Source organism: Gadus morhua, chromosome 7 (genome assembly GCF_902167405.1).
Source record: "Gadus morhua chromosome 7, gadMor3.0, whole genome shotgun sequence".
Taxonomy (NCBI): Eukaryota; Metazoa; Chordata; class Actinopteri; order Gadiformes; family Gadidae; genus Gadus; species Gadus morhua.
Window position 1 is genome coordinate 1541393 of NC_044054.1, and position 72089 is coordinate 1613481.

Here is a 72089-nt window from a genome sequence, read left to right on the forward strand (position 1 = left end):
GCATTGCTTTTAGCTCCTTGTTTTCTCTTTCAAGCCTCTTCATTTTGGCTGTCAACTTGGATTGAAGAACCTTTTTGGGGGGACTTGGAATTGGGGTAAGATGAGCAGGAGAAAGATGAAATGGACTAAAGGACTCATCATGTGCTTCGTGTGATGGGGGAGTAATGTCCAAAATGGCTGCCAGATCCTTCTTCTTCTTCCTGTTCCTTTTCTTTGTATTCTTCCATTCCTCACGAAGCTTTGCTCTCTTTTGTTTTGGGAGGCTGGTTATGTTTCTTGGTTGGATTTCTACTTTAGCTTTCTTTTTTTGATGTCTGTTGATGGAACAGAGACAGCTTTTACATGTTTTCTACAAAAGTGTAGGTCTTAGAGAATGTTTAACCAACTTAATTTCCCTATTATAAAAGTATTTACTTTCTTCTTCTCTCCCTAAGGATCTCCTCATGTTTGGCTTCATCCTGCGCTAACCTTTCCCGGTACCTCTTTGTCCTTTCTTTGCTCATGCCTAAAAACTGACAAAAATCACAGATTAATGATCAGTGACTGTTAACATACCACATACAACAAACAATGACGTCAGATATATTTTATTTTTATTGATGTTTAATATGTTTAATATTTGTATAATATGTATAATATTTATAATATGTGTTTAATATATATAGAGACATAGATATATTTATGTTTAATATTTCAAAAACAACAGACGAGAATCTAGCTAGACATCTGACTTAATTATGTCACACCACAGGACAGGGCTGTCACACCACAGGACTCTTTCACCTTTGCAGCCATTTTGAGTCATTGCTACACAAGACTGACCTTGGGCATTACAGTATCTGAATAAGTTCATTGTTTTAAACCTAAATATGTTTCATTTTTAAAAATATTTCGATTTTTTTCTCGAACTAAAGCCGTCACACCACAGGACTATCAAAAATGGACACGTTCATGTTCTGACAGAAACTATGAAATTGATCAAATTGATAAGAGATTAACACTCACCTTTGACCTTCTTGGCACATCCAAACTTCTGGGGGATATCCTGGTAGGGGGCTTCACTAAAAGACCCCTATGGCTGTCCAAGTAACTGCCAGTCAAAAAAACTAATATCCTATGTCACACCGCAGGACAGCATTTGTGTTTCAAAACTAAATTTACTGTAAATATTATTTTTGAACTTTTTACCATTTTGAAAAGTTAAGTTAAGTAAATACATACAAAATAATGCCACGGCATTTATTAGTTTCTCCAAAGCTCTCTGCTTTATTTAATTAATGTTTACATTTGATGAGTCATCAATGTTACTGTCACACCGCAGGACATTTTTCATGTTCACCTTCAAATAAAAACACAAAACAAATTTTGCATTCAAAATCATAATTTTTAAGTAAAATACTGTTATATGTTACATTGACATTTGATGGTTTAATGGGAAAATGCATTTAATTTAACATTTATGCCTAATTATAAAAAAATCATGTGTCACGTCATCTGCCCAATTTCCGACAATTTGACCGGAGAGTTAGAAAGGGCGTATCGCGCTTCTGCCTTCTCACACCGCGAGACAGGTTTGAGGTTTTGAGTGTCGTGATTCCGGTTTCGATATGCACATCGTTACAGCCCTAATAAACATGCATTTAAAAAGTTTATTTCATGTGTACAAATACACACTTCCTCCTTTTATGCAAACAGTGTATCAATACAATTATTTGGTCTTTTTTCTCTCCCTCTGCAGAAGACTGTGATGCCTTTGGAGACCGTAGCACGCAGCGCGGCGCCACCTCGGAGAGTCTGGGTGTGGACGTCCCTGGCTCCTCCCACATGTCCAGTCACAGCGGGGAGCTGAAGATCCTGAGCGTCTACGGGGAGGGCCCACTGGCGGTGGACGGCCATGACACCCCCTTCACCGCGTCAGAAGTGGAGGCCCTGAACTCGCTGTCTGCGGACCACAGCGCGGCCAAGAGCCTGGAGCGCGGCGAGCGGCTGGTCTGCCACGAGGAGCTGAGTGTGCAGGTTGGAAATCATCTTCGTATTCAGCATCCAAATGAGAGGCTTCCTCTGCTACAACTCCAGCACACACCCTTATAAAGCACACTCCTTTATGATTTAATATTCCGTAAGTGTAGCCTGCCTATTGCCAGACCAAGCTCAATCGTAGATTGTACTTTGGTCTGGGGAAGCTGCTGTCATTGTCTTTAGCACAAGAGGCTTGATCAACTTGTTCAACTGACTCTGTACCCAAATGGCTGCTTGCCGTCGCTTTCCCTGTCGTCATTGTGTTAAACCAGCCAATGGGGCACCAGGGGGAGAACTAACCAACTTCGAGATTGGCTCCTCCAAAAACGTATCGGAAGCAGAAGGAAATGAATTGCTCTTCTCCAGACCCTTCTACAGGGCGAATTCAAATCGCCGGCAGAACAGGCTGGGGGCACCCAGTATATCGTAGGTGGGGATTAACAACTATTCTGTGCAAATGAAAGAATTTGTCTTGCGTGTGTTTCCCTCTTTTTGGAAAGCAGCAGACCCCAGACACCTTTTCAATAAAGGTTGAAGAGGATATTGGTGGAGGCATGCCCGCTGTAGGTAAGTAATACACATTGCATACATGTAAGCAAACGACCTACCAACTGAGAATGTACTCGATTCTACCTACGCTAAAAAGCCTGGTCCTCTTTTGAAAAGAATCATGACCAAAGCCCTCCTAAAACACAAGGAATATTATACAGTTTATAGTAGAATGGTTTACATCTTCTTCATGGCAGGTGTCAGGAATGCCTAATCCGCTCTGATTCCCAGTATAACTACAGTATTGGTAAGGCAGGTGATCGGAAACAACAGATGACCTGGGTTGTATCTTTATGACCTCCCCACATCCTTAAAAGGCGGAGACGTAGCGGTGCCTTCTCAGCTGGAGCCTTTGACCCTTGACCCCCCCAAGAGGAACAAGGGAAATGCATAATAAACAAAAAGACGTTAGAAAGAAAGTGTCAAAATAAACTTCTTCCAATACATCAGTGTGTGCAAGTACAGCCTGTATCCCTTTGTGCAAATAATAAATTAATACCATTACTTTCTCTGTCTTTGTTTTCCTCTCTGAAGAAGACAGCAATGACATCAGAGACCTTAGCACGCAGCGCGGCGACACCTCAGAGAGTCTGGGTGTGGACGCCCCTGGCTCCCACATGTCCAGTCACAACGGGGTGCTGCGGATCCTGAGCGTCTACGGACAAGGGGAGGGCCCACTGGCGGTGGACGGCCATGACGCCCTCTTCACCACGTCAGAACCGGAGGCCTTGAGCTCGCTGTCCGTGGACTGCAGCGTGGCCAAGAGCCTGAACTGCAGCGTGCGGTTGGTCCGCCTTGAGGAGCTGACTGGGCATCAGGGCGGCCGCAAGGGCTGGCCCGGGGTCTTGTGTGGCAAGGTTTTTTCCAATAATGACAATATGATCGTTCACATGAGGACAAAACCCGACGAGAAGCCGTACGGGTGTCACCAATGCACGAAGAGCTTCATTGGGAAAGTACACTTGGAGATCCACATGAGGACTCACACCGGAGAGAAGCCCTACAAGTGTGACGAATGCGCAAAGTGCTTCAGTCAAAGTGGACACCTGAAGAGCCACATGAGGACTCACACCGGCGAGAAACCCTACAAGTGCGACCAATGCATGAAGCTCTTCAGTCTGAACTGTCACTTGAAGAGCCACATGAGGACTCACACCGGGGAGAAGCCCTACAGGTGTGACCAATGCATGAAGCTCTTCAAATCGAAAACGCACTTGAAGAGCCACATGAGGACTCACACCGGGGAGAAGCCCTGCAAGCCCTACAAGTGTGACCATTGCGCAAAGTGCTTTGGACAAACAGCCGCCCTTCAGATCCACATTAGGACTCACACCGGGGAGAAGCCCTACAAGTGTGACCATTGCGCAAAGCGCTTCAGACAGACAAGCCAGCTTACGGGCCACATGAGGACTCACACCGGGGAGAAGCCCTACAAGTGTGACCATTGCGCAAAGGGCTTTGGACATTCAAGCCATCTTAAGAACCACATGAGGACTCACACCGGCGAAATGCCCTACAAGTGTGACCAATGCACGAAGAGCTTCGGACAGACAAGCCATCTTAAGAGCCACATGAGGACTCACACCGGCGAAATGCCCTACAAGTGTGACCATTGCGCAAAGAGCTTCGGACAGCCATGCCATCTTAAGAGCCACATGAGGACTCACACCGGCGAAATGCCCTACAAGTGTGACCATTGTGCAAAGAGCTTCGGACATTCAAGCCAGCTTAAGAGGCACATGTGGACTCACACCGGCGAGATGCCCTACAAGTGTGACCAATGCGCAAAGCGCTTCGTACAGACAAGCCAGCTTAAGAGCCACATGTGGACTCACACCGGGGAGAAGCCCTACAAGTGTGACCAATGCGCAAAGCGCTTCGAACAGACAAGCACCCTTCAGATCCACATGAGGACTCACACCGGGGAGAAGCCCTTCAAGTGTGACCAATGCGCAAAGCGCTTCAGACAAAGAGGCAGCCTGAATGTCCACATGAGGACTCACACCGGGGAGAAGCCCTACAAGTGTGACCAATGCACGGAGCGCTTCATTTATAAAGCCTGCCTGAAGAGCCACATGAAGACTCACACCGGAGAGAAGCCCTACAGGTCTGAACAAATGCACGATGCCCTTCAGTCAGAAAACGCACCTGGAGGACCACATGTGTTATGTATTTTAAGCACATAAGCTGCCCCCACATAGCCACTAGCAAGCAGGATCGAACACACAAGCTGCATTACCCTCACACAGCCACTAGGGAGCAGGATCGAACACACAAGCTGTGATATCTACCCCAGCTACAGAAGGCAGCATCTTTAAGACAGACGTGGAAGCTGCAGCTAAGAGCTAGACCAAGCCCACTTCACATAAGCCAGGCCTACTTGGTCCAATTTCAGCGACCGGAGCCAGCGGAGGTCAGACAATCATAGGCGCCCCGCAGAGAGACTCGGGCCTAAGCCCGGGGCTCGAAGTAGCTCACGGTATTTCTCTCCCATTTCTCTCTTCTAGTGTTGCATACAATTCCCTCCCTTTTGCTTCATAGTTACCATACCGAAATAGTTAAACAAATAAAGTGAGTTAAAAGCCACCCGTTTCGAACTACTTTCAACAAGAGCACGACAATTGCCACATGAGGACTCTCTCCGGGGAGAAGCCCTGCGTGTGTCTACTACCGCCCAGTAGCTCCAACACCTGTGATCATGAAATGCTTTGAAAGGCTGGTCTTTCACCACATTAAAGATGAACTGAACTGAAATAATCAACATCTTCAACGTTTTAGTTATGAAAAAAAAAATGACACTAAAAAAATTATTGTAAAAGTCAATATATCGCATTTTTTTAGCAACAAAAGATAATGCGTCTTTTAGTACTAGAGCGCCGATGACGTCACTTGCATGGTACAACTAGGTCGTTGCTGCAGACTCGCGAATGTCACTCCACGGTTGAGAATAGTGATTTTAATATGGCTGGTTACGAGTTTGGGCCTGTGAGGGACATGCCTGTAGTGTCCGACTGCCACCCGGTGGAGAGGGATACATTTCAGGCTCCAGCTCCACCTTCGGATCGTGTGGGTGTGACTGGTGTGCGTGTGGGTGCTGCCGGAGCATGGACACTGCCATTGAATCGGTCTGCTGCCGAGAGGTCCCGGTCAACCTTGACCATCTAATGGTGGGATTAGGTTGCATAACCATGCACAGGGCATTTCGGTTGCTGTGCGGCGAGAGAGGTTTTGGAAGTGGCCATGCTCTCTCTACGGGACGTCCGAGCGGAGACACTGGAGCGCCCCATAAATAGCAACCAAGTAACAAGGCGAAAACAATCTTTCTCCCTCCGTTTTCCTTTAATGCGTTTCAGGAATATCTCCGTAAAGGTGGACTCATTGCGGAAACGCAACGAGCTGTACATACGTTGTAGTACCTACATATTCAAGGCGCTGGTTCTCCACGAAAATAAGAGGAGCGCATCAAGCCTGCGCGCATCCAGCCTGCGCGCTGTATAAAAAAGTTCAAGTCGAGGCGGAGATAGTTGTTGTTTAACCTTTTAGATTGAGTAGAAATACTTTTTAATGTACAGTTAGTAATTAAATTGACCAAGGGGCTGTATTTAAAGCTACAAAAATAATATAAAAAAAAAATGAACTTTCCACGCAACTCTAACGTCGCTTCAGGCGTCCACACGAATCCTAACACGAAACCGCATAGGTCCGGTTTTATTTGAAACCGCCATGGGACCATGGACCTATTAAAGAACGTGGTTTATTATCTGCCTAATAACATGGTTATTAAAGACATGGATTCGCAAAAATATAGGCTCCGGGTGGACGGGACCCGAAAGACGCGTCAGATGCACTTTGGGAGATACACCCGCGGATGAGCATGGATGCGAGGCGGATTCACGGGTGTCACGTTTACTTTAGGTGGATGTTGGAGGTTTACTTTCTGGTGGATGTTGATGGATGTATTGCACAGATAAATCTTACTATGAAACTACTTCTTCGAGTATAACTCCCTCTGCATCGGCAATCGGGTAGTCGCGAACAACAGGGTGAGTAGAAAGGGACATTTGTGGAACTTCTGTTTACTTACCCGCCGTAGTTTAATTAGCAGCTTGGAAACATAGATCTGTGATCTCATCAGAGTAATAGTTTATTCACTTTATGGTCGGAGTGCTAGCTTGTGGAGATTGACATGACGGGCTGATTTACATCGGAGGGTTAGTAATTTTTAAGGCTGCCAGCCATGTATTTAGGGCTGGTTTCCTATTCAAAGGTAGCCTGTGGAAATATTTGAATACCCCAGCTGCCTTGGCCCTATATAATTCATTAAAGAAGCCAGGGGCAATGCAGTATGATCCTCCTGTAGACCTGGTTCTTTGCTTTTCCGTAGCCATTTCAGCGAGCCTCAGAGCCTGACTCATTACCTGCTATGGCTGTTAGAGCCACAGAGTAGGAGTAGGTTACCATGCCAGTGACGAAGCTGATTGTTGAAATCCAACATGGCGGCGCCCTGTAACACTTTCACCCCTTCACCGTACAATTTAATCCCTTTTAGCAAGTTCAGCCCTTTTTATTTATTGTGCCAATGAGAAGGCAGACAATACATCTGTTATATCAACTAAACTTCAGATCTCAGTTCAGTTCATCTTTATAGCCCGCCTCCCCCCCAGCTTCGACTTCCACCAGTTTGCCTATCGTTCAACAGAGGACGCCATAGCCATAGTTCTACATTGTATAATGACTAAGTATTCTATTCTATAAACAGGGTTTATATCAGGGTTTATATCATTTGTATATATTAAACTTACGCTTGATATTTCGACACTGTCATTACCTCTACCTTTGTTATTAGAAAAAGCCTGCAAAGTTCAGCTGTGAAATAGACTGCAATCAAACATAATAATAATAATAATAATTCATTGAATTTATTTAGCGCTTTTCTAGACACTCAAAGACGCCTACAGTGAAGGGGGGGGGGGGGGGGGGGGGGACCTCACTAACCACCACCAGTATGTAGCACCCATTTGGGTGATGCACGGCAGCCAATCGGCGCCAGAACGCTCACCACACACCAGCTTGAGGTGGAGAGTGAGGGATGAGGTGGAGAGAGAGGGAAAAGAACATTTAACACTACTATGGACCACATGTAAACCCTATCGACCACATGTAAACCCTATCGACCATATTTAAACACTATCGACCAAATTTAAACATGTAAACCCTATCGACCACATTTAAAAAAACATTTAAACCCCACATTATACGTGATTGTGTTTGTTTCACTTAACTTTAGGCATGTCCTTAATGCCAACTACCTATTTTTTGACTTTCTAATTGCTCTCTTTCTATTGCCATTATTTTCTAGTTCATACCTTGAATCACAATAGGCAGTTAATTTCTTTCAGATCTCAACAGAAAATTGTTTGAATTTAACGTTTTCTATCGTTTCTATGGTGGTTGATACCCTTCAGACCCATTCACCATAAAACTACTTACACTACATAGATACATGTGATTCAAGGAGTAGGTAGGGGTTAGACAGTGAATAAGGATATATGTGATTAAGCAGTAGGTAGGGGTTAGACAGTGAATAAGGATACATGCACTGAAAAAAGTTTTTAGTTCAACTAATTAAAATTTTTTAGGGTAACAGTTCACATCTATATTGTATAAGTTGAGCCAATGAAAAAATAAAACTTGTCTCAAACTGTATTTTCTATGTCCATGGAAACTATATTTTAAGACTTGGCCAAAATCATATTTTCTTGTTAAAAGGAAGCCAATTAATTTAAATGTAATGTTTTATCTAACAAAAATATATAGATTTTATCAAACAATTGTTTATCATTTAATAAATACAACTAAATAGAAATTATTTGTTTTATCCAATCAAAGATATATATTTTATCAAACAAATATTTATTATTTCAGAAATACAACTAAATAGAAATTATTTGTTTTATCCAATCAAAGAGATATAATTTTATCAAACAAGTATTTATTATTTCAGAAACACAACTAAATAGAAATTATTTGCTTTATCCAATCAAAAAGATATATATTTTATCAAACAAATATTTATCATTTAAAATATAAAACTAAATAGAAATTATTTGTTTAATAAAAAATATATATATCAATAATTCTCATGACACATTGATATCAATTAACTAACTTATAAAATGATAAAACATGACATTTTACAGGGTATCTGCATGGTTGTAATTTAACACTTGAGAAATGGAATTCAAAAACAGTCAAAACCCTGATTTAAATTAACAGTGTTCCAAGTTACTAACGTTGGGATGCCAAATCTGGCTGAAATGTAAAGTCGTCCTGATTTAACCAAACAGTGTACAATTGCAAGACATCAACGGTGGGATGCCAAACCTGGCTGAACTGTAAAATCCTCCTGATATAACCAAACAGTGTACAATCCCAAGACATTAACGGTGAGATGCCAAACCTGGCTGAACTGTAAAATCCTCCTGATATAACCAAACAGTGTACAATCCCAAGACATTAACAGTGAGATGCCAAACCTGGCTGAAATGTAAAATCCGTCAGTCAAGTCTCAAGTCAGTCAGTCAAGTCTCATGTCAGTCAGTCAGTCAAGTCTCAAGTTAGTCAGTCAGTCAAGTCTCAAGTTAGTCAGTCAAGTCTCAAGTCAGTCAGTCAGTCAAGGCGCAAGTTAGTCAGTCAGTCAAGTCTCAAGTCAGTCAGTCAGTCAAGTCTCTAGTCAGTCAGTCAGCTCTCAAATTAGTCACACCACATATGTATGCCAGCTAGTCAGCTGCAAAAGCAAACACTACTACTGACTAATGCTACTTTACTTGCTACTGTTACGATGCAACTAAGCTGTACTGTATAGCTGGTCATAGAGCTTCTTGACCTTGGTGGTCATGCCTTTCGGGTCCAGCTCCATGAGGACTTTCTGGATATATTCAAATGTCTGTTTCAATGTCTTTGGATATTCCATATTGAGAACATAAAGGAGTCCCATGAGAATGGCGACAGCATTTGCGACAGACGGCAACTCCTTCACAACCTCTTGTCCCTCAAGTATAATGCCAATGTCTTTGGGTGCAGCCTGTGCATCTCTGATGATGTAGATTGCCATGGTTGCCCCCTGAAGAATGTGTTCAGCCTCTTCCTTCTCCGACACCTGGAAGAGAACAGAACGAACAGTAAAGAACATAGAGTGCATTCGTAAAGTATTCAGACACCTTCACACCACCCCCCCCCCCCCCCCCCCCCCATATAGACTTAATTTTAAATGGATTCAATTAACTCATCTTTTTTATCATCAATCTAAACAATATCCCATCATGACAAAGCAAACTTTTTTTTTAACCCTTGTGCCGTCTTCGGGTCAAGGAAGGAGGAAGGGGGGAAGGGAGGAAAGAAGGAAGGTAGGAAGTAACCATAACAACCACTCATGCAATATGGGAAACACATGAAATAACCTGATAAAGAAAAATACTGCACAGAAAATATTAAATTTTGTTAAATGGCAACTACAATGTAAACATGCTACTAATGAGATCCTTGCTTGTGTTGTATGAACTCTAAATGTACAACGCTTTGGATAAAAGCATCTGCTAAATGACATTGTAACAAACAAATTCCTTGACTTTCCACATGGAATATGCTTTTTAAACTTCCATGATATTCCAGAAATTCCATGACCCGTGGGAACCCCGGAAGATTATGCAGTAGATGTGGATGGATCACAGAGTTTCTCCTGACTAATGTTTCAGATTTGAGTTTGAATAGAATGTACCCTGATTGTTGAATATACAGTGCATTCGTAAACACTCATATCAAGTGGACAGTCTTAGCTAGCATTACACCTGTACAGTAATCTTGCCTTACCAGGAATTCTTGGACCAGATCATCCATTGATTCTATCATGTTGATGATGAGACATTTGAGAGCGATCTCCCTCCTTGTACCGATATCAGTATCCTGCATGAAGACAGTGACAATGATTAATAATACTTGTTCAGTCCATCCATTCAATCAGTGTGAGTTGACAAAACATCTGTACATACCTTTTCTACAACTGGCAGGAGCTTTGTCTTCTCCCGAGTTGCTCCACCCTTCTTTCTGACAACCTGAATCAGTTCGATGCACTTCTCGTCAAGTTTCTCCATGAACCTTGCTTCAAGGGGTATTGTGGTTACTCTGTGGAACTCTGCATTTATCTAGGGAACATACATATATACAGTATAGAGAGAGATGGATAAATGACATGTGCCTCAGGCAAAAGCATGTGATTTAGCTTTACATTCATTTGATTACATTTTACATTTTGATCCATGTTATGAATAAAGCCAGTGTACCTCTTGGACTTCGAAGAGTGCTGGCCATCTCTCAATAATATCCTCCAAAGATGCTTTCTTGTTGACAATTTCTTGCCTCCGAAATGCGAACGTCTGAGCCATCTTCGCTCTTATTGTTTTGCCATTGTTCCTTTTCTTTACTTCAGTCAAAAGGGCTATTCTCTCTTGTTCCATGGACTCAGGGGTCTCGCCATGAGGTAGAGATGGGTAATGGTTAGACTCGGCTCTCCTGGGTTTTTTTATGTTCTTTGCTGGGTGGGCGTCGGTGGGGGATTTTCTTTTGACAGAATTCACAGTCAGCTCGTCAGATGATGAACTGTGTGATTTTAGGTATGTGCGATAGTTATACATCTTCGTCTTGAGCCTCTGTTTCCATCCGTAACTGTGGTTGAAGGACCCTGGTTCTTTCAGACAGGGGTGTGTCTGTGTGAGCGCCTGTGCCACTTCACTCAAGTCTGCATCACTAGGATAGGATCTGTACGAATAGACTTTGTCAGCGAGTCTTTCAAGTATGTCGGAAATCATTTTAGAGCTGGGAGTCAGTCTAACCTGGTTGCTCTGATACTCTGCATTTCCAGCCTTAAGTTGAGATTCTGTGGAAAGTGAGAAAGTAGGGATGATGAACACCTTGGGCCACTGCTCCTTTCTGAAGGTGTCCGAGGAAGCGTCGCTTACAGGTAATGTATCATCTGAGCATGCAGATGAAGAGATACTTGCATCATCTTGGCTGTGAACATTGGCCTCATTCACAGAGAGGTCAACTGGCTCAAAGACTAATGTCACAGGGGGGGGTTGAACAACCTTCAAAGTGGCAAGATCCTTCAGGTCTGAAGTTTTAGTTAAGTTAACCCAACTGCTAAAGTCAGCATCGTAGTACTGAAGCCGTATTTCATTAGTTAGACCAGAAATATTCTTTATTTCTTCGATGACTTCGTCAACGGAGCCAGGGATGCCATTCGGAAGCTCCAGCTTGATGCAACTGTCCTCTTCTAAAATCACCAGGAGCCGTGTGACACTCGCCATGTCTAGAGATCCTGTGAGTGGGAGGGAAAGAGAGGGAGAGACACCTTAGGTACCCATTAACCCCATACCAGATTGACAAATTAAACAATATAAACAAACAAAGAAATAGGTATAACTAAATTATTGACACTTAAAATTAAGACATTAGGCTTTCATTTCAACTAACATTTTCTCATTTAAGGGAGAATTCCGGTCATTTTCCAAATAAAGCTCTAGGTTCCTGAGTGCTACCATAGGAAAAGTCCTGAAAAAAATATGTCCAGCCACGATCGAGCTCCCCTGCTACTAGCTGCACAACAGGAAAAAACATATAAGAGATATTGACTCTTGCAAACCTTAAACGTGAATATATCGCTTCAGGGTGATAAGCCTCATTGTCCCAACTGTGTAGTCTGCCAAAGGGTAAGGATCAGTCAGTTGAGATGGCTCCAGAACTTCTATCTCCTTTGTAGGCGAGATTTCAAGTTGATAGGCTCTAAAGTGTTCCAGGTACCAAGCACTTAGTTTCCTAACAATGAAGACCAACTCCTTTTGGAGAACCACCATCTGGATGATTTCAATAAATGCAGGCATTCCTTCAAGTGAACCATGAGCAAGGATCATTCCAAGTCTGTAGTTAAATCCATTATAGGTGACGTTCTCGGCCAAAGACACTTCCTTCACGTTTGGGTTCTTGTGTTTCACAGCCCGTGCAATATCATCTTTCAGGACATCAATGCTAACAGTTGAGAACTTTTTCACTTCCAGGAGAGGTTTAGGAAAGCCACAGGTGTAAATATGGTGTGCCATGGTTAATTGGTGTCTCTGTGCCAAGGACAACAACACATTTTTAAAGCAGCGAGTGTGCCGCACAACTCTCTTAAAAAAGCTATGCTTCGCTTCGAATCGTAAAGTCCAAAGAGAAACTAAAGGGCCAAACTGACGAATTAGCTGTGGATAATGTTCTAAGAAGTGATGCTTAGGAAGCAAGTTGGTGTCTGGGAAAACCTCCTTGAACCGCACTCTATGCTCAGAGATTTTGAAATTCAAATAAGCTATTGTTTCATCAGTATGCACCGGTGTGACAACAAGGTCCACAATGTCCTTTAAGTCAGTGAGGAGATTCCAGGCAGGTTCATCAGCAGGCACTTTCTGCCCGAGGAGGAGTGGCAAAAACCTGATCAAACTCCAATTCTCGTGAGAATTGCCACCAACTGTTCTCCTAATTTTGTAGGTCAGTGGCACAGGATGGGGGCAATTTGCTTTATCAGTCCACTTGAAGGGGAAAGTTTTTATAGAGTCATTCAAAAAGTTCAAAGTAAAGTACTTTGAGGTGAGCACAGAGAGACACAGAGCTACTTCAACTGGAACAATTCCTTCAAATAAATCATGAACAATGTCAGGTGGAAAGCCAGTAGTGACATTAAAATGAGTAAGTTTTTCCGACAAAACACACCTCCTCTTAACACCAAAACAATTGACCAATGATTCTTCCTCAAGGGTTTTAAGATGTCTTCCGTGACCCTCCTCTGTCCTCAAAGAGAATGCTTCACTCCCTACGTCCCTTGTTTGAATTTCTAATTTCGTAGCTGTACAAAACCTACAAATGTATGCACCAGAAAAACTCTCCAAAAAACCAGCAATACCGTGGGCACCGAGGTTGTCAGCAACAACACATTGAATTGTTCCCTTTACACATTTCCCTAACTTGGGCACAAATATTCCATGTTGTTCCAAAATAAGGATATCACTAATCAAAGGTTCTAGAACAATGTCATATCCATACAACTTTACATCATCACTATTAATCAATGCAGCCAAGTAGATTGATGACAACGAAGAATGAGAACCAGGTGGCAGATTGCCTAAAATCCAATATATGGCACAGATTTTATGTTTTTTACGCGATGTGCCAAGGGGGTTGCACACCTCAAAATCATCTATATAGAGGATTAAGGAAACGGCACACTCATTTGAGAAAAGTGTGTTTTCTTTAAAAATTGCACCATCCCAGAGACATCTGTAAACCTGCTTCTCACTTAACACTGATTGAAGTTTCTCGTTCAAATTAACTGCACTGCTTAGGATAGTCTCACAGTTCAAAACCTGCTGCAACGTTTTTAGTACAGGAATATATTGAAAAGACCTTCTGTTCTTTTGGTCAATTACAAATTCTACTGGTTCCACTACACTAAACTTAGTAATATAATATTTGTTGCGCTTCCATGCAGTAGACAATGGGCCTTGTGTTCCGATAGCGAGTTGAATAGGATGTGATGTGCAGATTTCTGTGGCTAAGTCTTGGACAAGTGATCCATCTACTTGACAATTGTGAGCCCCTAAAAACTGAGTGATAGTCTTCTGGGTGACCGGCACAGAAACAGTCCCAATGAGATATTGCAGTTCCTCAAGGAGTAAATTTACAGCTGCACTTGACACCAGGTAACTATGTTCTAATTTCAGTAAAACTGAGGCTAATTTTAGCTCAACATCTTTTGTCAAATCTCTAGGTTCTTCAAAAGTTGGTTCATCAAATAGTAAATCTTCATTCAACTCAGTGTCACTGTTACTTGAATCTAAAGCAGAGGGATTGACGATTGACCTGTGAACTATTCCAGGTTTTAAATCTCCAACTGTACACACTTTGTGTTTTCTCCATTTGTGAGTGTGAAAACTTCCATATATGTTGGTTTGATATGAACAATCAACATACATACAAGGAACTGATTCATTATTCTTCAAATGTTGGCCAATGTGGTGAAAAAAGTCAGTTTCAGTAGAAAGTTGCGAGTACCCACAAACGTGGCACTTCAAATGTGAGATCTCTTCTGTTGAGGATTGCTGAGAAAAGTGGTTTGTAGAAAGATGCTTCTACATGGACAGTTTTCATATAGACAGAGGTAAGGATGGTGCCTTCCATAATGTTGATGATCTAGTCTATAATGCTTAAGCAATTCAGATCTTCTGGTACATGAATAGTCACAGTCCTTGCACCTCCACATTCATCAGATACCTGAGGAAACAAAAGAAGAAAAAAAAATTGAGGGACAAGCGAACCCCCCATCCCCCAAACAGTAAAAAGTGAGAGTCTCCAAACAACTGTTCTAGGGCGTTTGTCTGTGTCTCTCTGCTTCTATCTCTGTCCTACCTTAACAGCAGCGATGATAAGGTCGTGGCTGAAGAGATCTTTCCACCGATGATAGAGGAATGCGATGATATCCTAGCTAGAGTGAGTGAGGAAGACAGTTTGATTATCTCATTCTTTGTAAACATAACCAATTTAAATATTCAAATCAATGACAGATTATGATTTAACTTTAATGCAAACAATGTACTGTTGGAGACCTGTGTGGACACCCATATAGAGACGTGCGTGTATGTGTGTGTTAAGGATGAAGTTACCTAACTATCTGTTTAATCTATGTTCGTAGTACAACCCTCTGGTAACGTTAGCAATGTTTCTCATACATAGGCTTTACCTGGGCACCTGTCTTGAGTTTAACTCTGTTTATTTTAATTAATGTCTGTGAAAAATTAGGTTTCAAAATCATGAAAATAACAAAAACAGTATTCTCTGCTCTAGGCGCTAAAAAGCAACTGAACAGCCTGGAAAAGAAACTGAACCGCCTGGTTCATGCTGAACTCCCTTATAAAAGTACACAATTTAAAACAGGTCTTGTTTGAGTAGTCTTAGGGACAAGCAACATGGATGATATTTATAAAAAAATAACATTTTGTTGTTATAATTCGGCACCTATTTTGTAGGCAAATGTGGACTTATTTCAGTAAAAAAAAAAAAAACTTAAATGACCATGATGACTGACACACACACACACACATTTGCTAAATAAATGTATAATAAAATATAATTAACTACCCACAGAGATCTTAAGAATTAACATATGAATAAGTATATGAAATTATGTTTAAAGTCATGGAACAATAAGCAGTATCATCTGCTCTGAAATGCTGGAGGTGTGTGGAGATACTGTACTCTGTCAAGCTGCCTGCAGAACTCCCTTATAAAAATACACCATTTACAACAAGCCTTGTTTAGAGGAGTCTAGGATAAACAACATAGATAATATTGAAAAGATAACATTCATTAGCCACTTCAATGTAATTCGGCACATATTCTGTAGTTAAATGTGGACTCATTTTGGTAACAATGTAACTTAAATGACCAGTTACCAGGCGATCCATCACAATCATCGTTGCGTTAATTTGACGTTTTTTTCAATGGAGTTCTGTATTGACGTTACTCACGTGGAAGGAAATTCCCATCAAACTATCAAACTAGTCAGTGCAGAGGGGTATTCCATCAAAGTAGCTAACGAAAGCGGCTATTAGTTGATTAAGCCTGGTTAGAACTAGCGCCAACTTCCACTTGAGGCTAAAGCCGTTCCATCAACGCAGTTCAGCCGCGCCTTGCTCAGGTTAGTTCAAGCCAGGCTAACGTTATCCTGGATTACGCGCGTTCACGAGATATGTAACCAGCGTTGAATAAACCGTGAATGTCGAATCATCGATCAAATGTCCGAAAATGTCCGAAAAGGACCGAGCGGGATCTTTTCCAGCGGCTTGCCATAGTATGGCAAGCAGAGTGTGCCACAATTCGACTTCAATGAAACGCGTTCTGGAAAACCGGAACGCGTTCTGGCGCGCGTGCTGGCGTTTCAGAACGCGTTTTATTGAAGTCGAATTGTGGCACACTCGGCTTGCCATACTTGTGGAGGTCTATGAGGAGTACACGCATATAATAACTCAAAAAGGGAACACCGTAACCAATAATAGAAACAGAGAGGCTGCCTGACACAAAAATCGGCGATCTGTTGAATGCATGAGTAGTATTAAGCGTAACATATTTTAATATAATATTGACCATGGATTTTAAAGCAGGTAGATAGTCTCGAGTTAACGTGTCGGACTTGCACCCGGTCGTCCGGGGTTCTATCCCCACGCAAGTAATAGTAATATAGGAAGGATTACTAGAGAAATCAAATAACTTTTCATGCCAATTATTTTCCATTTCTTTGAATATTCTTAATTAGGGAATTAATACAATTAATAAAGGTTATTACAAAATGAAGCCAACGCCAAGAATACTAGCATTAGTCTGGACGCGAACTCGGGTCGCGCATATCACTCGCAGTGCTGCTAGACCATTCACCCAGCAGCTGATTAGTGATCACGCGATAATACATACATTTGTGTGAAAATGTGTTGTGAAAATAGCCACAGTTATAATAGATATAGCAATTAATTGAATTATTTAATTTGCATCATTAGACCCTTAGTGAAAATATACGCTGTTTGTACTTTATATATGTACATCTATGACAAAATTGTGAGGACTAGTTTTGGCGGAACCTTCTGATGGTAGCCTACAATTGTTGCTGACAGATGGATTTCTCTGAAACACCGCTCAAGTTAGCCTGACAGTTAACCTGCTCCCGACCAGGTTAGTTTGGTCGGATAAATTGCCATGGTTACTTAGCGGAAATTCCCTTAAGTCATACTGATGGAACGCAACTCTAGCTGAAAGAAGCCAGCCTAAGCAAAATAAGCCCGGCTTTGCGTTTAGCTTGGTTGATGGAATACCCCTCAGATCAAATGTGAATCCAGATTCTGTTACTGCGTTGTCACTGAACTGTTTAAGAGGGGGGGGGGGGGGGGGGGGGGGGCGGGGCTGCAGCCCAACGCACACAGCGGGATTTCTCCCGATGCCGACACACGCGCACACACACACACACACACACACACACACACACACACACACACACACACACACACACACACACACACACACACACACACACACACACACACACACACACACACAGCCCTCCGGCCTCCCTACATGAAACGTCCCTCTTCATTCTGCTAACATTTCGTCTACTTCTTAGATAAGAAAGATAAAGATAATAAAAGCGACACTTCAATGTTGTGTACTTACTTATCAAATGCCGACCATAAAAACTACTCGGCTGGCAGCCATGTTGACTCTCGTGACTGTTAGGTACGGCCACACCAAAAGCGTTACCCGCGTATCACGCGTATAAAATCGGCAATTTTTCCATAGGGAACCATTGGTTTACGCGCGTATGAGACGCGTACACGCGTTACACGCGTATAAGCAACATTTTACTCGCGTTAGGCGCGTATGAGGCGCGTATATATACGCGCGTACGAGGAGTTCAAAAAATTGAACTTTTTACGCTCATACGCGCCGCAATAGGCAATCAGCGTTGAGCTTGACCCGACGTCACTGGCAGAGAGTAGTGAGCTTGGACAGAAGCATACGGCCGACATCTTTCTTTATTCTGTGTGGAAATAGTAACATAGTTACGCCATTAAATGCTTTTATGGGAACATTTTTAGCGAGAAATGTGCATTTTACTTTCATAATGTTCGCTCGGTGAATGTGAAGGATGTTTGGTTTGATAGTTATGACGAAGAGGGAACGCTCCGTTCACTTGCATGGACAGAGTCTCTGGTTACTAAGCAACCTCAACGTCTTGGCGGACTATATATCTGCTGATCAACACTACGAATGCTGGAAACACACCAGACACACCATGTGAAGTTATTTAAAACGATTATTGTTATTTATATCCGAGATTATTTAATCTAACCCGATCTAAACTCTATCACCCAAACACGGCGGCGTTTGGGTTTCCTACCTCGGACTCCAGCGCAGCCATGTCCATGGCAGCCACGGCCGGCAACTTTCTTTATTCTGGGTGGAAATAGTAACATATTTACGCCATTAAATGCGTTTATGGAAACATTTCTAGCGAGAAATGTGCATTTTACTTTCATAAGGTTCGCTCGGTGAATGTGAAGGATGTTTGGTTTGATAGTTATGACGAAGAGTGAACGCTCCGTTCACTTGCATGGACAGAGTCTCTGATTGCTAAGCAACCTCAACGTCTTGGCGGACTATTTCTCTGCTGATCAACACTACGAATGCTGGAAACACACCAGACACACCATGTGAAGTTATTTAACCCGATTATTGTTATTTATATCCGAGATTATTTAATCTAACCCGATCCAAGCTCTATCATCCACCCAAACACGGCGGCGTTTGGGTTCCTTCCTCGGACTCCTAAATCCAGCGCAGCCACAGGCTGGGGGGGGGGGGTCTCATCTACGCGCGTTACGCGCGTATCTGACCATTTTTGACACAAAATGGTCAAGCAACATTTTAGCTGCGTTACGCGCGTACATGGTACGCGAGGTACGCGCTTGGTGTGTTCGCAAAATGGTGCTGTGCCGATTTACAAACATCGTATACGAGTGAGAGTATTTAGAAATACACTGCAATAAAACCGCATACCAATGTCAAATAAACCACATATTAAATGAGTTTCACTTATATTACCTTTTAATTAATGTTGAGGTCACGTTAGCTACACTAGGCTAGCTAGCAAGCTACATTTAGTTAGCACCTACCAGAGAAATAGCCAGTGACAAACAGAGAAATAACAGCATTAAAAACAGCAGCATATGATTATTGTTGTTTTCACTTACCAGAATATAATCCGTAAAATGTGGATATGATGCTATCAGTCTCTCTCTGGCGCAGGAACAGGTCCAGGTCGGTTGATGCCGCGTGGTCTCTGCTCAAGTTTAGTTTTATGTGCGAATGCGCATGTGCGGCGAACCTATGCGTAATCCTAAAATTATGCATTTGTCAAAACAGAAATGTCTTGGTTTGAGCTCTTTGCGAAATTTAATGTAAAAATATTTATTTTAAACAATTTAATAAATGAAAAAATACTAATTGGAAAAGTAAAACAAATAATATTAAACTGCATGGAAGGACAATTATAAATTGGATGAAGTACAGCTCGAAAACATTTTTACAGTGTGTGATGAAGCAGTAGGTAGGGATAAGACGGTGAATAAGGATAAATGTGATGAAGCAGTAGGTAGGGGTAGACAGTTAATACAGATACATGTGATTCAAAGAGAAGGTAGGGGTTAGACAGTGAATACAGATAACTGTGGTAATAGTACGGAAGAATATAACCCTACATTTTATGGTAAACTACGATTATTATTAGGCCTTTATACAACGGGTGGCTTAAATCCAGTGATTGGTTCCTAACTGTTGTATAATGAGCGTATAGGATAACTGCTATGACGCCCAATCATTTTGTGAAAGTTTGCATATGCCTCTGTCAAGACGTGTGTGTGCCCCCTAGTGGTTCCTTCAACCAACTACCAATAAGAACCAATGCAAAGGGTTAAAATGTACCACTATATCAAATCTAACAAAACTCTTCAAAAAGGAAATATGAAAAAAAATATATATATTTGAACTGTATTAGGCTACCTAAGCTAAGGATCCTGAGGATCTCATTTGTTAGTTTTTATTTCATTTCTTGCATTTTATCGCTCATTCTTTTGTTTTTATTATCTATAAACATGTTAAATAAAAAAGAATAAGAAAAATACAGGGAGAGATTACCTCCCCTTTCTCTACTTTGCCCGCCCAGAGATTTTGTCCCGACCGCCCATGAGAAAATGAGCTACGACAACGTGAGCTCAGCACATATAGTTAGTGGTGCCGAGATGATGCCTCATGAAACGTCAAAGCCTCGCAGCCAGATGAACCATCAAAGTGGTTCGACCTCGAAGCTTCAAATGAGTACGCTAGGGACACCTATTGGTGAATGAAATGTTGATGATGTGATGTTTGCTTCGTACAACATCAAAACATTTGAGAATTAAAGTAATTTCACTGATAAGGTACGGCCACACCAACCGCGTTACTCGCGTTGGATAACGCGAGAACGTATGGCAAGCCATCCCCGCCAGAAAGCGGCATCATTTAGACGCGTATCACCTTCATTACGCCGTAAAATACGCCGTCAAATGCAGAAAAACGCGTCATGCGCAAAAAAGCGCCGCTTTTTACGCCCGCAAATGAGCCTTTCAAGAGCGCGCGTAAAATACGCGCGTTTTGAACATCAAAACGCGCGTAAAATACGGCGTTCCTCTAGTATGCTAATATTCTCCGCCCTTCTTTTCTCTCAGCCAATGCATTTGAAGTGTTTGCGCCCAATCGCTGACCAAGACAAGCAGACCAAATCAGTTCAGCACAGATCTGCTTTGAGAATTTCTCCTCTCATTTGGCGTTAGTTGAAGCGTCATTTAGATATATATATTAGTAAATGCAATTGTAACTGTGGTTCCCGTGGCCCATTTGATAGAGACGCTTGACCTGTAGGCAGGAGGTTGTCGGATCGAATCCATTTATTACCATATTTCTGCTTTTGTCAGATGGTCACGCTTTTATGATCGCAATGCTTTTTCGTCGGCAAGCCAGACCTGTGTTATAAGTTCTAAAGACAGTGCCTTTTTAGTCAGCCAGCCAGATCATCTTGGTGTCTTGTAACACGCTTTATAAGTTAATTATATTTAAATTATTATAGCCATCGAGCCTTTATTTTCGTGGAGTTATCGTTACATCCTCTCGTTCAATAGATATAAATACACAGTGGAAAGGAGTGAGAGGGAGCCACAGTTACAAAAGTGTCAAACAAGCTGTCCTCTGAATCACCATTTCCCTAGGCCTATATGTTTTCAGGCCGACAAATGGTTGAAATAAAGTAACGTTGTGACCCGGCGTATATTAGACTTGTTAAATGCAGAAATGCTTGCTGGCAGTGTCTATTCAGTTTCAACACTCCAATTCCAAAATTATGTTTTCATGTCGTCAAATGCTCGAAATAAAGTCAGGTTGTGACTCGACATCTACTTGACTTATACACCTCGACGCAGGTCGAGGAAATGTTTGCTGGTTGGCGTGCCACTGCTTGGATAGGGAAAAACCTACCTTTGCCATACGACTACTACATTGCTGTTACAACTGACTCGTTAGCCCCTAACCCCTAAGAAGTTAGAAAGCATATATATTAAGATTTAATTATTAACTATAGTGATATGTCAATTAAATATGATTTGTGTTAAAACTCGGTACATTAATGAAGTGAAATAGCACCATAGACCACCACCTAGAGTTCTAAATTAACGCACATTACTTTAACTTCTGCCACATTGCACTCTCTCCCTACAAGCTTTAAACTTGGTGTGACTCATTCCCATAGATAGGGATACTGATTGATAGAGGTTTTGGTATAGGCCTACTATGTTATGTTTCCAAGCTGATATTCACTTTGAAAACTGGTTCTCTTTAGGTAAAGATTTATTTTTTTATGTTCTAGTTGTTTTCTCTTAAACTGTACAAAAAAATATTAATTCAGAAGCTTTCATTTGATTCCATTTTTATTTATATGGTCCTTGTGGTTAAGGAGCAAGTCTTTCTTCTATCACAAGGAGTCTATAAAGGATATCAGGCCACGGATTATTAGCATTCCATGTTCTCCCCTGGGGCCACTGAGAGGGTCAAACTGTGCCTGAATGTGCTCCATCACTGCTTCTTCTAAAGGATAGTCTATATGAGGCACAGTTACCTTCTCTTGCCAGTCTACTAGCAATGCAACTTCTTCATCAGTTGCCGCAGCAGGAGGGGCAAGGCCAGCAGCATGAGGAGGGGCAAGGCCAGCAGCATGAGGAGGGGCAAGGCCAGCAGCATGAGGAGGGGCATGGCCAGCAGCATGAGGAGGGGCAAGGCCAGCAGCATGAGGAGGGGCAAGGCCAGCAGCAGTTCCTCCAAAAATGTACTGCATGGCAGATGAACTTCTTCCCTGCTGCTGGAGACACCCTTGAACAAAGATCTGCAATGGACTCATGTGACCTTCCGTCCTTAGCCCATGGTGATTCCACTGATGGACAAAGTCGGCTAAATCTCTGTTCAGCCTTGGAAGATACACATAATGGAGAGCCCAGAGATGCATATCACTGTCAGGGTTAATTATGCCCTCACTCTCCAAAAAGTGAAATAGGCTGTGGTACACGTTTGTGAGTCCACGCCAGAGATCCCCCCAGAGCCTCTCTATGCGTTGGTTGTGTACGCTCCTCCCTTAAATGGCGCTGCCTCGTCTAAAACCTCGGAAGAGGTTCATCATGAGGCACACAGAACTGTTTTCTCCTCCTTTGTCAGTCCTGACCCTGGAGGGCACACCATAGCGATCCACAGCATTGACAAAGCTTTCCAACACTGTGCTGCTGCGGTTGTTGGAGGAGGCACGGAGGAAAACAACCAAGCGACTGTAGCCATCTATCCCTCCATGGATGACCATCCTTCACCTACAAAAACATACTTAATATAAATGACAACGCAGCCACTGACATAAAATATTGCAAGTGCAAATATCTGATGTAATAACCGAGTTTAGAAATGGTAAATACCTTATCAACTTGTGGTTACCATCAATGTGCCACAAAGAGTTAGGACCTTGTACTTGGTAGGTCCGTCTCTCTGGTCTCTGCAGTAAGGATCTAAGTGCAGCTGCCCCAGGGTTTGTGCGCAGCATACTTTCTCGCACCCTTCTACGTTGGACACGGAGTCCCCTTGCACGCAGCGCTGCTCGTACTGACTCAGGACCCACCAAGTCATTGCCAGAAACCAGCTCCGTGACTAGGTCATCCAGATCCGATTCGGTCATAGTTGAAAATGTCTGGCGCAGGTTTAACACTCTGTTATTAGAATAAGGTGACCAGACGTCCCCGATTTCCGGGGACAGTCCCCGTTTTCGGTGATCTGTCCCCGGTCAAAGCTGTCCCCGGAAATGTCCCCGATTTTGACGGTGAATGGGGGGAAAATGCGCGCAGACTCAAACACCAGTTATTACGGTAGTAATTTAACGCAGCACCAGAGAAGACGTCGTATGACGTACAGACGTTATCAGGACGTACGACCAGACGCAGCAGCATCAACAACAACAATCTAGAGGCGGCAAAAAGGAAAAAGAGAAGATCAGCGGTCTCATAAATGGTATGTTGTGTATGAACTTATTTATTTTGTGTGAATTGGCAGTAGACAGTAGTGTGTGTGTGTGTGTGTGTGTGTGTGTGTGTGTGTGTGTGTGTGTGTGTGTGTGTGTGTGTGTGTGTGTGTGTGTGTGTGTGTGTGTGTGTGTGTGTGTGTGTGTGAGAAGTGGTAACGTTAAAATAAGTATGATTGTTTATCTGAACTGAAGACCTAACGTAACGTTATAAAAGTCAGTGAACGTGACAATGTTTTCATATCGGTCATTAGTGAAGCTGTAATGTTAATGTTAGCATGAGATTACCAGGTGATGACATTGTATGTGGCTCTGTTTTGGAAGAGGGGGAGGTGGAAGACTGCTTTGGTAGCATATGATTTTCCTGTAGGCATAGGGACCTGAGACTGTTAAAATAATAATAATGATGACATTATTTATTAATAATAAATTAATTAATAATCAGTCAATGGTTGATAGTTGTGTGTGTTAGGCTGCTGTTTTTTTTGTCGGGCTGTGTGGGTAACCAATGACTGTAGTAGTTATAAATGCAGACCATTTGATTAGCTGATGCCCTGAGTCACTGTTTTATGTCAATGTTTTTAGTAAAGGGATAATAAATAAATAAGTAATCAACAGAGTGAAGGAGAGAAGATGAAAAGAGCAGGAGAATAGTATGGAAAGGCAGAAATATAGAAGTAAACAACAGAGGGAAGCTAAGGAGAGAAGAAAGAAGGGTGAAGAAAAGAAAAGCATTGAAGGAGAAGAGAACAGACGAGAGTATTACATCTTTTTATATGTTTTGACTTGGTAATTATTACTAATTACATCTTGATGATATTTACTAGCTACTGGTCTGGCAGCTGTCTTTGCACATGACACTTAACTTTGGAAGAGAGATTTTTTTCTCATGTATTATTCTATATTTGTGTTTTTGACACTGCTGTGCACTACTGATACATGATATTTGTGGGTGCTGATATTTTGATGTATTAACCTTTTGCAGGGGCGCCACCAGGGATGTTGGGCCCCATTAAAAGATATCACACTGGGTCCCACCATCACACACACACAGGCAACGCCAACCATGTGCAGTTTCTGTAACCACACCTCTACCTGTGAAGGCTTCAATTATCTTATTGTCCGATACTAACTTTACAATATGACATTGAGTTGTGATAATATAACACTGTGAAGACATGAAGGAAACATTCTGCATACTGATAGTGTTTGTTTAATTATAAATTTGATTTTCCATTAAAATCCATTAATGATGTTTTTTTATTAACATAACTAATGTTCTAATATTTTTTCAGGGCCCCTGTCAGTCACTGGCCCACAGAATTTTCCTAACTTTTCGCCCACTAAGCTGGTTAAAATAAATGAAAAAGTACTTGTCCCCATTTTTTATTTCATAATGATAATATGTAAGGATTTTTCACCGCCGCATTGAAAATGTCCCCGATTTTCAGTTCAGAAATCTGGTCACCTTATATTAGAAGGAAAAAAAATATGTTTAGCACATTATCAATCAATATTGATTGTTTTATAGTGTGTATGTCTGTGTGGGAATATGTATGATACATATACAAATTATAATGCATTGATGGAAAGCTCTATCACATAATGACAGAGCAAAAACAAATTAAACATGATTTAGCCACTTGCCTCAAACGTCGTTGAACAGTACGTTCAGACACATTAAGAACACCAGCCATCCGAGGTATGTTGAAGCCACAAGACCTCAGAAACAACAGCTGTTGCCGAGTGATGGAAAAACTAGGTGCTCCTCTCCTTCCTCCCCGAACCAACTGGGCGTGGTAACCAGAACCAACTGCAAAAACAGGAAAATTAGTCTTATCCCTATTTGGGATAAGAGAATATTTTATATACAATACGTATATCTCCACGATTTCCTAAGTACATAGGCCTACAATAATCAACCTAACAATCCTTGCTCGTTGCTCATCGTTGCTCATTGCTTTTGTAATTTGTTACAGGATATTTTTGAGGTCAGTGTGTTTTGGTCTTGGGTTTTCCCATGTTTCATTTAACATATCCTAGGTCATTATCAGGAGGAGCAAAAATAGATAAACTGTTCACGGTTCATGTGTTACAATCATGTAAGACAAATGATATAATACCTTGCCCTCCTTGATTACCAGCCATTCTGATTTCTTCTAACAATTCTGTTAGGTCGCTGAGAATTTGGTCAGCATCTTGGACATTAATCAAATTTCCCCTTGCCCACTGCAGGCTCCTCTGCATTATCTCCAACCTTGGAAAATAAAGCAAAAGTTAGGTTGACTTGACCATGACCACCAGCCAGATTATTTTTTAAATACAGCCCCTTGATAAATTTACATTAAAAAAGTATTTCTGCTAAATCTAAAACGTTTAACAACTGCCATCTCACCTCGACTAAACGTTTGCATACAGCACGCAAGATGGATGCCTGAAGGCATCCATCTTGCGCAGTGGAGAGACGGTGGAGAACCAGCACCTTCAATATGTAGGCCTACTACAGCGTTTCTACAGCTCGATTTGTTTTGCAATGAGTCCATATTTAAGGAGATATTACTGAAACGCATCAAAGGAAAAGGCGGAACGATTTCCCCAAAAGAGAGCAATGTGGATCGGACAATATCTGGAATACACTGCCTGCAATGCCCCCCCCCCCCCCCCCTAGATAACTTAAACGACTTCTTACTACGCAGAACGGCATCACTCTAATTTCCTAAATCGACAGTAAGTTCTCCGCACCTCAGGGGTCAAATAGGAAGATGTCAGCCAACAATATGAAAGATCTGAGAAAAAATACCTGCGTAATGCTGATTGATGTTCGCCTACATGAGGCCCGTCCATCAGGAGACGTCGAATGGAGTCGTTGAGAATATTCCTGCAACGCAAGAGCAACGTTCTCCGAGCCATAATTATCTGTTGTGGGTGTCTCCAGCGGTAGTCCTTCACTGAACTGTTGTGGGGGATACCCCAAAAATGCTACTCTATATAATTGGCCGAGCAGGTAACGCCCTTTCGATGGTCATCAGAATAACACCTCCTACTTTACATGTGTAAATTGAATTCCAATAAGTGTCTGCCCCCCCCTGCATTGTTTATTAATGTAAATCAGACTATTAGGGCCGTCTAGCACCATAGGGGGTCATCCCTACGTTCCCCGGGTCCTATGTTCCCCGTTTTTTCAAAAAAGAGTCCTATGTTCCCCTGTAGCAATATATACCGGGGAGCATAGGACCCTTTTTCTGAGAAAGGGTCCTATGCTCCCCACTGTGGCGGAGGACCCTTTTCTGGGAAAAGGGTCCTATGTTCCCCGCAATCTCTCAATCTTTACAATTATTTAAACTCTGACGCGGCATTCGCGTGATGACAGCCGACCAGCGTTCAATTTAATATGCTATTATAATCTCGCCTCCGGATGGCCGTAGCGCGGGGAGCTCTCGTAGGGATTGGGCTTCTCGGAGTTTGTTTACCTGCGTTGCTATGGTTTCCGGTCTTGTGTGTTCCAACGGTTTGATAGGTAGGCCTGTAATAAATCTGTCTAATCAATACTTCATTCACTGCCTCTTCCGTGTTCCTTACAATATTATGAATAGAATGCGTCGGGTTCCCCAACGTCCCTCCCTCTTCCACAAAAGCTAGACATGCAATGATGGTTATCTCCGCCGGAATTTGGCAGTAATGTTGGAAAAAGTAACAGACCGGGGAACATACATATCGGGGAACATTAGAACATAGGACCCTTTTTGGGAAATGCGGGGAACATGGGACCCTTTTTTAAAAAAAAAAAAGATCCTATGTTCCCCAGCCTCTTATTGCCTTCGAACATCAACATGGTCAACTCCCTCACATTTTGATCATGTTAGTTCCATGAACAGTATCAAACATTAATGCACTGATAGAAGAATGGAGTTGGTCTGCAAGGGTAGTTCTAATATTATTTACTTGGGCAGTGTGCTGCCAGGCACCTTCATTACCTTTTTAAGAATGTTTTAGCCATTGTAATAGACAAATTGGGACAACATGACAAACTGATTTATAAAATAATTTATATATGAAACCAGGAACTAAACACAAGGGGAATGAAAACAAGGTAAACAAACACATGGTTATCAAAGAAAATGACAGGAAGAACAAACATAGAAACACATGAGAAACTACTAGCTAAAAGTAAGACACAATAACTTATGAACACAATGTAGAAACTAAGCCACTACCCATGAAAGAACAAGGAAAAAGGGTGAGCAAATATATATTATTATTTTTAAATAAACATATTCTTTTTGTTTTTAAAGAACAAAAACAGACAAAAAGACGAAACTAAAAAGCTAAATTTTCCCAAAACCCAATGACCCCCTCAGTGCAAGACACATTAAATCCCGGAACTCCGTTTCGCATTCCATACCCCTGGGGAGAAACAGAGAGGCTGCAGGTGGAGGCAAAGGGGATGCGTTTTACACCTGGCTCCTGATCATAAAAATTGATCGAGCAACGGTCTGGAAATCCAAGCGGGGGGAGGCAGTCTGCTCCGGTGAGGAAAATCAGCAGTTCTTCAAATTTGAAATCCACAACACCCTCTGGAGATATCAGTTTAAAGTAATTAAACAAAGTCATCTTAGATTAGGATCTTAAGTCTCTATAATGTATGAGTAAATCAGGCCACATTAAACCATGTTGCATTCATATTACGATTGTTAGATATGTATATTATGTAGAATTCCTCAAGCAAGACATAATTGGACCTTGATATGAAATTCAAACATGATGCAGGAGCCAACAATCTATACACAAATGTATTTACAGCTCTATAGGATGATGAAGGCAGCCAAGAGCTAGTTTGAAACAGACCATCACGCTCCTCCTCAAAGACTAATTACTACTATTACAAACCTCTGGCAACTAATCCTCTCCTCATTTAAACGCAAATTGTCAAGAAGAGTCAAGATCAAAGTCAGGAAAGCATCAGACCCAGACTAATAGGCATAGTCTGTCAATGGAATGATGAATTACAATGCCAAAAAGTAATTCAGAATTTTACAATACCACGCACCTTCAATGGCCAACAGCCAGTCCTCAAATAGGTAGAGGGTGCTTTCCTCCATCTCCCACCTGTTGCTTCCTTCCTCGCTCCTTGCTTTGATAAAAAGCGACAGCAGTTTGTGCCGGGTGAGTTTTTCCCCAGTGTGGGTGAAGACCGGAACAAACTGCCTCCAGTAGGACTTGACCAGGTCCCAGAATCGGCCACAAGAATTCATGCCAGCAGTAAATTGCTGGATCATGCTTGCGACTCTGTTGAATAAATGGTTAGCCAGTTAATTTTCGAATCATGCCAGGTCATGTAATTATTAGTGCTGTCAGTTAAACGTGTTTAACAGCGTTAATTTTTTTATCGCGCGATTAACGCAAATTATTATTTTAATAATTATTATTTATTTTTTATTTTTGGCTGCTATGTTCAAGGCAGTATGTTTGTATGTTCATCGTTTAATTGCACTATAGGCTTTTTTTTTTTTTGTATCGTCCTGTTTTGATCAGTATATGCCAATGTTGTTATCAATAAAAAAACATTTGCACAAGGCAAGCCGATGCACTTCTCCACGTTGATAAGAGCATTAAAATGAGAACAATTAATGGGACAAAGAAATCAAGGGATATTTAGCATAGAAAAAAGATTTGCGATTAATTGTGAGTTAACTATGACATTAATGCGATTAAATATTTTAATCGCTTGACAGCACTAGTAATAATACAACGACTTTGATTTGTAAACAGTTTGCATTTACAGTTTGTACATTACTCCATGAGGTCTCAAGAGTGAACTGAAAAGGCTTAGAAAATACAAAGACAGGGTCTCGCTCTCTGTGGAAATTAGTTATTCATAACACTTGTTTCACACACTCATGTACACAAACTTCAATTTTCCTGAACAAAGTTATAGAAGTAATACATGCAGGCCAAACCAACAAACCCTTTCAGGGAAGTACAGTATATACAGGCCATCACCTCCCAATATTGAAAAAGGTCTATAATTTTGCACAAAGTAAAACTATCTTACCGATGAAAAATGAAATGCGCCACAACTCGGTTAAGGACTCGTGGGAGATCCTGGAGGTTGGCCGTGTAGACTGTTGGTACACCACAGCCAGCAATCCAGTCCCCACACACCTGTTTTACGGTCTCCAGGTCCTCCTCTGTGCTGCAGGTCTTAATCTTTACAAAGTGAGATTGACATTATGGGTGAGCATTGTGAATTCCAGATTATTTGGTTATCTTCTTGTATTTTCATGTAGCACTATAATTTTAAATGTGCATACTTAATAAATGCTAAGAGTCATACATAAACGGCATTGCACTTTGTTTTTAGAGGTTGTAACACACCTGAAGTAGTACTCTTAGTGTTACCTGGTCTATCTTGCTCTGGTCATCACTCTCAATTGGGAGAAGCCCAAGGTCCAAATTTGTGAGGTCCACCATCTGGTTGCACATGAGTGCAAACAGGGAATTATTGAGACAACGGAGGCCTGGTCCATTGTGGATAATGGACCAGGCCGTAAGTTTTCCCGCTGTATAGAACTTATTCTGGTCCAGGGCTTGCAGATCGTATGAAAAAAAAAAGAAGCTCTCCAGGCCTTCCCTCAAAGATCCCCAGGGAGCTCTGGACCTCGAGCATCAGCAACATGTCACAAAATGTTAAGGGAAATTTGTTTCGAATAGCATACATGATAAGGTGATTGACACGATCTGGCAGATAGGAACCAAGTACAGGTCAAATTTAGCTTGTGAATCCAGACAAAACTTGACAGGAACAGATTGTGACAAACATGCAAAATGACCAAATGACAAGGAACAGGATTCAGGAAACTAACCAAGGCACATGGTAAAATCAATAGTTATTGCTCACCTAAAAAACTCCCTCCTAGGCCCGCCGTAGTCGGCTGCCATCTCAGAGACAAATTCAACTGAGGGCTCTTTGTGCCAGCCAAAGTACGTCTTGGAGAGTGCAGCACAGGCACTTCTCAGGACAAATCTCCTCCTGGCAATCACAGTGAAGGTGCTGCCTGTCTCCAAGTTGTCCTGTCTAAATGAGTTGAGAATCGCCTTGATGTCCACATTGTCCTATAATGGAATCAAGCATTTTAAGTTTCACAAGAAATAACAATTTTACAGCATAGTATATTAACACGACAAAAAAACATTTCACATTGTATATTAACACAACAAAATATTTGACATTGTAAAATAAGACAACATGCAGGTTTATGTGCTTACATCAGGATCACTCCTGTTGGGGGATCCAAGCAGGACTTCCTCCACCTCCTCATCTGATGTCAATGTGATGACATCCTCTCTAAATAAGGGAAATGATTCATGCATAGACAAATGTCAAGGACGTTCTCATGGTGAAAAAAACACAAGGCATCAGACAGCACAATGTATTTTTGGAAGGCTATGGATTAAACACAAATTGTAACTTTATGTGCATCATGTTATATCTGTAAATAAAGCAATACTAAAAACGAAATATAACTGTAGGTGGTGGCAATGGGGAGTTTGGGACCGATTGGGACAATGGTATTCTCAAAAAGTAGGATTCTCCAAAAAGTAATTTTACCCATTTCCCTTTACATCATCAAGTATCTTTCTGTGTAGTATGTAGCCATGATAATGACAACCAACACAAAGACTCAAGGCTTCATTTATGTGTATGCCATTACAAGACGTTAGAATGGAATTACAATCACTTGCCTTAGCAAAGCCTCATGTTCTCCACCGACTGAAGATGCATTGCTATGGAAGGGGGAAAAGTAAAGTTATAGAGGTTGGCAGATTTAAAAATATCCAAGAGGAACAGACTTTGTGAAATTTGTGATTGTCAAGAAGTGGACAATGAATCTCATTTTCTTTTATACTGTCCCTTCTACGATGAACTAAAGAGTACCTTTTGTAAATGAACTGTTGGTACAAAACCCTGAAATATTCTGGAGTAATGATGATCAGGATGGAATCTTTGTTTACCTTCAATGTTTATACGTTAGCCTCTTTTGTTACTAAAGCCAACATGAACCGTGAGGATGGTTTATATCGTTAATGTTAGTATTGTTTAGCATCTACTTTTGGTTTTAGGTCGGTCTATGTTTTATAATGGTGTCTTATAAGCCCTTATGGGCTGGGCACGCTAATGCATGACACAATAATAAAAAAAATAAAAATATAACAGTAACAGACTCAAAACCCACAGTCAGCGAGTATAAAATTAATCAAATCCATAGCTATCTCTAGGATGGCTTTCTTGAAAAACAAGTGATTTACCTCACTGATACCCCAGGCTGGATCTCAGGGATGGCAGGGGATAATTCATCCTCAGGGGCAGGACTAAGAAACCAAAAATAACATTTCTGCTTTTAGATATTAATTCCAAGACATTGCCTTGCCCATGTTGCAAGTTATAGTTCCACAAATACCCCTTACTTTGTTATAGGTCCGGGTGGCACAACGTTTTCTGTGGTGGTGGGGTTGCTGTAGAGCAATTAGTCATGAGTCAGAATATAACCTTATTACCAGAGACAAACGGGACAACTTAAACAATGTGAAGTAGGCCACAACAAGAAAAAAACACTTGCCTCATTGTGAGTTCCTCACTGGTGGAATTCTAAAGGAAATGAACAGCATTAATTTATAGCACGACATATTACATTACATAATACAAAATGTAAACATATTAGCTGACCTTTGGCCGAAGATATAAATTGGACCGTTGCAGTGCCTGGTGGGTATGTATGTCCATTGGGCACTGCTGTGTGAGGGGCACCACCTCCCGCTGTCCATTTACCCGGCAAAGTTCAAATTCCTCAGGCACCTGTGAGAAATCCTTACAATTTATAAAGCAGATAAGAGGAAAACACGTACACCATCTGTTGTATGTCACTATTAAAGGCCCACTATGCAACTTCGGGCATTTCTTGGCTGTTTTCTTGGTTTTGGCACGCACATTTCTCTACACAGCGCCCCCTACAGCTTCGTAGTAGATATTTCACAACACTGTCGTAACAACTCGTTGACGACCCTTCCCCATGCACTTCTACGCGAGCCATGTGCATTTGTTTTCAAAGAAGCCGGCGAATGCGTGGAGCCATGTCCGAAGTAGATGTTCATAAAGTGTAGGCAAGGTTATACATTTTTAAAAAGGTGTATTTGTATTGCAATAAACATAAATCCATCCTTTTTTATAGTTGACGGGGAGAATGTATATCCTAGATTATAATTGTTATATCTTAGGTTGAACAGAACAATCTGTGTAAGAGGTTTGGCCAACATAATAATCTAAATAAACAAGAACCTGGATTCGGGGATTCAGTCTGTATCTGGGGGACGAGACGGACGAACAGCAAAACACCCATGGAAACAAAGGTGTTTATATGGTTGCAACCAAGCAAGCTAGAAACATACAGGGCTCACAACAAAACGGTCGAGAAAACAATTTTTACAGGGCTCACAACAAAATGGTTGAGCAAACACATTTGTACAGAGACTATCAACATCAAGAATACCACGAAGACAAAGGCCACCCAAGGGTACTTTCAATTTCAAAAGCAACACGGCCGAGTCGGCGTCTGATTTGCAGTCTTCTTTTTCTTTCAGTTCACGCTATTCCTGAAAAGCTTGCTCAACGTTTACTCGTGTCTGGCCTCTCTGTCGGTCAGTCTCCCTTTTCTCTTCTTCTGTTCCTCCGACATTGGGTTTCTCTGTCTCTTTTTAGTCGGCTGATCTATGATGAATATAACAATCCCTTAGTTACTTGTGTTTATATCGAGCCGGTTCCGCGTTTGGGGGTCTGTGCCGTAAAGCACCAACGCCCGGAGTTCAGAACTTTCAACGCTCCAACGCGTGACGCTTAGCCACGATAGCCAATCAGCGTGGAGCTTGACCCGACATCACCGACAGAGTAGTGACCGTTGCATAGAAGCATACGGCCGACATCTTTCTTTATTCTGGGGGTGGAAATAGTAAAATAGTTACGCCATTAAATGCGTTTATGGAAACATTTTTAGCGAGAAATGTGCATTTTACTTTCATAATGTTCGCTCGGTGAATGTGAAGGATGTTTGGTTTGATAGTTATGACGAAGAGTGAACGCTCCGTTCACTTGCATGGACAGAGTCTCTGGTTGCTAAGCAACCTCAACGTCTTGGCGGACTATTTCTCTGCTGATCAACACTACGAATGCTGGAAACACACCAGACACACCATGTGAAGTTATTTAACCCGATTATCGTTATTTATGAGTCCTTAGCCCAAGTGAAGGAGTTCAAGTACCTCGGGGTCTTGTTCTCGAGTGAGGGTACTATGGAACGTGAGATTGGCCGGAGAATCGGAGCAGCGGGGGCGGTATTGCGTTCGCTTTACCGCACCGTTGTTACGAAAAGAGAGCTGAGCCACAAGGCAAAGCTCTCGATCTACCGGTCGATCTTCGTTCCTATGCTCACCTATGGTCATGAGGGTTGGGTGATGGCCGAAAGGACGAGATCGCGAGTACAAGCGGCCGAGATGAGTTTTCTCAGAAGGGTGGCTGGCGTCTCGGGATAGGGTGAGAAGCTCAGTCATCCGTGAGGAACTCGGATTAGAGCCGAGTTCCTTAGGCTCTAATCCGACGGGCGTTGGAGGTTGGAGGTATACTTTCTGGTGGATGTTGATGGATGTATTGCACAGATGGATACTGCACAGATAAATCTTACTATGAAACTACTTCTTCGAGTACAACTCCCTCTGCATCGGCAATCGGGTAGTCGGCGAACAACAGGGTGAGTAGAAAGGGACATTTGTGGAACTTCTGTTTGCTTACCCGCCGTAGTTTAATTAGCAGCTTGGAAACATAGATCTGTGATATCGTCAGAGTACCGTATTGGTCCGAATATAAGACGACCCTGATTATAAGACGACGCCCCGTTTCTCAACACAAACATTTAGAAAAAAAGATTTGCAGACCAGATTTGCAGAACAAAGAACTTCATTTTATTTTAAAATAACAATATTAAAAACACAGAGAATTAAGCACTTGTTTTATTAATGACAATAATAATAATGCCAGTAAAGGCCACGGCACTTTCAAGGCAAAATATGTACAGTATGATTCAAAATTAATATCAAACAATAATCAAGCAACATTGTGCACATTTTTAAATAACAGAAAATAAAGGCAACATATTTAACTAAACTTCACTAAAATTCGCCAAAGATCTCCTCCGATGTCTCTCTATCTCTCACACACGTCCTCTGCCCTGCTGTGTTCGCTCTCGCTGTCATCGCTCCCCAGCTGCTCCACTTCCACCTGCTCCTCCCAAAGCGCGTTTTCTCTGACGTATTCAAAAACCGACCACTTTGAGGACCACGGTAGGATTTGCGCTGACTGTTGGCATCTTTGAGACGTTGTTTTGGTGCTCGCCATCTTCTTACGTTACACTCCGTGACCCCGAACTTCTTGGCAGCTTGGCAGTTGTTACTTGACTCTGCCTTATTGACGACCATTATTTTAAAATTGGCATCATAGCTCCTCCGCTGTTGTTGATTGACCTGACCCAGTTTTGAGTCACTTTCTTTAAACACAGGTAACGGGCTGGTTGTTAAGGACGCTGGACTACTTCTTCCCGGAACCAATTTCTGGCGCAACCTGCGGCCGCAAATGTGCATTGACATTTAAAGGGAGAGGCGAAGAAGAGAAACTGCGCTCTGAATACTAGACACCGAATATAAGACAGCCCGACTTTTTCGGACCTATTTCGAGGGGAAAAAAGGCCCACCCACTGGCACTGCTCTAATAGGTCTGTAGCGTCAGTGGGTGGTTGTAGTCTTACGAGAATAATCCCCTCTTAAGGTGCGGCCACACCAGACGCGTATCTCGCGTACTTCGCGTATAAAATCGCCATTTTTTTCCATAGGGAACCATTGGTTTACGCGCGTATTACGCGTTTCACGCGTATAAGCAACATTTTACCCGCGTATGAGGCGCGTATATTTACGCGCTATACGCGCGTATATCGCATACATTTCAAGAGTTCAAAAAATTGAACTTTTTACGCTCATACGCATGACGATTAGCCGCGTTGCCCAATCAGCGTTGAGCTTGACCCGACGTCACTGGCAGAGAGTAGTGAGCTTGGACAGAAGCATACGGCCGACATCTTTCTTTATTCTGTGTGGAAATAGTAACATAGTTACGCCATTAAATGCTTTTATGGAAACATTTCTAGCGAGAAATGTGCATTTTACTTTCATAATGTTCGCTCGGTGAATGTGAAGGATGTTTGGTTTGATAGTTATGACGAAGAGGGAACGCTCCGTTCACTTGCATGGACAGAGTATCTGGTTACTAAGCAACCTCAACGTCTTGGCGGACTATATATCTGCTGATCAACACTACAAATGCTGGAAACACACCAGACACACCATGTGAAGTTATTTAACCCGATTATTGTTATTTATATCCGAGATTATTTAATCTAACCCGATCTAAACTCTATCACCCAAACACGGCGGCGTTTGGGTTTCCTACCTCGGACTCCAGCGCAGCCACGGCCGACAACTTTCTTTATTCTGGGTGGAAATAGTAACATAGTTACGCCATTAAATGCGTTTATGGAAACATTTTTAGCGAGAAATGTGCATTTTACTTTCGTAATGTTCGCTCGGTGAATGTGAAGGATGTTTGGTTTGATAGTTATGACGAAGAGGGAACGCTCTGTTCACTTGCATGGACATGGACTCATCTAGGCGAGTGACGTAGGCGCGTATGGCGCGTATGCGACCATTTTTTACACAAAATGGTCAAGCAACATTTTACGCGCGTATCTCGCGTAAAAATTACGCGAGATACGCGTCTGGTGTGGCCGCACCTTTACACTTCCTATTTTCTTGTACGCAAAAATCGTCATATTGCGTCATTGAAAACAGGAAGTGTTGGAGATCGATACGGATCTCTCCAGTCTCTCCAGAAAATAAGGGAATGATGCTAGACCATTCAAAAATATGCGGGGGGTTCTAAAAATACAAAGCTTATGTGAAGTGGGTGAAGTTGCCCTTTAAGAACCAGTTGGTTTCACACCGGCCAGAGCCAGCCATGAGCTGTGTTCGAAATCGTGCCCTATACACTCGTTCCCTATTCCCTATATAGTGTACATGATATAGTGCACTATATAGGGAATAGAGAACGAGAATTCGGACACTACGCTGAACATTTCTAAACGTCATTTGCGTCAGTAAATGCGCCGGGTATTTGTGTGACGCAGACAGATGCGCCCACATCATGTAAACAAACCGGGCACTCACGACGAAAGCTGGAGCTTGTATTGATGTTGAATGCTACATTTCCTTGATAATTTTTTTTTAAATTAATTTTGAATGTTACATTTTCTATGTTAAATCCAAAATAAATTGTTGAAATTTCTAAACGAAAGCTGGAGACTCCATCATTAAATGTATTTGTTTTCGCGGTTATTCAGCTTCTTCTTCTCCTCCGGGAAAACACGACCGCATTGCATTGTGGTATACGGGAGTAACATGTAGGGAAGATCGTATGTACCCTATTTTAAGTCCACTATATAGTGCCCTATATAGTGCCCTATCATATGTACCCTATTTTACCCCGTATGTACCCTATTTTAAGTCCACTATATAGTGCCCTATATAGTGCCCACTATATAGTGCCCTATATAGTGGACCACTGAGAATTCGAACACCCTACAAAATGGCGTGCACCCTATTTAGTGCAATACATCCATGATAGGGAACGATTTCGAACACAGCTATGGAGACGGCGTGAGCAACGTCATGACGTCACTGCAAACGTCTCCGCTAGTGAGCTTGGACAGAAGCATACGGCCGACATCTTTCTTTATTCTGGGTGGAAATAGTAACATAGTTACGCCATTAAATGCGTTTATGGAAACATTTTTAGCGAGAAATGTGCATTTTACTTTCATAATGTTTGCTCGGTGAATGTGAAGGATGTTTGGTTTGATAGTTATGACGAAGTGGGAACGCTCCGTTCACGTGCATGGACATGGACTCATCTAGCTGCGTTGGCGCGTTGAAGGTTGAACCACCACACAATGATCAAGCGTCAGGTTAGGCGCGCTGAAGAACCCTCGCGCCAGTTTCAAACACAACAACAACAATTTCGTCTTCGATTCAATCCGTGTATGGTTCGTTCTTTGAATATTCCGATTTAAAACAAAATCAGAAAAAACTAAAAAGAACAATACACGGATTCACGTCCATTGTTTACTTCGGGGTTTTAAAAAATGCCGGTCTTCGTGTTTATGAAGGTACGGATAACTCCGCCCCCTGCCCCCGGCGTAAAAGCGGTTCTAGTTCTAGCCCAGCTCAAAAGTGGGGCCAGAGTTGAACCGGTTTTTAGGGGCCGGAGCCGGTTCTTTGGCGGTGTGAAACCAAAACACTGGCCCTAGCTCCAAACTGGCCCGGAACCGGCTCCGATTTTGCGGCGGTGTGAAAGGGGCATGTGCGTGTATCTAGCCTCGTAGATGGGTGGGGGGGGGGTCTCCCTCTTCTCAGCGGGGATGTGGAGGACCTCCAACTAGGGCTGGGCGATATACCGGTTTTAAAATTATACCGGTATATTTTTGAAAAGCGATATGTACTGTAGTTGAGACAATATCGCCATACCGGTATATTATATATTTTTTTGATGTTGCTTTGCGAGCGCTATTTTATAAAGCCGACCGCTGCTCTCTGAGCCTACAAACCACGATCAGCTGCTCAATTCCGCCCCCCCCCCCCCCCTACGTAGCGTTCTCCCACCCATGGACGTTTCACATCACAACAAAACGTTTCTCGTGAGCACGAGGAAGTATCTGGTGCGCACGAGAAAGTATCTCGTTTGCACGAGAAAGTATCTGGTGCGCATATCACTCTGTGTGTGTGTGTGTGTGTGTGTGTGTGTGTGTGTGCGTGTGCGTGCGTGCGTGCGTGCGTGCGTGCGCGCGCATGCATGTACGTTTGAGCATGTGTTTATGATTGTGTGTGTAAGACATTTAAAGAGTGTGCCTTTTAGTTTCCGGCTCCGTTTAAAGGCCGCTTTAACATCCCATAAGGGGGGGGGGGGGATGTATGAAATCAGCTTCTGCACGCACACACACAGCGTGTGTGTGTGTGTGTGTGCGCCCTTACCTGAAGTCGTTTCACGGCCGTTGAAGAAACAGGCCATACGAATACTGCCTCTGAGGTCCGAGGCCACCCCGATCACGGCCCGGCCCCCAGCGGGCGGCCTTCTGCCCCTGACAGGGGACACTCACCGCAGGGGAGGGCTGCTTCTTACTGGAGACTTCATCTCTGCTGCATGTAACAGTGGTCGAGTAGCGCCAGGCTGCCTCCATCCCCGGGTAACGCATGAGCAGGATCCCTTTAGGGGGGTACGCTTCAGTGTGTGTGTGTGTGTGTGTGTGTGTCGAGAGTAGGCTTTAGAGCAGGGATGGGCAACTCGCGGGCCGCATGTGGCCCGCATCCTCACTCAGTGCGGCCCGCATCCTCACTCAGTCAGGCCCGCACATAATAAAAAATAAATAAAAGAATAATAATAATAATTCGAGTTACAGAAAACTCGGTCAAAAAAGATGAGAAGAATTCATAGAATTCGAAGGTAAACCCATGCGTCTAGTTTGCTTGGAAGCGATATCAGTCATTAAAGATATCCACTTAAGTCGCCACTACAACTACTACAACTGCTTGTTGGGTTTGAGTTCATTGAGTTGTTGCACTTAATGTTGGGCCACTGTTTTTCAGTTTTTTGACTTCATTGAATGATGATGCATGTGAGCCCTTTGCACTGATAAAAATACTGACCATTCATGTGGCTGTTTGAGCATGGAAAACATGAAATGAATGTATGTTGGTTCAATTAACATACCGTACATAGGTTATGATTCTGGATGATTTAGGTAGTGGCCATCCCCAAAATGCACCAGAATACAGGAAATCATATCTACCAAATTCAAAATTGTGTAGCTTCTCTCAGCTCACGTTTAGTTGAAGTGTGCAGTCATGTGGCCCTCCGATGGTTATGATGAAAAATGTGGCCCTCTTTATCATGAAAGTTGCCCATCCCTGCTTTAGAGAGTGTGTGTGTGTGTGTGTGTGTGTGTGTGTGTGTGTGTGTGTGTGTGTGTGTGTGTGTGAGAATGTGTGTGTGTGTGTGTGAGAATGTGTGTGTTTGTGTGTGAGAATGTGTGTGTCAAGTAGGCTTTAGTGTGTGTGTGTGTTTGTGTGTGTGTCCAGAGTAGGCTTTAGTGTGTGTCAAGACTAGGCTTTAGAGTGAATGAGTGAGTGTGTTTGTGTGTGTATTTGTGTCTGTTCAAGCATTTTTTAGTGTGTGCGCTAACATGTTGTAATGTGTGTGTGTGTTTGTGTGTGTGTGTGTGTGTGTGTGTGTGTGTGTGTGTGCATTCGTGTGCATGCATTCGTGTCCGTGTGTGTGTGTGTGTGTGTGCGTTCTTGTGCGTGCATGCGAACATGTTGTAATATGTGTGCAAACATGTTGCAGTGTGTGTGTGTGCACAGAACTGAGCTGCCCCCCGGGACCAGTGGCGGCTGCTGGTCTTTTAAAGAGGGGAAGCTCATTTTTGGCCTACATCAAAATAGTTGTCAATTTATTTATACCTCAATTCGGCCCTCCGTTCCTTTTCAAGAAAATGGTCTGTGACCCTGTCGTACCAAGTAGGCGTCTTTTCCAGGGACTTGACCATTGTCCTCTCAATGGCCAGCAGAGCTAGGCTGCTTAGACGGCCTTGGCCCATTGTGTTGCGGGTGTAAGATTTAAGCCTTTTTAAACAGGAGAAGCTCCTTTCTACACCCGCAGATGTAACTCCAATTGTTGCCACTAATGACAACAGTTTGTACAACTGAGGCATTGCACTGTCCAACTCCATGTCTTTTAGAAAAAGCAAGAAATCACACAGCTTTCCCCTGTTACCCTGCAAGTCCTGATTTGAATACAGGACTTGAAGTTCAGACCTCAGTCTCCCAAAATCAAAGTATTGGCCATAACTTTCCAGGACACTCTGGAATGCCTCCTCTGGAAACACTTCTCTCATTTCATCAAACTTCCCTGGATTGACTAATTCTAAGAAGCGCAAACTTTCCAAATTTGAAAAACGCCGAGGAATCTGCTCCATCAGATTGTCAAGGATGGCCATGTACAGATTTCTGTAGCGCTCCTGGGGATCCTGGAATTGGGATTGACGGCGCTTTCTCAAGGGCTCATTTCGTGGGTCGGATGTGAGACCTGCTGCTTTCTCATAAACAGCCTGGAAATCCCCCTCTGACCTCTTCTCTTTGACAAAAGCAAGAAGAGACTCAATTCTTTTCTTGCAGTAAAGAACATCCATGGCCCTCTGCTGGACGATATCAAAGACCACATCAGTCTCGGAGAAGATTTGTTCATATGTGTACAACATGAACACAAACTCAAAATCCTCCAGTTTCCTCACAAAACCTTTGGCACAATCCAATGTGTCATCATCCATTGTCTTATCTGCAATGATGTTATCAAAAGTCAGCAGGAGGCCATCATAGTTGTTTGCCACAGTGTTCACTATCCGTGATGTGAAATTCCATCGAGTAGGAGCGTTTCTGGGCAACCTTGAACAGCCTGCAGACTCAAGAAAATTTGTCCTCTTTGTGGATTTAGAGAAAAATGTGGCAAACCCAGAGAGTGATGCAAAAAATACTCTGCACTCAGACAAGCATTTAGCCCCTTGTGACAGCACCAGATTAAGTCTGCGTGCATAGCAATGCACAAACATTGCACTGGGTGCAATTGCCTTCACTTTGGCCTGCAGACCATTGAGGGCTGAAGCCATGACAGCAGCCCCATCGTATGTCTGTGACACAAGTTTATCCCTAAAATTGTAGCCCTGCATTTTTTCATTTAATACCTCAAAAACAGACTGAGCATCTCGCCCCCCAGAAACATCAAAAAACCCAATAAAGCGCTCCTGAATTTTACCGGCATGGTCAACATAGCGAACAATGACAGAGAGTTGGGTACGGCAAGCAATATCAGTTGTTTCATCCACTTGCCATCCAAAAAAGGGAGCAGCTTGAATTTCATCTCTGATCTCATCAGAAACTGTGGCTGCAAGGGCAGAGATCAAGTCATTTTGGATGGACCAGAAAACACAGCTGATGACTGGAATTGTGTGGCAAGGACAGAGTCATATTTAGATAGTGTTTCTGTGAACTCCCTGTAATTCCCCTTGTTGGATGATTCACTACTCTCATCATGCCCCCTAAATGATAGCTCCTGCCGGCCAAGCAAGGAAGTTACATCAATAAGGCGGTTTAGGAAGGCCCTATTTTGTTTGACTGCCTCATTGTGTTTTGCCACTTGAATGCGAGCACCTTCATTGAGTGCATGTTCAACCCTGACCCTGCCCAGGCAGCTTAACCTTGCACATGCACTCACATGTTCATTGCTCTTTTCATGCCTTTTATATGCCCTGTCAAAGTTAGACGGATCCCCAAAACCAAATTTTGACCAGACAACACATCCCTGAGATGGTTTCATCAAGATGCATGGCCAACGGTACATTTTCTTTGTTACAGCACTTCCAGTCAGCCAGCTAACTTTCTCATACCAGGAGAGCTGAAAAGACCTGTTACCTTTCCCTACTTTTTGCACCAAATCAATCTTAGGTGTTGATCTGCCCTGCTGTTTAATCCTACATTTCTCCTCGTAAGGAAGACTGTCAAATGGCTTCGCCAAAATCAGGTCGACGATATTAGCATAGTCTGCCATCGTGTGCACCTTACTAGCTGGCTAGTTCACTCCGACCTAGCCAACAGTATAAATGAACGAACTAATGAAACGATATTAATCTCGGAACAAGGAAATGCGGAAAGTATGTTAACCTGAAACAAGGAAATACAATAAATGTGTTAAATTAATAATGGAAGCAATTTCGCCAAGCAAATACCAAGAAATATGTTGCAGTTTGTCATGAGACTTCACTTGCAAAATCCGCGATGGGACTGAACTCAGATAGTGAAGTGACTGTGTATATCTCAAAATAGCTCTCAATCAAAAAGTGATTCAGACTTTCGACTGATCCTCCAATCATAACGCGGAAGCCCAGCGTCCAGGCTAGCCCAGGCCAGCCCACTGCTCCATCCACCCCCAGAGACGCTGAGCGTCCGGGGGCGGGACAAATCTGGGCATTTATTCAATGACCGTCGAGTTTCGAGGCAATGAAAAAAACTGTTCCATGCAGTCTCATTGAAGTGAATGGACGCTCGGCTTCTACGGTCTAATGCATTGACATTACGGGAATGTATGAGAAGTTAACAAAATCGAGTGAGTCTTGGATAAGATTCTTATCGAACTCGTCTTCGACATGAACGTATTTTAACGAATTTGTAGTCAATGAAATGTTAACACAACAATACATATTTGACAATTTAATGTTCGAAATTTTAGGGGAAGCTGAGCTTCCCTTGCAGTCTTACGGTGCGGCCACACCAAACGCGTTACTCGCGTTGGATAACGTGAGTAACGCGCCTAACCTGACGCTTGATCATTGTGTGGTGGTTCAACGCTTCCAACGCGTCAACGCGCCAACGCAGCTAGATGAGTCCATGTCCATGCAAGTGAACAGAGCGTTCCCTCTTCGTCATAACTATCAAACCAAACATCCTTCACATTCACCGAGCGAACATTATGAAAGTAAAATGCACATTTCTCGCTAAAAATGTTTCCATAAACGCATTTATTGGCGTAACTATGTTACTATTTCCACCCAGAATAAAGATAGTTGTCGGCCGTGGCTGCGCTGGAGTCCGAGGTAGGAAACCCAAACGCCGCCGTGTTTGGGTGATAGAGTTTAGATCGGGTTAGATTAAATAATCTCACGCGCGTTACTGCATTTACGTGCGTAATTACGTGCGTCTGCCGCGCCTAACGCCCCTAACGCGACGCTTCAACGCATGTAACGCGTCTACGCGCCTATACCAATGGTTCCCTATGCAAAAATGCCGAGTTTGGACGCCCCTAACGCGAGTAACGCGGTTGGTGTGGCCGTACCTTTAGAGAAATCGCCTCTGCCCGGGACCCTCTCCAGGTGGTGGGGGTCCCGGGGGATGCCGTCTAGGTGGCGGTGGGACTCGGACCACATGCAGGACCTCCTCCCCTCCGGTCACCTCCTCCATCATGTGACCACAGCCACAGCCCGACAAATTACAGTTTGCAATTCGTAAACACAGAGAAAGAGAGAGATTTGATTTTTTTTTTACAATCAACCGAGAGTACAATACATCAGGAAATGTTCTATTTGTTCAGTCTTTAAAAATTGTTGGTTTATCCAACAAAATCCTGTGCAAAGTGCAACTCATAATTTTCAACAAAGCAAATAATACTAGAACTGCAAGCAGTTATGCAGGGGTCCAAGAAATGTGCATTTCGCCGGCACAACGCGAAGCATGTGTTCAAAACGCTACCGTGAACCGGTGGATATAAAGGTTTTGACAGTGAGAGGTTCGGTGTGGGAGTTATATCCCCAAACGCGTTTTCAGAACATTCCTTTGGCCAGTTAGGAGATGAACAATTCCCTAGTTTATGGCGGCCCCTAATGGCGAAATTTTTTAGAAGTTATACAATTTCCTTGTTTATTGCGCCCCCTAATGGCGAAATTTTCAGTTTTTTTTATCGAACGACATTAAGGTTAGCACCGGCATGTGTGTAAAATTTGGACTCGATCCGATGTCTATTTTTGGATTTCTTTTTTATTATTATTATAATATTATTGTAACACCAGCGCTGTTTAAAAGCATCTACTGTACGTCCCAAATCTCCTTATAAAACGTATACTCCAGCCAGACTTTGGCTCTGGCGTTACAGAGGAACACAGGAGGGGCCTCATGCCCTGCTTTGCCCTCCACCTTATTTCTCCGGTTGATGTACACGGCCATTTTCGCATCTCCTAAGAGATAATTTACTAGCTGCCACTTAAAAATATTACTTTTTCTGTATCCAGCCCCAAAGAAAAACCTTTTCAGAAAAAAACACATTCAACAGACTAAAAACCAAAGTTAAAAGAGAGAAAAAAACAGTGAGTCTCGGGCACTCAGTAAAAATATGGAAAACTGTCTCCCGCAGGCCACAGAACGGACGTGTGTGTGTGTGTGTGTGTGTGTGTGTGTGTGTGTGTGGTGTGTGTGTGTGTGTGTGTGTGTGTGTGTGTGTGTGTGTGTGTGTGTGTGTGTGCGTGTGTGTGTGTTTATCGGTGTAACCAGAGCTGTAAAGAAATAGCGTCTGAGAGAGAGAGAGAGAGAGAGACTTTCCTGATCTACTCACTCACACACACACACACACACACACACACACACACACACACACACACACACACACACACACACACACACACACACACACACACACACACACACACACACACACACACACAGGACAGAGCAGACAGAGCGTCTCGGTCCAAACTATATATAGAACTGGAACTAGAACTATAGTGGTCGAGAAGCGGTGCTTAGCTTCGCTGTCTTTCCTTTTGATATGAAACTGGTTTTGTGTACAATCTCAAACTCGAACAATTAATCCCCAGGACGATTAACCATTCACTTGTTCCGATATTTTAATTTTAAACTCACTCTCTCTCTCTCGCTCTCTCTCTCACTCTCTCTCTCTGTCTCTCGCTCTCTCTCGGTCTCTCTCTCGCTCTCCCACTTGCTTCCTCAAGTACCTCCCCTTCCAACAGTTCGGTGTGTGTGTGTGTGTGTGTGTGTGTGTGTGTGTGTGTGTGTGTGTGTGTGTGTGTGTGTGTGTGTGTGTGTGTGTGTGTGTGCGAATGCCGACAGTTAGTTTGATAATTGTCTTCCAACGAGTCTGTAAGATATCGGGTCGATGACACGGACCATGTGGGTTAGTCTTTTAAGACAAAGGCTAAGGGAGCATCCCCCAACAGAAAATCATGCCTATTGGCGGTGCGCAATAGGCGGGCCTAAATATGAGCTAGGTCCTGGCAGCCTCCTGCAGCTAGGATGGGGAGCTGGTCGTCCTGGGCTTACCCATGCCACCATACCCACCCCATCTTGGTGAAGATAGTGCCATATGGAGATAGCGCACCTCCTCCAGCACTTTAAAATGCTCTTTTGCGCAGGTTTCCACCTTTGACCGACGGTGAATTTTACCTGGATCTACATCTGGTTGAAGTCTGGCGGCGTTGGGGTGTCTGACGACGGGAGCAGGTTTGAATAGACTGGGAGCTCTTAGTCAGAACCCTGCACGTCAGCGGCACAGGGTATGGGTCGCCAACAGCTGGGGTTGAGTGGCAGCTGTTCTCGGCAGACCCCTGTGCGACTGAGCAGCCCCTATTTAGGGACCGCACTGCTCATCTCAAGCGAGGAAGGGCCTAGAAAAGGTGGCCTAAAAATTGCTCCCTCAGCCTACACCTGGACAGGCTACCGCACCTGTCGGGTCATTCCACTTCTGCGGTCGAAACAGAAGAAATAAATATAACCTCAAACTGGCATCATGGAATATAAGAACCCTCCTGGACTCCTTTGGCAAATCTGATCGACCTCATAGAAGGACAGCCCTGGTTGCGGCCGATCTGAGCCGCTATAATATCGACATCGCTGCCCTGAGTGAAACCAGGCTACTTGATGAGGGGTCTCTAACAGAAGAGGGCATGGGCTACACTTTCTATTGGAAAGGCTATCCCCAAGGTGGACAACATATGCACGGTGTGGGACTGGCCATTAAGAACACACTACTGCCAAAACTCACTGAAACACCTGTGGGCATCAGTGAGAGACTGATGACCCTCCGTATCCCCCTGGAGAAGAACCGCTATGCCACGCTACTCAGCGTGTATGCTCCAACCCTAACATCCGACAGTGAGTCTAAAGACTCCTTTTACCAAGCACTGGATGAGGCTCTCCACCGGGTCCAAAAGAACGATAAGATCTTCTTGCTTGGGGACTTCAACGCTCGAGTTGGGCAGGACAGTGGTATATGGAAGGGAGTACTTGGCAGGCATGGGATTGGTCAGGCCAACCCAAATGGTATGAGGCTACTCACCCTCTGCTCTGAGCACAACCTGACCATAACTAACACCATCTTCCAGCAAAAGAACAAATTTAAAGCATCATGGATGCACCCATGTTCCAAACATTGGCACCTGATTGACTATATCATCGTGAGGCGTAGCGACATCAGAGATGTTCTTCTAACCCGGGCCATGAGAGGTGCAGAATGCTGGACAGATCATCGCATGATAATGAGCAAGGTCCTCATGAAAGTGCGTCCCCTGATGCGGAAACGTGGATCCAGTAGGAGGCGCTTAGACTGTGCCCGTCTGGAAGACACCATGACTAGGAACGAGTTCCGTCGCTCCCTGGCTGAGAAACTAGGGGAGCTGGAACTTCTCTTGAGTGGTGAAAATGCCACAGAACAACAGTGGACCGCTGTTACTGCAGCCCTTCATGAAGCAGCAGCCCAAACGATTGGCTTTAAAAGCAAGAACCATCAAGACTGGTTTAATAACAACTCTGAGTCAATCCATAACCTGCTAAGCAACATGCACAAAGCACATCAGGAAACCCTAAATAACCCCTCATCCAGCACTACCAGGCAGCGATGGCAGAAAGCTCGACAGGAAGTGCAGAAAACTCTGCGGACCATGCAGAACGAGTGGTGGACGGAGAAGGCACAGGAAATTCAGTCATTCGCCGATATAAATGATATGCACAATTTCTACAACGCAGTGAAGTCTATCTACGGCCCAAGGAGTCACTGCATCACTCCCCTGAAATCAGCAGATGGGCTTAAAGTCCTGAAAGACCAGGATAGCATCCTAGGGAGGTGGGCTGAGCATTTTAACACCCTGCTGAATCAGAATTCTGATGCAGACTTCACTATCTTGAAGGAACTGCCTGAATTTCCCCCTATGGACCACCTCAGCCAACCTCCAACCTTCCTGGAAGTTCTGTCAGCTGTCCGCACCCTGAAGAATAACAAGTCTCCCGGCTCTGACAATATCCCTGCAGAACTGCTTAAACAGGGAGGGTACCTGTGCACAAGAACATTACACCAGTACATCACCAAGGTTTGGGCTGATGAAAACATCCCACAACAATGGAGAGATGCAAGCATTGTTACCATATTTAAGAACAAAGGTGATAAGGCCATCTGTGGTAACCATAGGGGCATATCACTTCTTGCTGTGGCAGGCAAGGTCCTGGCCAAGGTGATGCTTCGAAGGCTCATTAATAACATCACAGAGTCAATGCTACCCGAGTCACAGTGCGGGTTTAGAAAGAACAGGAGCACAGTCGACATGGTCTTCACAACTCCAAGAAAAGTGCAGGGAGCAAAACAAAGACCTGTTTATGGTTTTTGTCGACCTCTCCAAAGCCTTCGACACTGTGAAGAGAGATCTCTTGTGGGATGTCCTGATGCGGATCGGTTGGCCCATCAAGTTCGTCAACATCCTCCGTCAATTTCATGATGGAATGACTGCTAGGGTGTCCATAAGAGGTCAAGAGTCTAGCCCTTTCCCAGTGTGCACAGGGGTAAGACAAGGGTGTGTATTGGCACCAATGCTTTTTAACATCTTCCTCTTATGCGTCACCCAGCTTCTCCACAAGGGTATTGAAGAAAACAGTGGGGTGACAGTAGAGTATAGGCTGGATTGTAACCTCTTTAACATCAGGAGGCTGCATGCGAAAACCAAACTGCATAAAGTAAGGATACTTGAGATGCAATATGCAGATGATTGTGCTATTGTATCTCACTCTCCACAAGGCCTCCAGTCTGTTCTAGATGCAGCAGTTAGGGCATACAGCAGGATGGGGTTGACCATCAATACAGCCAAAACAGAGGTAATCTGCCAATGGAGTACCAACATCCCACCCACACCCCCCATCTTCACTGTAGCAGGGGAAATACTGTCAGTTGTTCCATCTTTCAGATACCTGGGGAGCATTATATCTGGAGACAACAGCATTGACAGTGAGGTCCAAAACAGGTTAAATCAAGCATCAGCTGCCTATGGGAGACTCAGGCGCCGGGTTTTTCAGAACAAGAACCTTAGTTTAAACACAAAAATCAGTGTCTACCAAGCAATCTGCATCACCACCCTCCTCTACAGCTGTGAAGCCTGGGTTACTTACAGCCGCCACATCAAGTCCCTGGAACAGTTTAACATCCGCTGTCTACAGCGCATCCTAGGAATCACTTGGCGTGACCGAGTGCCGCACACTGAGATCCTTGGGAGGACAGGCTGCAAAAGTATTGAGGCCACAATCACTCGGCACCAACTGCGTTGGCTGGGGCATGTGACTAGGATGCCCTACAACCGTCTGCCCCGCAGAGTGTTATATGGCCAGCTACACCAAGGTCAGCGCTCTGCTGGAGGTCCAAAGAAACGCTTTAAAGACCAGATGAAAGTGGCGCTTAAAAAGTGCAAAATAAAACCTGGAGACCTGGAGAACATGGCTGCTGACCGCAACACCTGGCGGCAGCTGTGTCTAGATGGGACCAATACATTGGAGGAAGAAAGGACTACCAGAAGACATCAAAGAAGGCTCAGGAGAAACACACCCATACCCATGACTGCCAGCAACACCAATACCATGTATACATGCCCCACCTGCAACAGAGCCTGTGGATCCAGGATTGGGCTATTTAGCCATCAGAGAACCCACCGGTAAAAGACAAAGATGGACGTCATCATCGGACTCGATGGACAACAGAAGAAGAAGTGTGTGTGTGTGTGTGTCTCTCTCTTTATTTAGAGGTGGTTAGGTAGTTGAAGGTCTTCTTCTGAGGCTCTCTGTTGGTGGCGTCCTAAGATGGCGTCCTCAGCTGTCTGGTGAAGACGAGGTGTTGCTCGCGTGCAGGCACTCACACGGCCCAGGTAGGTATCACATCCTCACACAGGATGTGGTGTGGGTGGAACAGGAAACCACACACAACAGTAATGCACTCGCAGTATGTATGCTTACAGTTTTTCTCACTCGCTTTGGTACATTTCTCAGATCAGAATTGAAATTCCCAAAACTACCCGTTCAATCTTCACATCATTGTGTCACTTGTGCACATCAAAAAAGCATTTTCTCATTTCTTCGAACAAGTTGCAAATGCTTTGGTACATTCATGCAAATGATTATGTACAATTCTCTGCTCTTTCCTACATTATCAATTGCTTATGTCATGTTGATCAAAATGCATTGTAATGGGTCTCTATTGAATAGACTCACCCCCACAACATTTAGGCATTAGTTCATTGCATAAGTCTTTACATGCAAAATGGTTGAACAAGTTGTCATAATATGTCAAGCATATTTCTATACATTTCCATTAGACTTTTTTTTCCAAAATCTGTCCTGAATCTTCCTGAACCATGAACTGGCAAGTATATATATATATAGCTTGAGCACAACACAATGTTACATTGTCTGACAATGGAAGGACAAGGAATTGGACAGGGTCAACAGCCAGAGAGAAGAAGAAGAGGAGTGAGGCTGCCTGAGAATTTGTGGCCCAACAGACATGAACGTCAGGAGGTGTAGGAAGACTGCACTGTAATTCCTACAGCAATGCATGCACAGTTTACGCTAAGGAGATTTTCCTATGTTCACATTTCTTGCAATGACATGGTCTGTCAACAAATTACAGTACAAACAGTCAAAGCGTAAATGTGAATCTTGTCCAGTCTCTTGCAATCAATCTCCCACATACACTAAGGTGTAACTAAACAATTGACAATAATTTTCTTCAAAACTTTAGCCATAGTTTACATCAGAACATCCCTCCAGAGTCAGGGCCGGATCTACCATTAGGGCCCACGGCACTGTGCCCAGGGGCCCCAACCATTCCCAGCCAGTGGGGGGGCACCACACAATTTTTTTTTTATTTTTTATGAATGTTTGTACTCTTAAAATAGTTATACATGGTATTATTAAATAGGGTATTCATTTAAAATTCATTATTAAAACGAATGTCATAAGAACAGCAATATAATGATTCTGAACAATATAGTGGCCTAATGTGACAGTTAACCCCCCTCCCATAACCTGTCAATTGAGCCAGTCCACCTATGGTGAAAAGTAGTCGGCGGAGTAAGACCAAGCCGGCTACACTTTATGTGTCATTATGTGTGTGTTAAAATAATAATAATAAAAAAAATATATAGAATTTTTTTTTCCTGATTTTTTTCAGGGAGGGGGGGGGGGGGGGCCTTCAGACATTTGTGCCCAGGGGCCTATGATTTGTTAATCCGGCCCTGTCCAGAGTACACTGTTATATTGACAACATGACTAAGTCTTATTCGTACACAATGACACAAGGACTTGTCATTGTGATGGCACTGACATGTTCATTGACACAGACATTTACTTTTGAGAAACAAACTAAGGATTTTGAGCAAGAGAAGGGCTTTGGCATTAAATCCATGGTGTTTTGCTATTTGTACGAATTGTTTTGAGAAATGCACTTACTGTTTTGCAAATTTCAATTCTGATCTGAGAAATGTACCAAAGCGACTGAGAAAAACCGGAATGAAGAACAATTAACACTAATCGTGTCTACTGTGAATTTCATGGCTGGCCCATTTCACAGATTCATACATTAAATGATCATTACAAAGCAACCGCAAAGGCAATGCACGACAGAGGAGTAACAGCATGAAACTGAAACACTGAACTGAAACAAGTGAACTGAAACGATTGAACTGAAATTAATTTAACAAAACTGGATTAAACAACACAAAATTAAACAGAAAGAATTAAACAGAATCGAATTCAAACAAAATAATTAAACTAAGTGAATTAAACTGAACAGAATTAATATGAATGGATTAAACGGGACGGAAATCAACTGGACAGAATTCAGCTGATAGAATGAGGCTGAACGTGAGTCCACTCAAAGAATGAAACCGAGCAGAACCAGCGGAGAGCAGAACCAGCGGAGAGCAGAACCAGCAGAGAGCGGAACCAGCAGAGAGCGGAACCAGCAGAGAGCAGAACCAGCAGAGAGCAGAACCAGTGGAGAAACCCCCCAGGCCAGACCCTCCATTCCAGACCCCTCAGACCAGACCCTCTCCTCAGACCAGACCCTCACAGCTTGTTCCTCACAGAGAGAAAACTAACTTGAGATCTCTTCTGCTTCCTCCTACTCACTCGCTGTCTCACTCTCACCCTCTCGCTGTCTCACTCTCTCGCTGTCTCACTCTCTCACTGTCTCTTTCTGGTTCTTTGTGTCTCTCAATTTGTATAGCCCTTAATGTCTCTCTCTCTCTCTCTCTCTCTCTCTCTCTCTCTCTCTCTCTCTCTCTCTCTCTCTCTCTCTCTCTCTCTCACTCTGTCTCTCTCTCTCTCTCTGTCTCGCTCTCGCTCTCGCTCTCTCTTGCTCTCTCTCTCTCTCTCTCTCTCTTGCTCTCTCTCTCTCGGTTCCTCAAGTACTTCCCCTTCCAACAGTTTGGTGTGTGTATGTGTGTGTGTGTGTGTGTGTGTGTACGTGTGTGTGTGTGTGTATTGTGCACGAGCGCTGCATTCATAACATTTGTTTTCACAGAAATCACGTTACCCGCGCTGAGAGGGGCGTCTCGGGTTTTTTTCACTGCGAGTCAAACCGTTCAGAACAGTCTCTCAGCGAGGAGCCTTTCTTTTACTTCCTTTCACCCTATTAACTTGTTTTATAAACACTTTAACCTCTGTTTCTTCCCTTACATTTATACTTTTACAACTTTATACCGTATGGACGCAATATAATCCCGGAGTAGATACGATAAAGTAAGGTAGGCTGACAGTTTACTAGCGTTTATATTGTCTTTAGGTTATGTATATGATAATGAACAACCAGCTTACTACCGTTAGTATTGTCTTTATGTCACTGGTATTTAATAATGAGTTAACTGTAGAGAATACAACGTTAGTTCATGTTTCACTCATTTTCTGACCCGTCTGGGAAATTGAACACTGCGTTCAATATTCAAGTTATTCGTTTGTCTTGATGCTACTCCGAATTAAAAGAAGGACCTGACAGAAGTCCTTTCAATGTGGTGATATTTAAAAAAGTTATATATTTGTGCGTATTGACTATCGTTGTGTTGAGCTTCACCAGTTGATCTATATTGAATCAGTGGTTTAGTCAAGTGACAGAATTCAGACTTTGTTCCAGTGGAGAAATTATGCTAGCGTTCTTTACTTTTAATTGTACCGCAATGCATTTTCAGTCCATAATGCTTTAGGCTGTGTCCCAATTCATAGGACGCATCCTTCGTAGACCGCGTCCTTCGAAGGATGCGGCCTTCGTAGACCGCAAAGGACACTCCGAAGGCAGAAGAAATGGGACGGTCTAGCCTACGGAGCATTTCCGGTTTACGTAACAAACCGTTACCGCCCTTTATCTTGCGTGACCACGGGCTGCTCCTGTCACCTAGCAACCCTGACAGCTGACCTGACTTGTTAGTAAACAGAAGTTAAACCGGACAGCGCGAAAAAAAAAAGAACTAAGAAACCAACAACAATTAATATTGATCGTTATGTTTTTGTATATACTAGTTTTATAATAATTGTTGTAAATAGTCACATGAATGTTTTTTGTTGTAAATAGTTTTATTGTTGTATATACGTTTTATAAGTTATATACGAATACATTAGTCAATACAAAAAAGTTAGTTAGGGTTTCAATAAATAGTTAATCAAAAAAGTTAGTTAAATAGTTAGTTAAATAAGTTAGTTTCAATAAATATGTAAATAATAATAAACAATGTGTTAAATATAACAGAACATTATTTGTCCACCAAACGCTCAAATTGAGAAAAACCTATCCATTCTTTCCCTTCCCTCCTGGGCTCTTCTCTCCTCTGCCTCATGTCCTCTTTTATTAACTGGAACATTTACATTTTACATTTAAATTTATGGCATTTAGCAGACGCTTTATCCAAAGCGACTTACAATAAGTACATTTGTCATAAGAAGTGCATCAATGGACTTCCGGTCGGAACATCGTCAAGATGGTCGCATAGCGAGAGAGCTCCCGATTGAGCCAGAGCAATTAGAGAAATATCTCCATACAAACCAAAGAAATAATTCCGCAAAAAGTGTAGAGAAAGGGGAGAAGAAGTAATATCACCACTTTGAGCAGTAAACGTCGTCTGAAGACGGGGGTGAGAAAGACAGCGACAACTAGCAGCTAACAGGGGTAAGCTAACGAAGCGACGTGGAGCAGTGTGGAGTAATGGCGGACACGGAACTGATCCTGCGAGAACTGAGAGAGTTTCGCCGAGAAAACAAAGAAAAATTAGGGACAATAAAAGAAGAAATAGTTAAGGCGAATGCCAGATTGGACGAGGCGGAAGGGCGAATTGGGAGAGCAGAAGAGAGGATCCAAAACACAGAAGAAGTTATCACGGCTATATGCTACAGCTGCACACCAAGCTGGAGGACAAGTTGCTGGATCTGGAAAGCCGCTCCAGACGCAAGAACATAAGGATCTATGGGGTGCCGGAGGGATCCGAGAAGGAATCAACCACAATGATCTCATTTGTGGAAAATCTACTCCGCGAAGGTCTCGAGCTGACTAATGACATGCCCGACCTGCAGATCGAGAGAGCTCACCGGTCTCTGGGACCGCAGCCTCCGGCGGACGCGCCGCCACGCTCCATTGTAATCAAGTGTCTAAGCTTTAAAACAAAAGACACATTACTCCGCAAAGCATGGCAGAAGAAGGGGTTTGCAAGAAAACCACATAAACCTGGACCACGACTACCCACCTCTAATACTCAAGAAACGAAGAGAATACACAGAGATACGCAAAGTGCTGAAGGAAAATAGAGTCCAGTTCCAGACTCTCTTCCCTGCCAGGCTGCGCGTGAGACACGAGGACGGGACCAAAACTTACGAGACCATGGAGGAGGCATCAGAGGCCCTGCTGAGAAGAGGCTACACCGTGACAACCACCACACCTCCGGCGACGCTCATGGAGCAGGTGCAGCGGCTGACCTGGACGAGAGTGGATCGACGCGCAAGGAAGGGCACAGCCGGACGGGAGGAGGGATACAAGGAGAAGCTCCGAGCCTTCAGGAAATCATCACCGTCCCCCTCTGGCACCTAAAGGACTTAACCCACGGCCTGAGGACGTCGGAATAAACTGTGAAATCTGACACTATATCCGTAATTAGTGGTGGAGATCCACTGTTTAATAGACTGGTTCGTTCGGGGCCGATTTTTTCACCTTACTTTTTTTTTTTTCCGACATGCGACTGTTGCAGGTAAGGGCCTCTCCCTCCGAACTGAGGGAGACTTTTCCCTTCGAGCCTCCTCAGGAGGTTCAACAGGGTCAGGTTAACAGACCCCTACATAGGGAGTCACAAGGACAAATTGTATTCAGTTTGATGTTTATTAATGTGTTAATTATTAATTCCCTGCCGGTTCACGCGGAGAGGGGGAAGGAGATGTTTGGGATGGAGGAGGGAATCACATAGATGCAAAACAGGTCTTTGAAAATAGCATCATTTAATATAAATGGTGTACTCAATCCAGTTAAGAGGGGGAAAATTAAAGAAAGATAAAATTCAAATAGCTTTCCTACAAAACACACCTCAGCGACTCAGAACATGCTAAACTGTACCAAATTGCTTCAGCACAGCAAAATTCTTACGACTTGGCAAGCATCATTCATCTACGCAGTAGACGTCATACATATAACAAAAATAACATAAAACTCTATAACACTATGACAATAAACCATTTAAAATGTAACATTAACATACAACAATTTAAAAAACAACATATATCTCTGTAGCACTATGACATTATAACAATATAACATATAACATTAACATTCAACAATTAGAGTACAGTAGAAGGGCTAGCAGCAGTTTAAGTGCGAATAGAGAATAAGTTAAAAAGAAATGCTAAGGATAAGTTAGAAGTTTTTTAAAATTGTGCAAATATATCTATGAAGTGAATTGTATGAGTGGGGGAGCAGGGAGTAGGTGGAGGTGGCAACTGTTCAGAGGTTCAGTGTTTCTGATTCAGAAGCCTTACAGCCAGGGGGAAAAAGCTATTTGTGAGTCTGGTAGTCCGTGTTCGGATGCTCCGGTAGCGTCTACCAGACGGCAGCAATGAGAACAGTCCATAGCCTGGGTGGCTGTTGTCCTTTAGAATCTTTTTTGCTTTCCTCAGGCATCTACTGTTGTAGATGCCTTGCACGGAGGGGAGATGGCTGCCGGTGATACGCTCCGCTGTCTTCACCACCCTCTGCAGGGCCTTGCGGTCGGCAGCGGAGCAGCTACCATACCAGGCAGTGATGCAGCCTGAGAGGATGCTCTCAAAGGTGCATCTGTAAAAGTTTGTTAAAGTTTTTGAAGACATGCCAAACTTCTTGAGTCTCCTCAAGAAGTATAGCCGCTTCTGTGCAGTTTTGACTGCTGAGCCTGCCTGCATGGACCAGGTTAGGTCATCCTTGATGTACACACCGAGGAATTTGAAGTTGGAGACTCTCTCCACTTCAGCTCCCTCGATGTGTATGGGGTCCTGACCCCCCCTCTGCAGCTTCCTGAAATCCACGATCATTTCCTTGGTTTTGCAGACGTTGAGAGACAGGTTGTTGTCTTGGCACCATTCTGCCAAGACCCTTACCTCATCTCTATAGGCGGTCTCATCACATGAATCGGGAAGGCGGAGAGGAGTGGCGACTCTGATATCCAATGCGGTAAACTATGAACACATATCAGAACATAAGGATAAGGAAGGCAGATTTGTTATGGTTATAGGAAGAATAGAAGGTGTTGTGATAAGTCTCCTTAACGTGTATGTTCCACCGGGCAGTGTCTGGTCCTTCTATAAACATATGGTTGATTTAATGACGACAAAAAGTCAAGGGATTCTAATAGGTGGTGGAGATTTTAACATTCGATTAAACCCGAAAATTGACTCTTCAAACGGGAAATCCGACGCAAAAAACATTAGCAGAAGATTAAATATTTGGATGCGTGAAGTGGGGATTGTTGACGTGTGGAGAGAGAAAAACCCGACGAACCGAGACTACTCACATTACTCGCACGCTCACAATGTATAATCGCGCATCGATTACTTTTTTATGCTTAAAGGAGATTTCTTTAGGGTGGATAACTGTGAAATAGGACCCAGTACTATTTCAGATCACGGTCCCATCTATATGTCAATTTATCTTAATAATAAGAAGAAATCTACGCTCTGGAGACTGAACTCAAGTATTCTGAACAACCCAATTATTAAAGATAAACTGAAAAGTGAAATTGAATTATATTTGGAAAATAATGATAATGAGGAAGTGACCCCACCCATTCTCTGGGATGCATTAAAAGCAGTGTTGAGGGGCAAAATAATAGCCATCTCCTCATATGAGAAGAAAATTAGGGAGCGAAAACTAAAAAAATTAGAAGAGGACTTGAAAAGTCTACAGAGAGAACATGCAAAGTACGTCAAAGATGACAACAAATGTAAGATTATAAAATTAAAAAAAGAAATAGATTAAATAAATACTCAGGAAATTAAAAAAAAGCTCCTTTTTACAAAGCAACAATACTATGAGACAGGTGGGAAATCACTGAAACTTTTATCATATAGATTAAGAAAACAACAAGCAGACAGAACTATATATAAAATAAGAAACTCTGTAACGAAAGTAATAGAAACTAGTCAGGAGAAAATACAACAATGCTTCCAAGAATACTATAAAAAATTATATTCCCAACCACAGACAAGCAACGACAACCAAATCGATGCCTTCTTGTCCCAGGTAAACCTTCCAAAGATCACGGATGAACAAAATGGAAAATTAACATCTAAAATAACAAAAGAAGAAATTCAATTGGCAATCAGGAGGATGAAAGGGGGGAAGTCTCCAGGGACAGATGGTTTTCCCACAGAATGGTACAAAACAATGCAAGATCAACTAATCCCAACACTATTAAAAACATTCAACTGGGTTCTGGAAAACAAAAACATTCCCCCCTCATGGAGGGAGGCGGTGATTTCGACCATACCTAAAGAGGGGAAAGACAAATTGGAATGTGGGAATTACCGTCCTGTAAGTCTTTTAAACAACGACTATAAACTATTCACCTCCATATTATCTAAGCAAATAGAATTGATACTACCGGTATTAATACATGAGGACCAGACTGGCTTTGTCAGGAAAAGACAGACCCAAGATAACATAAGGAAAACACTGTACGTTGTGAGACAAGTCACACAACAAAGACTGGAGGCGTTGATACTAAGTTTGGATGCAGAGAAAGCATTTGACTCAGTGAGGTGGTCTTTTTTATATAAAGTACTTTCAAAATTTGGCTTTCATACAACTATAATTGACACGTTTGCAGCACTATATGGCGGACCAACTGCTAGAGTCAAAATCAATGGAGATTTGTCCAACTCGTTCATTCTGGAAAGAGGAACAAGACAGGGGTGTTATGCGTCGCCGCTCCTCTTCGCCTTGTTTGTAGAACCCATAAGTCAGCTTATTAGGCAGAGAACTGATATAAAGGGGGTACCGATGGCATCCGGGGAGCAAAAACTGGCCCTATTTGCAGACGATTTATTGATAAGTATAACACAACCTACTCAGACACTCCCAAAATTGATGAAATTGCTAGAGGAATTTGGTTCAATCTCAGGTTACAAAATTAATGTTAATAAAACTCAAATATTAACATTTAATTATGACCCTCCAGTTTCAATTAAGACCATATACAACTGGAATTGGGAGGCTGAGTCCATTAAATATTTGGGTGTCTCATTACCTAGGGACTTCAAAAGGTTATATAACATCAACTACGATCCCTTAAATTCAAAGATAAAAACTGATATACAAAGATGGAACGTTATTCCCTTTTTGAGTTTAAGCTCCCGGATAGAATCAATCAGGATGAATATTCTCCCACGGATGCTGTATCTTTTTCAATGTCTACCAGTTAGAATACCATCCAAGCAATTCTTAGAATGGGACAGATTGATAGCGAGGTATCTGTGGCAAGGGAAAAAGACCAGAATTCAATTCAAAACGCTGCAATTAAGAAAAGAAAAGGGTGGGATGGGCCTTCCCTGCTTACAGGAATACTACTATGCAGCCCAGTTAAGGCCGCTAGTCTGCCTGTGTTCGCCATCATACACTGCAGCATGGAAGGAAATAGAAGGAACGATGGTAAAGGGTATCCCAATAACAGCTCTACTAAATGATAACAAACTGCAAGAAGAACAGGAGATTCCAGAAGACTCTATAACAGGCAGCTTCCTGAAGTCCTGGCAGGAAATAACCAAAATTTGCAGATTTAAAAACACATCTAAAATTATGAGGTGGTGTGCCTATGACTCAGACTTTACACCGAATAAAATCGACGGCAGATTTAAGACATGGATCACAAAAGGTTTAACTTCCTATTATTCATTTGTCCACAAGGGGGTATTTCAGAGTTTTGTAACCCTACAGAAGGATCACGGTCTGGGGAAAGATGATTTTTTCAGGTACCTGCAAGTGAGAGATTACTTTAACAAAAATATTAAAGAGGCGTTAGGAAAAGATGGGCCAGGGTTCATGGAGGTATTTCTAGCATTGACTAAATCTAGAACATGCGATAAAATTATCTCAAAATTATATAACGCCATACAATTATCCAAACAAGAGAATACAGAATACATAAAGAGGAAATGGGAAAAAGAAATAGGGGTAAAGATCTCACAGGAGAACTGGGAGAAAATATGTCAACTACAATGGCTCTCGACCGGGTCAAATACATGGCGGGAGTTCTGCTGGAAAAATATATACTATAGGTACTGATGGACCCCCCTGCGCTAAGTTGTTGACGGGGGGGGGGGGGGGGGGGGGGGGGGGTATGGAGCGATTGTTGACGGGGGGGGGGGGTATGGGGCGATTGTTGAGGGGGGGGGGGGGGGGGGGGTATGGAGCGATTGTTGACGGGGGGGGGGGGGTATGAAGCAATTGTTGACGGGGGGGGGGGAGACGGGGGGGGGACGGGGAAGACGTGGCCGATAAGTAATTTTTTTTTTATTCTTTTTTTTCTTTTTTTTCATGGGCCCCCCCCTCTGCCTTGGGTCCCCCCACAACTGTCCCCTTTGTCCCCACAGTCCGTTGGCCCTGGTTGGAGGCTCTGTGGATCTATTGGAGCCAACCACTTCCATATTTTCTGGGACTGCCAAGCAATGAGGTCTTACTGGGAAGAGATCCACAAACATATTAACAATGTATTTAATGTGAACATCCCATTAAAATGTGAAACTTTGTTTTTGGGAAATATGTTGTTTGAAACGTGGAACATAAAAGACAAAAAACTGCTCGCTATACTGTTGGCAGCTAGTAAGAAATGTGTCACGAGGAAATGGTTAAAAGTGGACCCTCCCACCATTGATGAATGGATCGAAATTGTGTATGAGATTTATGTTATGGAAAAGATCTCTTATTCCCTCAAGGTCGAGAAAGACATTTTTTATAAGACCTGGTCCAAATGGACTGAGTATGTGAAACCAGTTAGATCTGATTTTATTTGAATATACTTGTGTTTTGTGTGATCCTCCTTTTTTTTTTCTTTTTTCTGAAGTGAAGTGCGCTCCCCGGTTGTGTTCTCTTTATCTCTGTTATTGTTCCTACATGGAGTAGTTTAGGTCCATAAAACAAAACCCCAGAAAGGCAGTATTTGACAGACTAAAGCTGTATTTACTGTATGTGATGGAAATGTGCCTTTCTAAATAAAAAGAGAATTTCAAGAAAAAAAGAAGTGCATCAATATATCGCTGTCGGTACAGAAAGGATGTTCATAGAACCAAGTGCAAGTACCACAATCGGCTAATCAATTCCCCGTGTTACAGCCATGATAGCAGCTACTGCAGTTATTACACAGTTAAGTACTGTCTATAATACAATACAATACAATACAATACAATACAATACAATACAATACAATACAATGCAACACAGTTTACAATGGTGGCCAGAAGGGGGAGGGTGGCTATGCAGAGTTGAGGTGGACTCTGAACAGGTGAGTCTTGAGTCCTTTTCGGAAGATAGTGAGCGACTCTGGAACATGTCTTCCTCTCTGTCCCTCTTTCTGGACCTTGGCCCACGCTGTCTTTCCTCCTCCTGATCCTTGTCCTCCACCTCCTGATCCACCACTGCTGTACTTAGTGTACTTGGCCCTGGTGTGTTCTCAGGGATGGAGGCAATTAGGACAGGGGGGTTGGTGGAATGCCTCTGTCCCAATACCTCATCCATGAGGACCAACCAGGGCCAAGTTGCAGCAGTGGGTTTCCCACCTACCCCCTCTCCTGACCCTGGATACTTGCAACCCTAAGGCAGAGGAAATCAATCATGGCTGTTAACAACAACAGCAGTATTAAAACAAATTTCAGCATGGTTAACTTGCATGGTTAAAACAAATAAAGTATATTTAAAATGACATGTACATACTTTATATATTTTTTTAAATTGTCCCATTTTTTCTTCGCCTGCAGGGGAGTCACCTTCCCCTGCAGGCCTATTTTCTCCAGAATTGTCCTAAACACAGACATTATTAATCAGAGAAAACAATAGACACATTTACCAATCATGTTAATAGCCCATGTTAACAATAGGCCATTTATAATATATATATTTGACCATCTTGTAAAGGTTACATTTAAATTAGCCCTCATCCTATATGAAGCCCATAATAATAAGACAACCAGTAGTAGTCAAAACACCCTTTTTCTTTGTGTGTTTTTCTAGTGCTGTCTAGTACTGATGCGAGCTGTGACTTTTTTTGTCTTTCTTTCTTTAATAACCCAAAATAGGACTTCGTAGTAAACGATTTCTGGGGATGTTGTATCTGTCCTGCTGTTTAATGAGGGCTAATTTAACTAACCTTTACAAGATGGTCAAATGTAGATACATAAATGGCCTATAATATTTTTTATAAACTAACTTACGATATAAATAAACGATTGTTTCCTTACCCCCAAGCCACACTTGCTGAGTATTTCACCCCGGTGAACAGCTCATCGTTCTCCCCCCTCTATAGAATAGATCGAGCAGTATGCTGCTGGCTCCCTAAACCAAAACCAAATGTTAGAATTAGTTTTGCTTTACACTACCAAAAAAAAAAAGCTTAAATAGCAAAATAACCAAGTTAACCGTGTACTCAATCCCAACGTCTGTAAAGTTACGGTCTGAAAACCAGGGTCCACAACCTGTGTTTGCGTTGGTCAATTTATCTAACGTTACAGAACAGCAAATTATCTAGCCTATATAATCGCCACAATTTCGGTAAATATAACCATTTTGACCTCTTACATTTGAAACTATAGGGCTTAACGGGTGTTCTTAGTTAACGTTACAGCGTCACTAACTGTAACGTTACCTTACTTATATTGCCTATTACTTTAATGAAAAAAGTTTTAAGGGCCCTTGTTTTTTTTAACATTTGTATCTTTAAATACTCCAGTGACTAGAAACCAAATACTTACATTTAAATGCAAAACTTAAATCGCCATTCCCGCCAACTCCATTGATTGAGTGCGCAATGAATCTTGGGAGGGATACGTTGGGCCGTGAACAGGGGCGGAGTGGGACACTAATAGCCACCGGGAGAAAATCCTCCCCGGTCCGGCCCGGCATCCTTCGAATGCAGCCTTCGTAGGATGCGTCCTAGGAATTGGGACACAGCCTTAGTGTGACACAGTCACAATGATCTTCTCTCTCAATAAACAGCTAAGGTTCAAAAGGCAAATTAAGTGATGGATGAGTTGTGTTTGTGTCAAGGTCTCCAGTCTACTATGGATGAGGAGAGAGTGGAGGGGGGTCCTACCTCTAAGACCACTCTGTCTGGGGAACATGGCCGCCGGAGCAAAGCTAAGAGGTAAGAGGATCTCTCTGTCTGTGACTGTTGTCCATCTCAGAGCTCAGCAGCGATGCATCAAGGCTCCATCATTAGTCTAAGTAAAAGCTGTGTGTGTGTGTGTGTGTGTGTGTGTGTGTGTGTGTGTGTGTGTGTGTGTGTGTGTGTGTGTGTGTGTGTGTGTGTGTTGAAGCCCAGAGCAGCAGCAGAGAGCAGACTCCCCTACACCCAGCTGTGTCTCCATGAAGAGTGACAGCTCTATGGAACAACCTGTTAACTTTAAAGATGGAAATCAGTCTATTGAGAAAAGGTAAGTAGTGATTAGATATGATGATTTTATAGTTTATTTCGATGACTTTGACTTTGTTGCAATCAATGAGTTAGTAGCGGAGTAAAGGTTCAGTAAGTTAGGACTAGCGGTCTTCCTTATGGGCCAGTTCAACGTTGAGAAACCCGGGGGTTTGACCTCTTGTCTTATAAGTCTTATAGTTTATTAAACCATATGATTATTAAAACAGAAACTACGGAGCTTCAACCTTATTTTTATTAATAATTAATGTTATTTCTTACACACATTATAGCCCTTCTCTCAAATATAAAACACATCGGTCTGCATTTGTCCCTCCCGGCCCTAAAATAATGGATTAAGAAGCTCTTTGTTCTTATTAAAGGAACACCAGCCATTGTCCGACCAAAGAGAATTTGGTACAACAAGTGCATATCAATTAACCAGTTAAGCAACCGACCAGAACTTGACAGCCCTAGAGATTATATAGGTACAGTTATATGAAACTTACAGAAATCCTGTTTCTTGTTTTCTAGAAGAGTCCAGCAGGAGAGAGCAGACTCCCCTGGACCCAGCTGTGTCTCCATGAAGAGTGACCACTCTATGGAACAACCTGTTAACTTTAAAGATGGAAATCAGTCTATTGAGAAGAGGTGGGGATTCATCGTATATTATAAAGGTACATCTTCTATCAAACATCCATTAATCCTGGTTCTTGTTTTTCTAGAAGAGTCCAGAAGGAGAGAGCAGACTCCCCTGGACCCAGCTGTGTCTCCATGAAGAGTGACCGGTCTATGAATCATCCTGACGAGTTTAAAGATGGAAATCAGTCTATTGAGAAGAGGTGAGGAATATCAAAGATCATAAAGATACAGCTTCTATCAAACGTCCATAAATCCTGGTTCTTGTTTTTCTCGAAGAGTCCAGCAGGAGTGAGCAGGCTCTTGTTATCAGACTTCACTGGTACTGATGTTTCCAAGTCAGGAAAAATTTAAGTTTCTGTGTGTGTTTCTGTGTCTCCATGAAGAGTGACAGCTCTATGGATATACCATATACATTTAAAGATGGACACCCCACAGACCAGTTGGTTGTTATCAGTCTCTACTGATACTGATATCTGCAAGGCTGGGGAAATATAATTGTGTTTGTGCGTTTGTGTGTGTGTGTGTGTTTGTGTTCCGCACAGACACCAGCAGAGGTCAAAGGTTACCAGTGCTCAGTCGCTACAGCAGCATCACACAGAGCTGATCAAGGTGTGTAAATGTCCAACGAGACGTTTGACTTCAGCTCTCCATGAACATCAGAAAGCATCTCTTGTGGTGCTCATAGTCTCCAGGCTTCCCTCTTCAGACCAGCAGACGTGAATCCAGGACAGATGCTTCTGATGTCCTCAGTTTGTTCAGAGTAAAGTTCTTCTTGATGTTTGTTCTGTTCCAGAGGGCTGAGGAGAACGCACACGCTTTCCTAGACAAGGATCTGAAGAAGCTCTGGAGGAATCTCTTCTCAGATTACCCACAATGCTCAGAGGGTCAGAGAGTGGAGGAGGAGGAGGTGGATGGTAAGAAGGAGGAGCAGAGGAGGCGCGCCATAGAGGGAGTGGTGGACATCACAAAGCTCTGCCTGATGGAGATGAACCAGGAGGAACTGGCCGACACACTGTGGGGCGGTAAGAGACTCTTATCTTGAAAACAGAGAAGAAATACACATTTTGAAGAGCAGTAGATTATATTTGTTCTGTTCAGAATAATTGACATAATGTGAGACTCATACATTTCAAACTCCAATGTGGAGACACTCTTTCCTCTTTGGGGTTAAACGGTTTGATCCAGTGTGTAGGGTTGTTGTGGGGTATCAGGTTAAATGGTTTGATCCGGATATGTAGGGTAATGGTGGGGGTCTCAGGTTAAAGAATGTTAAACATCATCATTACCAGCACCAAATCACCCGACCACATCACTCCCATTCTCGTCCAACTACACTGGCTCTGTGTCCAACACCGCATTGACCTTAAAACCCTTCTGCTCACCGACTAAGCCCTCCACAACGTGGCCCCCACTTATCTCCCCGACCTCCTCCAGGAGGACAGGCCCTGCCACTCCCTTCGTCATCCTCAGCTGGTCTTCACCGTCCCGACCTCCCGCTTCAGCACCGTGGGTAGTAGGGCTCTCAGCACCGTGGGTGCTAGGGCTCTCAGCAGTGTGGGTGCTAGGGCTCACAGCACCGTGGGTGCTAGGGCTCTCAGCACCGTGGGTGCTAGGGCTCTCAGCACCTAGGGTGCTAGGGCTCTCAGCACCGTGGGTGCTAGGGCTCGTAGCACCGTGGGTGCTAGGGCTCTCAGCACCGTGGGTGCTAGGGCTGACAACATTGAAATCCCTCCTCAAAACACATGTGCTCCCACTGGCCTTCTCGCTGTAATGACTCCCTAACGTGGGTTCCCCTCGTATCCCTGTTGGGCTACTGTTCTTACCCCCTCCTACCTGGGTCTCCTCACTGTTCTTACCCCCTCCTACCTGGGTCTCCTCACTGTTCTTACCCCCTCCTACCTGGGTCTCCTCACTGTTCTTACCCCCTCCTACCTGGGTCTCCTCACTGTTCTTACCCCCTCCTACCTGGGTCTCCTCACTGTTCTTACCCCCTCCTACCTGGGTCTCCTCACTGTTCTTACCCCCTCCTACCTGGGTCCCCTCACTGTTCTTACCCCCTCCTACCTGGGTCTCCTCACTGTTCTTACCCCCTCCTACCTGGGTCTCCTCACTGTTCTTACCCCCTCCTACCTGGGTCTCCTTACTGTTCTTAACCCCTCCTACTTGGGTCTTATATCTTGTTTTGATCATGCTGTTGGCGATGCAGCTCCTGCTGTTTTTGACCCAAGATTGATTTATGAATTGTAAGGCGACCTTGGGTGTCATGAAAGGTGCCTTGAAATAAAATATTATTTAATGTTATTATTATTATTATCATTATTATTAATAATAATAATTTTAAACATAAACTGCAGATCAACAGCAGAATAACTCTGTGGAAGAGATGCAACACTATCTTGTTATATCAGCATGTCATTTTACACCAATTCATTATCATTGTTATTATCATTAGACCAATCATATCGCTGGGTAAGAACGAAAAGTCCTGAACATTTTGGATCTGTAACATGCAGTCTTTGTCACGACCAGCTTCTCAGACCACAAGTTATGAAGCCACATTAACATTAATCATTATACTGCGGACCAACAGCAGAACAACTCAGTCGAAGTGATGAAACCCTGTCTTGTTGTATCAGCATAGCAAATCACTTTACACTGATTCACTATCATTATTACTATCATTAGACCAATCAGATTGCTGTGGAAATAATAGGCCTTAACATTTTGAATCTTTAACATGCAGTCCATCACAACCAGCTTTTCCGACCACAAGTAATGAACCCACAAAATATCATGAAGTTGATAATTTAACAGGAAATATTGACCTGGTTCCACTGATCACCATCCACTAACTGATGTCATCTGTTGTTTTCTCATTTAGGATCTGATGCTGTCGATTGCCAACGTAAAATGAAGTCTCATTTGAAGAAGAAGTTCAGGTGTGTGTTTGAGGGAATCGCTATAGCAGGACAGCGAACAGATCTGAACGACTTCTACACAGAGATCTTCATCGCAGAGGGAGGCAGTGGAGAGGTAAACAAGGAACATGAGGTCAGACTGATTGAAACAGCTTCCAGGAAACCAGCCAAGGAAGAAACACCAATCAGATGTGAAGACATCTTTAAACCCTTACCTGGACGCGATCAACCAATAAGAACAATGATGACAACTGGAGTGGCCGGCATTGGTAAAACCGTCTTAACACACAAGTTCACTCTGGACTGGGCTGAAGGCAAAACCAACCAGGACATACACTTCACATTTCTCCTCACTTTCAGAGATCTGAATTTACTGAAAGGGAAAGAGTTTAGCTTGGTTGAACTTCTTCATCACCTCTTTATTGGTGTTCGACCAGTTCCAAGTTGTCTTCATCTTGGATGGTCTGGATGAGTGTCGACTTCCTCTGGACTTCCAGAGAAACCCGATCTGGACTGATGTCACAAAGTCCACCTCGGCGGACGTGCTGCTGACCAACCTTATCAGGGGCGACCTGCTTCCCTCTGCTCGCATTTGGATAACCACACGCCCTGCGGCAGCCAATCAGATCCCTGCTGAGTGTGTTGACATGGTGACAGAGGTGAGGGGGTTCACCGACCAACAGAAGGAGGAGTACTTCAGGAAGAGATTCAGAGAGGAGACGCTGGCTAGCACAATCATCTCCCACGTCAAGAAATCACGAAGCCTCCACATCATGTGTCACATCCCAGTCTTCTGTTGGATCACTGCTTCAGTTCTGGAGGACATCTTTAAAAAATCCCATATCGAAGAGATGCCCAAGACCGTGACTCAGATGTACAGCCACTTCCTGAGGGTTCAGTCCATACAGGGGGACAGGAAGTGTGAAACAGATCCAGACTGGAGTTCAGAGAGCAGGGCGATCGTTGTTTCTCTTGGAAAACTTGCTTTCAACCAGCTGGAGAGTGGCAACCTGGTCTTCTACGAGGCAGATATGGCAGAGTGTGACATCAATATCAGAGCAGCCTCAGTGTACTCAGGAGTGTTCACCCAGATCTTTAAAGAGGAGTGTGGGCTGTACCAGGACAAGGTGTTCTGCTTTGTCCATCTGAGCATCCAGGAGTTTCTGGCTGCCCTTTATGTCTTTCAGTCCTTCATCGATACTGGTGTCAATCTGCTCTCAGAAGAACCACCAACCTCCAGGAAAGATAAACTCCTCTACCAGAGTGCTGTGGACAAGGCTTTACAGAGTGAGAACGGACACCTGGACTTGTTCCTCCGCTTCCTCCTGGGCCTCTCTCTGGAGACCAATCAGATTGTCCTACGGGGTCTGCTGGGACAGAAAAAAAGATCACTGACCACTCAGATTAAAACAGGTCTGCTTCGACTGAAAGGAAGTAGCTCACAGACCAATAAGGGAACAGTGTCTTACATCAAGAAGAAGATAAAAGGAGACCTATCTCCAGAGAGAAGCATCAATCTGTTCCACTGTCTGAATGAGCTGAACGACTGTTCTCTAGTGAATGATATCCAACAGTATCTGACATCAGGAAGTCTCTCCGGAAAACCTCTCTCCCCTGCTCAGTGGTCAGCTCTGGTCTTCATCTTACTGACATCAGAAGAGGAGCTGGACGTGTTTGACCTGAAGAAATACTCTGCTTCAGAGGAGGGTCTTCTGAGGCTGCTGCCAGTGGTCAAAGCCTCCAAAACATCTCTGTAGGTTCACTAATAACATGTGTTACAATACACACTACACAATATAATTACAACTGGAATATAAGGTTAAAATAATCTGAAAAAGATCTCTGTAGGTTCATTACAACATGTATTACTATTCTGCTCATAACAGAATAAACATACTAATTATAATAACATACAAAACATCTCTGTAGGTGTCCTATTAACGTGTAATGTACACATAAGATAATATTCACAACAATAGAATATAGAAGACATTTTCAATCTCAACTAAACAACTATTTAACATTTATACATCTAATTATTTTGTATGTTTGTTAAACTAATAACATTCCTTCATTATTTTATAACTTAAAGGTTGGATAGGTGATTTGCTTTCTTGGCCATTTTTGCAAAATTACTTGAAATCCTTATCATAACCCGCTTACAGCCACTGAGTTAGAAGTACTGACATGAAAATTAAACAAGTCAATCATCTGTGGAACGGGCAGGGCTCGAAAAACTCCAGCCAATCATTTCCATTGCCACCGAGTTGAATTGGACAGTAAGTACGTCAATCAAACGGTCGTACTGCACTCCCCCTCCCCCGCGCCCCGCGCGACCCCTTCGTGCAGTACTCGTGACCCAGAGCTCGTGACCCAGAGCAAGCTCCTGTTTGTTGTTATCCTGCGGTAGCTACTGGAACTAGTTAATCCACATTTGGACCTAGCAGTAGAAGACAATTTCCATGGCAGACAAGACGCCACCATCCCCACCACCACCACCACCACCACCAGCAAAGAGAAGGAAAACTCTTTTTCAGAGAGTAATTGATAATAAAAACGCTGAAAGAGAAAAACTGAAATCAAGAATAATCCTAGGCGCTGCTTTCGAACGTTGGCGGCAACTGAAGGACGAGAAGGGTCTAAAAACCGATGCTTGTGTGGCGGTTGACCTAGTTTCAAAGTTTATACCGTTTATACTCGGTAATACCGGTGTGGAGACGAGTGTATTACTCGGTGTGAAAATGTCCACACCGCGGCAACCCTAGTGAAAACCAGGACTTCCAATACAATTATATGAAACAAACATACATTTTCTAAAAATAGTAATGATTTATGTGACCGTTTAATGTTTATAACATCTGGTCCAACCATAGCAGCGAGAACGTATTCTCAGCAGGGGGTGCTGGGAAAAAAAAAAACTCAGCCTGCACTAGACTCGCAACTCGTTACATTGATAAAAAAAGATGTATAGCAGCGCAGCTCAATTACACCAGTGCATGCGCGCACAGTTGAAAATCGATCGTTCACATCCAGCTGCTCACAGAACAAGTTTAGCGCACCACCGCTACCCTCACACTTTTTCATATAACATTTTTTCAGCACTAGGTCATATGAGTATTAAATAAATGCTGCGTCTCAAAATGCCTTGGACAGCAGCGAGGATGACTCGCTTTGCCACGGGCCGAAACAGTTCGGAGCGACCACAGCCAGAGCGAACACAGCGGGGCAGAGGAGTGTCAGGAATAGTCTTTGGTGTACACATCAGTACGGCCTATTTGCACTACTGTTTAGTGGCAATGCAGTGTTTTATTCGATGCCTTTTTATTTTCGTATATTATTTAAATGAATACAATTTATTTATTCATAAAAAACGGATCTGGTCTTCAAATCTTTTTTCCAAATATAGGTCGTCTTACAATGGGGTTTGTGTTTATATTCGGACCAATACGGTACAGCGGGCGCTCACATGACGTTAAGCCAGAGATGGGGGGACTCGAGTCAAAGACTTGACTCGAGTCCGACTCGAGTCGCCAGTTTTGCGACTTGTGACTTGCTTGACCAACACTAACGAAAGACTTGACTTGACTTTGACTTGCCCCTTCCTGACTTGTGACTTGACTTGACTTGAGTCATGTGACTTGCCAAGTCATTGCAGTCTTGTTAAATATTTTAAATAATAATAATAAAAAAAATATTAGATGAACATTGTTTTATTGTGCGCGAGTGCTCCTGACCTGCAACCTGGCAACCCGCCCTCTTCCACGCAACGTGACATTCCCTTACTCTGCCTGGCCCGCCCAGAGACGTTGGCCCGCCAATGAGACTCGACCGTGCGAGCGCCACATGTGTGTGTGTGAATACACACACTGTAACGCAAGTGTTTCTTGTCGGTTCTTTGACGTGTCTTGTATTTCCACAACGAGACTGTCGTGGGGGTTATCTGAGCCATGGTTGAGAAGGAATTGGGGGAAAGGAACTTTGGTTTGACTCGCTGAAGTACATGAACTGCGACATGCCGCCGGTTGCCGCGAGGCACCATCGCCCGGCAGCGGGCAGCCGGCAGCAGACAGCGCGCGGTTCAGTCGACTTCATGTGGAAGTGGAAGAACCAGAGACGTCGCAGAACCCGACAAAGTCGTTTGTGATTCATAATATCGTCTGGAGGCGCACACAATATGTTATATGATATAGATATCTATGTATTATATGATATTATTTAGATATAGAGCTCCAGGACTGTAACGCGCTCTCTCTCTCTCTCTCTCTCTCTCTCTCTCTCTCTGTCTCTCTCTCTCTCTCTCTCTCTCTCTCTCTCTCTCTCACACACACAAATAAAAAGCTGTTTGAGATTCATTCATGTAAAAGCTGATTCATTACGTAACTTATCTTCTTACATTTAAAAAAAATGACTCTGAAAAACAGGTTTGATGAAATACAGACATTTGAAAAAAAAGAATTTGATAATGACTTGACTTGACTTGACTTGATGATGAGACTTGACTTGACTTGCTTGACTAAAGCTGTGCTTGGACTTGACTTGCTTGATCCTCCTTACTGACGACTTGGACTTACTTGAGACTTGAGGGCTAAGACTTGCAACTGACTTGAGACTTGCATGTATGGGACTTACTCCCATCTCTGCGTTAAGCATTTCCTGGTGCATAATGTGACGCTTCAGAACCTAAAATCCCGTTTCTCCCCGTTGACACGACAACACATAACCGGCGTTTTCAGAAATCTCCACTTTGGCCGGAGTTTTTAGAAATGATCGTTTACTGTGATAAGACAGGGCCTCGGACAGGGGGTGTTGCAGCACCCCCAGCACTCCTACTTCCCGCGGTACTGGGTGCAACTTACAGCTGAATGTAGTGCCATGTTGTTAAACGAAAACCTACGCTAGCCTGGCTCGCTCTCGCGCATCTCTGTTCGCGCTCGTGCATGATTGCGCGTCCAGGTACTTGGAATGGGTGGAGTCAGAGTCAGCGTTGAAGGAGAGGGGGTAGGACCATTTGAGTTGTGTATTTTCAAAATCTGCTGGCGTTTCGCAAATCACCTACCCAACCTTTAAAGATGTATGTTATTTTTATCACAGTTCCTGACATGTTCTCTTTCTTGCGTGTGCAGACTAAATGGCTGTCATCTGTCAGTGAGATGCTGTGAAGCTCTGGCCTTAGTTCTCAGCTCCAACTCCTCTAGTCTGAGAGAGCTGGACCTGAGTACCAATGATCTGAAGGATTCAGGAGTGAAGCTGCTCTCTGCTGGACTGGGGAGTCCACACTGTACACTGGAAACTCTCAGGTCAGTTTTCAGCCTCTTCAAACTGTGTCTTGGGGTTGATTAATATGTAAGGGATGGTCCACGAAAAGTTGTACTCATAAAACGAACTCATAAAACAGTATGCATGTTATGCATGTTAGGTAACTGGCCCGCTGATGTTAGGGTTAGGGGTTCACCTGTAAACTACAAGTATGTTATGTATGATATATGTTAGGTAGCTCTGGTCAGCTGATGTGAGCCAGCT

General features: G+C 43.1%; 2 protein-coding genes and 2 long non-coding RNA genes across 4 annotated transcripts; 1 reads left to right on the forward strand and 3 right to left on the reverse strand.

Annotated features, from left to right (window-relative positions):
* The first annotated feature begins 3121 nt into the window (after positions 1-3121).
* On the forward strand, positions 3122-5322 carry LOC115547575 (gastrula zinc finger protein XlCGF57.1). Its single transcript, XM_030361898.1, has one exon. It carries the CDS (start codon positions 3186-3188, stop codon positions 4752-4754), a length of 1569 nt encoding a protein of 522 aa, XP_030217758.1. The 5' UTR covers positions 3122-3185; the 3' UTR covers positions 4755-5322.
* A 4093-nt stretch (positions 5323-9415) lies between these two features.
* LOC115546642 (uncharacterized) lies at positions 9416-11597 on the reverse strand. Its single transcript, XM_030360274.1, has 5 exons — positions 11457-11597; positions 10908-11382; positions 10617-10769; positions 10438-10530; positions 9416-9727 (listed from the first exon to the last, which is right to left on the reverse strand). Exons 1-5 carry the CDS (start codon positions 11477-11479, stop codon positions 9416-9418), a joined length of 1056 nt encoding a protein of 351 aa, XP_030216134.1. The 5' UTR covers positions 11480-11597.
* A 3195-nt stretch (positions 11598-14792) lies between these two features.
* LOC115547776 (uncharacterized) lies at positions 14793-19620 on the reverse strand. The gene is made up of 3 exons (XR_003977417.1): positions 19446-19620; positions 15058-15133; positions 14793-14922 (listed from the first exon to the last, which is right to left on the reverse strand). It is a non-coding gene; the product is annotated as an uncharacterized LOC115547776 (long non-coding RNA).
* A 41712-nt stretch (positions 19621-61332) lies between these two features.
* On the reverse strand, positions 61333-61962 carry LOC115547815 (uncharacterized). The gene is made up of 2 exons (XR_003977429.1): positions 61841-61962; positions 61333-61403 (listed from the first exon to the last, which is right to left on the reverse strand). It is a non-coding gene; the product is annotated as an uncharacterized LOC115547815 (long non-coding RNA).
* Between the last annotated feature and the right edge of the window lie 10127 nt (positions 61963-72089).

Coding starts and splice junctions, on each gene's coding strand:
- LOC115546642 (XM_030360274.1), bottom strand. CDS start 11,479: ATGCAGAGTATCAGAGCAACCAG. Junction 10,531..10,616: donor TCCTGCCAGTTGTAGAAAAG/GTATGTACAGAT, acceptor GTCTTCATGCAG/GATACTGATATCGGTACAAG. Junction 9,728..10,437: donor ATCTGGTCCAAGAATTCCTG/GTAAGGCAAGAT, acceptor GTTCTCTTCCAG/GTGTCGGAGAAGGAAGAGGC.
- LOC115547575 (XM_030361898.1), top strand. CDS start 3,186: ATGTCCAGTCACAACGGGGTGCTGCGGATCCTGAGCGTCTACGGACAA.